At 39.4% G+C, this 72,089-nt stretch overlaps 1 long non-coding RNA gene across 1 annotated transcript; it reads left to right on the plus strand.

Annotated features, from left to right (window-relative positions):
• The first annotated feature begins 1,089 nt into the window (after positions 1-1,089).
• Positions 1,090-39,554, plus strand: LOC311433483. Its single transcript, XR_014690775.1, has 4 exons — positions 1,090-1,219; positions 2,682-2,891; positions 38,900-39,033; positions 39,318-39,554. It is a non-coding gene; the product is annotated as an uncharacterized lncRNA (long non-coding RNA).
• Positions 39,555-72,089: the final 32,535 nt, after the last annotated feature.

Here is a 72,089-nt window from a genome sequence, read left to right on the forward strand (position 1 = left end):
TAAAATTACTCTGTAAGGAACCCCTGCTCTGGAACCCCTGCCATTGTCAAGGGCAATCCCATTTAAAGACAATTCTACATGCACTTATGCTTTATAACTTTAATTTCTTTCTTTCAGTTTTATTCACTTAATAAGTTTTTTTTTGTTTGTTTGTTTTGTTTTGTTCTAGAAATAGTAAAATGTGGTTTGTGATCTATTGTGCTGCATGAACTACCACGTAAGACTTTCAGTGCTGTTCAACTCAAACAGATTGAATTGTCTTGATGGTTGGAAAAATCTATGAATCATCTCAGCTACAGCTGGTGTGGTTATGAGGGAGCTCAAAGTCAAGACCTCTGTTTTTCAGAGGCTGCAGGATTAGAGACCCAAACTGGTCCTTTCTCATCTCAGGATCAAGATTTTAAAGTTACCAGCAGATTTGATTTTTCATAGTTTTTAGTACCCCAAACTAATACACCAAAAAGTTTAATGATTTTATTAAAGGGGGTGAATGATCAAATTTAGAGGAGAATGGGACAACTTTAGGGCTGAAACTTGAGCTAAGCCCCTACTTTCAGTGGAGAAGTAGAGGCAAAAGACCCTGGTCCATAAAGAATATTTTCCTTTATGGCTGCCTACTCCTCCAGAAAGTTTGAAATTGTTGCTGGAATGGCTAATGCACTGCAAAGTAATAGCTAAGCTTCAGCAGTTCATGGCTCGTTTGCATTAATAACGCTTAATATTTCCTCCTTAAGTTCAGCTGCTTCAGAGGCTGTTGATTTTCCCCTCTGTTTGGTGGCAGATGGCAACAACCACGTTACATCAACCTTGTTTTGGAAGAAGTATAAATCAGGTCATTCCTATTAACTTTTTCAACAGCAGTTTCTAATGTCTTTGGGGACTCTGGTGGTGTTAGGGATGAGAGAAGGAATAAGTCACCCCACCAAATAAATATCTAAGGAAAAAGAATAAATCCTGCCTATGGGCAAAGTGTCTGGATGGGCTTGGGGTTAGGAAGAACACACACACACAAGGCAGAGGAAGGGTAGAAGGCAGACAATAGGGTGCAGGAAGGAGTGCAGCTGTAGGGAATAAAAACACTCAGGGGAAGGTCATATAAGGAGGATGGGGAATCATCACATGGGTGAAGTTTTCAGGAAGGTGCTATTGTGTGGAGACTCGTGAGGAGACCTGACCTTATAAGGAAGAAATAAAGAATTACTTTTCAGAAAAAATGAAAGTAGGAACTAAGTGTTGGAGAAGGAGAGTGGTGTTTGACTGAGAGTGTGGTGTGAGGTTGGGGCTTTATGGCTCTTTGGAAGGTGGCTTCTCCTAGCAGGTGAGGGCGTGGCCAAGGGGGTACAGCCTGAGGTATATTGCCTTGTTTTAGTAGGTAGAAAAAAACAAACGCCTATGTGATCCATTAAGCATCAGGGTGAAGCCCTGTTTCTTTTATATTTATATCTATATCTATACATATATATAGTGGTTTCTTCCTATTTAATCACTGTGCAGAATATTGTGCCTTTTTGCTTTATTTATTGGATATTTATAATAGCTAGAAAAATACTAGCAAAATTGCTGGGCATATGGAATGAAAATATTGGCATGTGTTCATGTTTGGTCTTTCTTCAAAATATGTTTAAATATAGAGTTTATTTGGATATCAAGTCCCTTATCTGTAGGTTCTTTAGGACACTAGATGTAAATGTGGCCTGCTGACCTTAACCTGTCAAGGAGAGATGTGAAATTACTTAGAGGACATGAAAAAAGGGATCCTTACTGATCTCTCTGTATACTTGAATTTATTTATTTATTTATTTTTGATAGTTGCTAGGTTTCTAGTGTTTGGTTGGATGTTGTTATTTCTAAGGAAAAATGCATTTATTTTTTATGTTCTTACTTCTGGTTCTCTGTTTCAGACTGCAATATATAATTGTGAGCATATACAGAGACATGTTGCTTTGTGACTTAGCTGTTCAGTAATTAATGTCATACAAGTGTTGCTGAACTTTGTGTTAGTTTGTGCTCTGTGTGAGTCTTAGATGGATGCGGTTAAGAGTCAAGGTCCTGTTCTTTGCTTTCCAGTTCACTTAGATACTGTAAGCACTCAGCTGAACGTCTCTTCCAAACAGAGCTAGATTTAGATCGGGGTGGGGGACATGGGCTACAAAATGCACATCCTAGCTGTAATAGGATAGTCAGCAACACATCTGTAATGCTGTGGGTATGTAGTTGTTCATACTCGGCCCTGTGACAAAGTCCAAAGCAGTGACTCAATGGGAAGCTGCTGCTGGCTTTGGGTCTCCACAGCTAGGTTCAGTTCTGTGAACTCTGGAAAGCTGTGCAAAACTTCTCAAGATGAAAAGTCCTTTATGGAAGACAGATGAAATGAGTTGAAATGAGCTCTGCACTCATAGCAGAACTGCAGCTCACTTATTTTTCTGGTTCAGATAACAAGGTATATATTTCTGTAGATGTTTTTTCTAAAACTCAAGAAGTAAGCTCCTTTCTGTATCAGTCAAGGCCTTATGTAAGTTGGTTTCCATTGGATAGTTACTTCTGATTTAGACTGCTAGGAAAGATCAGCCATTTGCTTGGTTTGGTCTATCTTTATTTGGTAGTATTTGTTCTTTACAGGGGGACTAGCATATCGAAGAGGCATGTCTGCTGAAAGGACTTTTTTTTTTTTTTTTTTCCAGCTATGTGTATGAAAATAGCATCTTGGAAGCCACTGAAGAAACAGCCAAAAGTGAATCCATGTTAAATTCCAGTCAAAGAATATTCTTTATCCTCTTTATTTGAGGATCCTGAAGAGGAAGAATAGTCTGATGGCGAGTGTGAGGAATCTTTGAAATCCAAATCCATTTTCTCTTCTAGCTTGTATTTAAGTTATCGTGGTTATGTGTGAGGTATGTCTTAAAAAGATGCAGGTGAAATCTGTGATACAGTGTCATGCTGTTACCGTGATGTGCCCTAATACTACTAGGGGTACCAATATTGTTTCGTGCCTCACTTTCTCTGCAAGCATATCCTCCATCTTGAGCATACATTTTCTGACCTTAGAGTGGGAACATGGTAATAGGTGAAACTGTCTAGCAGGGACTTTGGGAGAATTGTCTAGAAAAAGGTGTTATTACTCCAAGCCAGCATGAACCTAAGCTAGCTTGGCTCCTCTATAACTGACCAAAATGTCCAGGGAAAGAACTCCAGCAGGGGAGCTGCTGCTGAAGGTATCTCTACCTGGTCTTCTGTAGTAATGTGAACTTGCTGTGTCTGTGTTATTAATAGGACCTATTGTTTTGGTTCTGTGGTAGCTACAGCTGCTCTGCTCTTGTCTCTGTGGACTTGCTCTTAGTTTTGTTGGAAAGGCTGGCTTAGCTATGCCTAGTATTTGGTAGTGAGTTGCTACTAAAGTGTTTATAAATCTTGCCCAAGAATTCCTTGAAAGGATCAAAGGGAGAGAAGGTTGCCAAACCATAAGAAGGGAGCTCATATGCTTGTGCTTTCTAAATTCAAGTGTCGCTAGTTTATACAAATGCACAAAAATATAAATGTGTCAGATATCTAGAGGAGCTTGCTACAGGCACACCTCTCTTGCAAAAGCAGAGTGTCACATGTTTACATTGTCCAGACATTACAAAGTAAACCAAAAAAACTCAAGGAAATGGAACGTAAATCTGAAGGGATCATTATCAGTTATGCTAAATACTCAGTGAAAACTGAGATCAGGCAAATCTCAACTGGTTTCAAGTTTTCTTAAAGTTGAAACTCAGATCAGGTTCCTTGAGAGCTCAAGAATTTCTGAGCAAACCTAGACCTGCTGAATACTTAGAACTTGAATAGCAGCTTTGCAATACATTTTCAGAGCACTTCTTAATAAATTCCCTCAGCACCCATGCAATTTACAAAGTTTAATTAGCCTTCTCTTACAGTCCAGCCCAGAGGCAAAGAGGCAGATTTCTTAAGGGTTTTAGTATGTAATGGTGCAGCTCATTATCTCCATTGGGTGACTAACCTCCATAGGTAGGCTCTCTAGGTTCCTATCTGATTTTTAAGGACCTACAAACATTTAAAAGTATTGTACTGAACAGGTTATCCCAGATATCTTGGTGAAGTCTAGCTGCAGTGAGAGCTAAATGATCTATTTGCAATAAATACTTTGTGATATACTATAGGTCCTTTTCTGTTTTGTAAATTGATTTTATTTTAAGATACTTGACCACTATGCAGACTGTTGGGTGAGAAATTATTGAAGCATTTGTGGATAGATCATGATTTGCTCTGTAAATACTATGTTTTGGATCATGATGCTGTTCTCACTATACCTTAATTCAATGGCTGCAAAGCTCTCTGAGAACTCTTGAGAGATGTGGAGTGTTTAGATGTGAATATTTTGGTGAACACATACTAATGTACATCTTCTGCCAATTGTTTCTTTTTGGCAGGGTTCCCACAGAGGAATGTTCTGCATTATCACATAGAGTAGTTCATTACGATGCATATGAGTCTGTGTGCACGCACAGCTCCTCTCCTCTTGGTCCCCAGAGGAATTATACAATGTATGTGTGCAAAAGAGACAGGATGGCCTCTTCATTAAGCCACTGAACAGGAAACCAGGGGAGTTGAATCCTGTTCCTGACTCTATAAGAATTTCTGCCTGTAAATCTGGGAAATTCACTTAGGAAAACTGAGGCAAGTGAAATTTATCAGTAAAATGGGAGACCAGAGTAATTTTTCTGTTGTATGTGAATACCTCAAATTGGCACAACAAAAAAATGCAAGTGTTTTAATAATAGAAATTAATAATAATAAGAATTTTGAAGGCTTGAAACATGTGCCCATGTATATAGAACATAGTTAAAATTAAAGCAAAACTAAAAACCAAACAAACAAAAACAAACAAAAAAAACAACCAACAGCCCTACAGACTTGTACTTGTACAACCCTACAGACTGTACTTGTACAGATTTATAGATGGATTTTAGCCCCCCAAAAAGTTGCCTTGACAACTTTCAGTAACAACCTTTACTGTTGACAACATCAAAAGACAGATCTGTATTAATTCTGTTAATTGTTCTTAAAATGTTTGTAGACCTCTTTGTCAAAAGTTAACATTTTTGCTTGAAATGTCCCTTTTTGTAATGTGGGGCAAATGAAAAATGCTGGTCTTTTAATGACATCTCTATTTGTGTACAGTCTTAGCATTTTGCCAACACAAAATATGTGTTTCCAAAACCACCAGAGAACTGAAAGTCCTCTTATCCTTTGTTCTGATTAGTTATATGGACATGCTCTAACTGCCTGTAAATGCTTTGTATGCTGTGTTTTGGCTTTTGTGTCAGTACTTGACCAAGTCTCCACTTGTTTCATGCAGTGGGATTACATTCAAGTATGTAGTCCTGTGAGCACTAGGACTAGCAAAGCCTATGCTTTGTTTTACCAATGTGGCTTGTGCAGTTTCTGTGCATTTTGTGTTCACAAACTTTATCTCCTTTCCATACAGAATTCTGGGAGTCTTGCAAGGTTTCAGCTCACCGTTGCTTTTTCCATTAAAATGTCCAGGAAACATCATGGTTTCCTTACGGGAATGTCCTGTGTGTACAAGAAAAAATGTTTGCTAAGTCACTTATCCTTGTTTATTGCCTTAACAAAATGATGGGATGTTTAGCAGGTCTATTTGCGCTACTTAGCTATCCATTTTAAATATAAACTTAAGTCAGTTTAGACCATGGGAAACCTGCCTTGAAACAAATCAGGTCAATACAGAGCTGTTAGATTTTCGTTTCAACTTCATTTTGCTCTTCCTGAGCCACAGAGACAGCATACGTTAAATTTGCGTACAAACTCTTTGAGCAGTACTTCAGGAACCCAATCTCTTCCAAATGAGAAATCAAGACAGATGTGTAATAGATGACATCTCCTACTAGCTGAGTTGTTTAAATTCTAATTGCAACTTGATCTGCATCCCTTCTCCAGATTTTCCTCCAGCTGTACAATCTGTCACCTTGTTGGTCCTTCAGCAGCTAGGACTTGAGGTGTCTATTTTTGTGTGTCTGTTCCTGTCCGAGTCCAATGGTAGCTCCAGCTCTGGACCGGCCAGCAGTGGGTGCTAGGGGGCGAAGCAGTCGGCACCCCCAGCCAACACCAGGGAGTCTGCTCTCTCTGTCCGGGACGAAGATGCTGGGCTGGCTTTGTGTTTGGAAACCTTGATTGATAACTGCACCTGTGTGGCTGCCAAGGTCAGGCTGTCTTTGGAAGAATGTTAGATCATCACGGGCACCTGGCTTGGCGTAAGATTTAGAGATGTGACCTGTCTTTGATGACATGGTTCTGGCAGGCTGAGAAGACTTTATTATGAGACTTTGGCTTGCAAAACCTAGCCAGGTGATGGCTTTGCTTTTGGACAACTATCAGGAACCTGGACAAGGAAGAATGTCTAAACACTGCCTAGTGCATCACTAATTGATGTTAATACGTGATAAATGATGATGACTTTTTTCCGCTGATGAACATGCTGCTGCTGAGGTTAAAGAGGTTAGAGATTCCTTGCACTGTTTTGTCAAGCAAGTATTATAGGCACTACCTTCATATGTCACTATGTATAATCTAGGGGAGGAGGAATAACTGTGAAGTTGGACCAAGCTTTACCCAGACAGGCTTTCAAAACCTCTATGGATGTCTTTGTCCACACAGGCACTTTGGGCAGCCTGCTTCACTGTTCTCATCCTTGCATCCAGTCTGAACTTCTCTTTATGCCTATTGTGTTTCATCATCCCTGTGCACACAGCTGTACACAGCCTTGCTCCAGCCTCTCAGTAACCTCCCAACAGGTATTGGGGGGGACTGCTGTTGGTCTTCCTAAAAGATACCTCACCTGCAGGCAGAGCAAGCTGTGATTCCTCAGCCTCTCCTTGCTGGGCAAGTGCTGCATCCCCAGCCATGGTGGCTCTCACATTTACATCAGCAGAGCAGAACTGGAGAACAGAAATTTTGTGAAGATAAAAGGAAATTGCAAGGAAGAATAAGGTAAATAAAAGGATAAGAAGGCCTCTGAGCGTCGGAGGATATTTTGGAGGTATCCCCTTACTTCCACTCTTAGAAGAAGTGGAGAGATTATTTGTGAAGAGGGACTGAAGCAGCTGAAGGTAGAAGATTAATGCAGTGATTGCAAGTGACACGGCAAGAAGTGGAGCTGTGGAATATGTGCAGGTGGGAAAATACTCATGGTGCTTCTTAACAGGATGACAGGAAAAGTGAGGAAAGCTATAGGATGGGTGCAGTTGTCTTCAGGACTTTGGAACTGAGGTGAAAAGTGTTTCAGGAATAATCCCTTTGATAACTGGCATTTTTGAGTGGATGTTTATGCTACAGTTCTTTGATCTGTCTAGTATCCTTAGCTGTCAATCATTGAGACCAAAGTTGCCTAAATCTACATGCTTTTTCATGTTATTGGGTACAGAACTCTTCAGTGAGTACTGAACTCTCCAAATCCTACAAGCTGGGGTTTCAAAGCAGTGACCTAATGAAAACAAAACAAAATCAAACAAACAAAAAACCACCAAGACTCAGAAGAATCTGCTGAGGCTGCCTCAACTCTTCCATAGCATGTCAGTGGTATGATGCATATGACGGTGGTATGATGAATACAGTATACTTTCTTATCCTACTGCAGTCTGTCTTAGTTAGAATGCTCTGTCCTGGAATGACTGGAAGTAATACAAGTCAGTATGATGCTTAAGTGCTATGTTGCATTAATCTGTCATACAGCACTTTGAGTTGTGCTTACACTAAGGTAACCATCTCAGAACAGAACATTTTACTGCAGGATCTGGCTAACGTAGGGGTTATGTGTGTTATGTTACGTGGTATTTTTGAATTTTTTTTGTGGTTGTTTATGGTCCCTTGATATCCATAAAATCACTGCTTGTACTTGTGACAGGACAGCTAATGTACATAAATAATGTGTGGTGCTTCTTTTTCACTTCCTGATGGGTAATTGGTCTGTTGCCCAAAAGTCAAGCTCCAGCAGAAGCAGTACACTGGAAAATCTTCCTAGTGATTTGGGTAATAAAAGTGTCAGTCAGATTTAGGCAATGATGCTAAAGCCTTTCTATAGAAGCTTGTGTCACAGAATAAATATGAGTGTGGGTTTTAACCCATACTATTCAAAGAGTTCCTTTGGTTGGATTAGAGGAGTAGCAAGCTATGTTTGGCCTCCATGTATGGATTTGTGCAGGAAAATTATACCGAGACATTTCTATTCTGTAGATTTACGGACTGAGTATTTGAAAGGGAAATGCAAAAAACTTCTAGTTGTTCCAAACAACACAGAAAAAGTCTAAGTTTCAGGTGCTGTTAAAAGATGAGGGCGAAGATATTTAACAATCTCTTATTAAATTGTCTGGCTTAACATGTGGACAAACAAATGTCCTTTTGGCATACCTGACTGCAAGCACAAAATGTACTGCTGTGTCTAGAATTTTCATCTATATTATTCAGAACCAGACATAATCGGGACTGAATTTCATTTTACCACCTGTTTTTCTTCAAACTGTGCAATCTGTTTCATCCCCTGCTGCTCAGTCTCCCTTTTGGCTATTATTTTTCTCTTGAAAAACATGTTGGCTCTGTAAACTTCCTTACTCCCTTGACTGTATGCTTTATTTTTTTTTTTTTTTTTTTTTTTTTGTGTGTGTGTGCTCTTGCATCATGATTACTTGTGTATTATAGCACTTTTGTTTTTTGTCTGGTTGTGGAGGTGATGAGACAACTGCACAGGGATTAATCTGAGAAAAACAGTTCCTAAGCTTTGACAGGAAACTTCATGACAGACAGAATTTGGCCTTTAGTATAAGTTGCTGATCTGAAGCTGTAATTGTAAAAATTTCAAGTGGAGTGGACTTTGGGTAAGGCTTTTGAGTGCTGAGTTTTAAACTTTAGGTCTTTAACTTCAGTGGAATTGCTTCTCTTCCTTAAAATGAATTGCTCAATCAGCACAGTTGATTAACTTTATTTCTACACTGTAAAAGCTCTGATTCTTCACTATGTAGTTGTGTACCATACTAACTATGTATATTCATTTCTATATAAATGTCAAGTATTTTATCTCCTTGCCAGATAGGAATACTACAGCACTGCAAAATGGCATGGAAAAGACTTATAATCTTGATGAATCTTCCACAAAGGTTTCAAAGTCCCCATCCAAGAAGATTTTCGGGTATGACAGCCTGCTGTTGTCAAACATTTTTAGATGGACAATAGCTGAGCTTGCGAACAGCCACTATGTAGTCTCAAAGCACACAGCTGCAAATTTGTGATCCATCCCTTGTTTAACAATGTGAGGATGTCTCAAAAGCTCAGCTGAATAGAAATTGGAACAGGAAGTTAAACATGAGAATGTATGCCCTGGTGTCGTCTTCAATCTGCTTCAATCTAATAGACCTGAAGCTGATGGAAAAATTGTTTTGCTTAATGGAATATGTCTTAATTACATCCCTGTTTTAATATTAAGTTCTGAAGCAATTATCACCTACTTGTAGAAATCCCAAAGGGGGTGAGAATTTTTTGTGCCGTTCACTGTAAGAAAAGGAGAAATAAAAGCAAGATTGTACCCCAGACTGCTAATACTTTCAGCACTGTCACTTGATAAGTGGATGAACTAGGGGGAACAGGCACCTCCGATGTTACTCTTTGCTTCCTCAGCTTTGGGGGAGAGAATTAAGAGCCTGGGCCAACTGTTTACTTTTGCTATGTTATAACATTCATACTACGTGGTTGCCACCAACTGGTGTAGTTCTAATTTTTATTGCTGCTTTGTCAGACACTGCAAGAAGCGATGTGCGCCTTTACAGTGTGGTCCACAGCTTTCCAAGTGTGACTGTGCTGTGAATAGCAAGGCGCAAGCACGCTGCATTTTAACATCAGTCCATTACACCAAAAGTGTGAAACCGCGTACGGAAACCAAATGGGTACCAGGTTCAGAATATGCCTTCCTGTTTTTCTAGTGTTTTCTGAGTTGAGCCTAGAGTGTAAACAGACCTTTGTTTTCATCCCTTTTGCTTAGCACATGTCTCTATATGGCAGCTTTCTCCACTCAACTCTCAGGAGGGAAGAAAGACTTTTTCCTTTGAACAGCTCTGTAAATATGGTAGGCTTCCACTGTTTAAAACTGTAGGCCAGTATCAAGCTCTTTGCTGAACAAGATTGATTGACTTCAAGTAGGAGTTTTGAGCATAGCAGATGCCATTTTTTCATTCCAATGATTATTTTAAAGTATATGCAAGTGTTTATTTTCTTGCTGTCATCCTGTAAAGTGAAAGCAGTTTTAAAAAAATAAATCTTAAGCACTCAAACTCCTTATCTAAGTGATAAGAAAGCAAAACAGAAAGTCTATTAAAAAAAAAAAATCTCACTGCATAATGTGCATTTTTTCAAGCAGTTAAAAGTAGTATCAAGCCTGCGGTGCTCACCAAAAGGCTATTGGGTCATATGTAAATTGTTCCTATGGAGCTATTCGCTGTTGTTAATAGAAAATAAAATACTTTAAATAATATGCAGTACATACTTCTCTTTTTCTAGTTTTCACTAACTCGGGTTTTGTATTCATTAATATTGGTGAACTTCAGGAAGAAGAAATCATGAGCTGGGTGAGTTTGTGCTACAATTCCAAATGCACAATTGTAATGAAAATATGGTTCAGTTTAAAAGCAATTTATATAATGATGCAGGGGATCTGTCATCAATTGAAAGCTTTGCTTCCATGCCGGATGCCTTTCTGAAACATATGCATAGTTTAGTTGGATATTTTGGACTTGTAGCAGTATTTGCTGAGTAAAATTCTTCTCAGTTTATGCAGGATGTCAGCCCAAGTGGCCAAAGGATTTGTTTGTTTGTTGTGTAACTGTCATTGACTTTCAGACAGTGGAAAATTAGAGATGGTATCTCTTCAGATGCCATGCATGCAAAATTTTTGGCAAAAAATGAAGTAAAGGTAGGGGCTTGACTGACTGCGAAGGGAAGCATTCATTCTCTGAAAAATGAGGGGGGAAGCATGTGGGATGAATTGCATCCCTTCTCTGCAGAGACATTATGAGCTCATTCTTAGACCTATAGTCATTGTTATTTTATATATAGTATTCAGTCAGTTCTAAAGGTAGATTAAAGCAAAGATTCTCTACAGAAATTTTCTGTGTTGTTAGGTGTATTGCTGTGTAGCTATTGGTGTGTTATCAGCATGAACTGAAGGGGGGGGGTGCCTTCTTCTGTAGATGAGATTTGTAGCAGAGGGACTTTCCTGAACTTAACTGTCTTTTTGGCAATGTTAATACCCCTTAAAGCAGATAATTTGGATGACTCACCAGCAGGACTTTGGAGCTACCTTGGACTAACTGGTAGTCAGAGCAGATTGTTACTCCATGTAAACAAGTACAAGGGTGGACTGAAATCTAAACCATTCTGGTCAGCTCCACCAATATTCATGGATGTAAAAACAAGGGGGAATGCCTGTGTTCAGGGACCCACTTAAGGCTGTGGAGGAGAGTAGGCTTCATACAGAAAGGCCAAACTCTTTTGCACAAGATTTCTTTCGTCTTTAAACTATCTTATTCTTAACTTGCTCTTAATTTTGTGTCAGTCCCTGTAGCCACCAACCTGTTGGTTAGCCTGGCTGCTGGGCTCCTTGTCCAACTTATCTCCTTCTATCTCATCTCTGCCTGCTCTCAGATCACAGGTTCCTTCCTGGATTTCTTGTTCAGATGAGTGTGTCCTTTCAATAAATGCACTGCCTAGCAAGATCCAGTGCTGCCTGTTCCTTCCCTTGCTCCACAGCTGATGTGTATTGGCTCAGTTATAGTCCCCAGTGTCTTGTATCCATGACCATCTTCCCTTTACTTTCTTTTCTGACAGTCTTTACATTGTGCTCATTCCCTCCCAGTCTTTACGAGTGGACTATTCTGCTATGCTAAAACCCCCAAAACATCCTTTCTCCAGACCAGAATGTCCTAGTGCTTTGGTCATGTCCTGCTGTCCTCCCCCAGAAACCCCTATTTTAATTTCAAAGGAATATTCTTCAAGCATATTAAAATTCCTCAGGGATGCACTGGTTTACCAACAACAGACGAGGTCCATGCTTTGTTTTCCAACCAAGGGGAACTAAAAGCTATTATGCTAAGAAATAATAGTAATAAAAATATCTGGGTTCATCTGTTTCTTCTCAAGCTGGAATTCATTCAGATATTCTGTGGCAAAAGTTGTAAATGTATCATGCGTGTTAAAATTTCCTGTTTTGAATGGTATACACAAAACTTGAACTCATGAGGTGTAGTTTGCTAAACAAAGAGGTACAAGGAAATGTTAACCACTAAAATATCTCTAGGTACAAGTGGAGACCTTATTTTTTATTTGCAAAAGCTCAACCTGGCAAAATTTAGGTAGATGTACCCATGAATCACAAAGGCCAATCGTTGATGCAAAAGTTTCTCATGTAAAATTTAACATTTGTACTCCAAGGTCTAGGTCTTTAGAGATTCTTAAAGAAATGGTTGATAGAATTTGAATTTTGCAAAACAGATTTATTTTTAGTGTGTCGTTCATAGAAGTAGCTGAACTGTTGACTTCATTTTTCTTTCTTCTCACTTTCCCCCACCACTTAGTCAAACACATGACATGGAAAAACTTCATCTTGTTAGTCTTACAAAATTATAAATTTGCTTTCAATTTATTATGAAAAAAAGTCTCTGGGTTACAAGTAAAGGTAGGACTATGTTCTCCACTGTTGTAAAGCTGTCTGATCTTCCAAGGTAAATAAAACTAGAAAGAGGAAAGAAAACCAAAGAACTAAAATGTGCATGCGCATTTCCTGCTTTTGGTTAGTGATAGGATGGGTGGACAGAGGTCTGTGTGTGTGTGTGCTGTGACTTGGCCCTCACAAGTTCTTGAAAGTAATTGCCTTCTGAGGCTAGCTTTTTCTTTTCCCAAAAATAATTAGCAAATTCTGAGGTTTGTACTTTTCAGAGACTGCTTTATTCTGAAAGTTTTATTCAAGTTCCTTAATTTTTTCTCATGAAATGATGATACATGTCTCTTATTGGCCTTTGGTTGAGAAACCAACAAACTACTGATGACTTTAAAGGTGGTTCCTTGGACAACTTCAGGATTGAAAAAGTGGAGATATCCTGGCAGGTCACTAAAGTTTTTGGTGGCATTTGTGCAATGGACTGTTTTTCACTGTTTTTCACTGCTGTGCAAGATTCAAGCAGACAGTGTTGGTAAACAACAATTCAAATGTCTAAACTTGTTGTATTTCTTTTCCCCAGAGAGCTTGTCTTATATCTGAAGTTCTGAAAACTGTAGAGCTCTACTGTCAAGAGATTTCATGGCACATGATCTCTCAGAGTTCATATATATATATATATCAATACATATAAATATATTAATATATAAATATATATTTATATTTTTATATTTTATAATATCTGGTGTTTCAGGCCTTTTTTCTCTTCACACTGTTTCCTTTGGTGTTGGTTAACTTAACTAGATTTCTAGAAAGTTAGGAATGTGTTTCCGGGAAGTGCTCAAGGAAAATTGATAATAGTAACTTCAAGCATAACCAACAGCTATTTGAAATATTCCTCACTAATCACTGTTAAGTTGCCATTCTTAGGCCTGTGGATATTGATTCTTCAGAGACAGATTATAGAAATGGATTGGTTGTCAGCCATTTGTGACCCTTTCCCTTATTCAAGAATAAAGAAGAGGAAAAAGACATTCAAGCTCAAGTCTTTTGGGATGAAAGGACAAGAGAAGACACTACAGGTGAAGTCTTTGGGGAGTACAAGGTTACTGTTATGGTCTTGCTGTAATTGGCCACAGCTGAGAAATGCCACGTGTAAACATCACAATCCATAAGTTTACATTGGCAGCCATGTTTTCTTATCCTGGATCTAAGTTCGACAGACATTGCAGGGTCTGGGCTGATATGTTGCTAATTAGACTGTGGTCTGTGAAACTGAGATGGCCTTAGTTCAGTTACAAATCCTAAGTGAAGGGGCAAATTGATGGTGTGGAATAGAGGGGTAGCAAATCTGTGGCCTCTTGGGCAGAAGTGTTTGTGCTGGTGTGTTACCTTACTGGTACTTGCTTCCAGTGTTCATAAGCCCTACTTTTTTTTTTTTTTTTATCAGCTTGCTTTTATACTTTCCCACTTATTGAGATGCCTTTCTGAAAACCACTACATTCAAACAGAGTAAGTTACAAGAATATTTGTAATTATTCCCTCAGAGCCATTGCACAGCAAGGGCAATAACAGCTATTTCTATTAATACGGGGGAGTTTCCCCAAGGCAGCTATTCATACCTCTGCACAAATGTTTTTAGAAAGTCCTGCACAGTCCCTTTTTATATTGCAGTAAAAGTTTGTGGTTTAAACCTCTTAGAGGATGCTTATATATAACTAGACTGAAAATCCCCTTATGCGAATGCTGTTAGTGGCCAGACAGGTTCTTCGTATTTTTATTGTAAGGTTGGAGAACTACAATGAGGTGCTATTTGGCAAAGATGCTTGTTAAGAAAAAGGTTTATAACGTGCTATGTAATCCATTCAGAAGCAATGCTTCCCTAAATGTCTTCTCTAGATCTAGGAGTAAGTCTGTTTAAACAGCTTATTCAGTCTCATGCTACACAAGTATGATTACTTAAGTTGAATTCATGAGCTGTTGAACCTAGGTACTACTTTGTTTCAGCGCATAATCTAGGAATGAACTGCTTGTTCTAGATTAGCCCAACTGAGTTTTGTCTGATAGACCAAAGATAATCCTTGGGAGTAAACTTTTGATTATTTTGTGAACTGACTCCCCAAGAGATAAAACTGGTACTAATCCTAGTTCTTTCAATGTTTGTTACGAAATGTTCCTTTGATTTCAGCAAATGTGAACCAAGTATTTTCCTCAATGCAGAGGATACACGTTGCCCTATATGTAGGATAGGCTTTTCTGGTGGTAAAGCTAAGGAGGTCAAGAAGACTCATCTGGGACACAAATCATCTGAGGAACATCAGTCAAGACCAGGACAGTAGAAACTTGTGTTCTAGTGGCAGCTTTGCTCCTGACAGTGAGTGATCTTGGTGAAATGCTTCAACTCTTGTCCCTTTCCTGTCTTTTAGATGGCTTGTATATGTTGGCCTTGTCTCGAAGATTAAAATGTGTGAAAAGATTGTAAGCAAAATCTGCAAACTAAGTGAAAAAAACAAACTCTAAATATGTTTTAGTTTCTACCTATCTAAACTCCATTTGTTTAATGTTTGTTCTCTCTTCTTATCCCCTCTCACTTCAGTCTAACATACTAGCAAAGGGGGAAAGCTGAGCTGAAGCCTAGGGATTGCCCACTGCATTGCTACACCTTTCCTCTGAAGAAGGAAAGTTGTCCTGAGGTTTATGCGGTTAATCTTCAGGGCCTATGCATCAATCTGCTCTCTAAAGTAAATGCTGGGTGAACTTGCAAAGATTTCAGGAGCAGGATCACTGGGTCTGTTAGGGTCAGCAAAAATAATCTGAGCCAAAAATGCAGTCCAGTTCAGTTGCATTACACTCTTGATCTTGGCTACACTTGCTTCCTTTGGCTGTATCTAGTTTCCTTGTGTCCTGTCTCCTTATGAGAGGTGAATGGCAGGCACGGTTTGGATAGTGTTGCCAGATCTAATTCCAGATTATATGAGAAACTTTGTATGTTATAGAAATGTGGGCCAAGAAATGTGGGCCAGAGAAACTAAAGGAATGGTAGCATTCCATGTGCCAATGGCAATCATTTAGTTGTTAAGAGTGGATGTATCTGTACTCTCTTCTCTGTGCCTACTTGAGGAACAAGAAGGCTGCCCAAACTACTGTAGGGCTGCCTATCAGCAAGTACTAGCTGTATGAAAATATCTTTTTCACAGAATACTTAAAAATAACAATTGCTTTTTTTTTTTTTTTTTTTTTTTTTTTTCAGTTATTGGAATGTATTTGCTACATTTATCCAAAGATGATTGTTACTGGGCTTTGAATCAACATAAAACTACAAACAATTTTATTTCGCTGAAAATGGCATTTTCTTAAGTTTCTACACCTGTTAAAATTAAGGTGGCTTATTTAGCCTTTTAACACTAGATTTTACTCTAGGATTGCTCAGTTTGCATGGATGTGTGGGGGTTTATTTGGATTATTTGCAACAGTAAGAGGTAAGTGAGGTTTTTGAGTCTATTCCGTTTTTAATTTTTATATAAGCCCCTTAAAAACCCATAGCAGCCAACTCCCATCTCGTGCTTTCCACTCAGAATATTCCTAGCATTGTATGTTCTCCATTATAAGCTGTTTATTGTGAGATCAGGCACAATCTTTACTCTTTGTGAGGTATGTAATTAGCATATCAGAATGCTAACACTGTAAAACACTGCACAGTGGTAGAAAGAGCAGTAGGAAAATTTATATAGATTTTCACTTAATATGCCTCACTAGAGGTCTTGGCAGCTTCTGTTAGCCTTTCATAGCAACAGCAGTGAGAGAGCATTTGGCTCTAGCAGTGATATGATCTCACTACGTAGGACGGAAATATGGAGTGAAGAGACAAAAAACCATGTACTAATTTTAGGTTCCATTTCAATCTTACATGTCTTTAAATTCATCTTTGCAGTGTCCTAGATTGGGTTGAATCTCTTCAATACCATCTCATTTGAACAGATCCCCTGTGAACAGCACAGCTTCTTGGTGCTTCTTTGTTTCCTGTTTGGTAGTGGAACGCTTTTATATTTACTTCGGTACTTTCCTCTTTTTGTCTTTTTGCATCAGTATCAGCCAGAGCAGAGTACTGCCTAGACCTTGCATGTTCAAGCTGCCAATGTCTAGATGGTTTGCACGGGTCCCTCTCTAGTGTTTTAATCCCTTTTTTTTTTCTTTTTTTTTTTTGTTATTTTAAATTAGGAATTCACAAATTGTACACTCCTAAAATGCTATTGATTTAAATTAATAATTCAGTCATATCCTTTTTTATCTCAAGTCACTTCCAGATGATCCACATGAAGCATTTTTTTCTGTAGCATATTTTGTTTTAGTAGTGGGTTGAAATTCTGGGTCACCTCTTTACCAGAGCCATACCCAAAGCTGATCTAGCACTTCTGTGCTGCCCTGGTAGCTCCAAGAGCTCCAAGCTGACTGATTCCCTTAGCTGGTGACTCTGGGGACTCTGCAGCTGATGCTTGCTCTGCATAGCTGTCTTTCCCCATGAACAGCAAGCTGCAGCTGCTCATAGAGCAGCCTGACAGGACCAGCCACCAAACCTAAAACTAGGGTAGCTTTGTGGCTGCTCGGATGCTCACCCAAGACTTGTGCTTCTCATAGTCTGCCTGAAGCCTAAATATATTAGAAGCCCTGCTTTAAAAAAAGGAAGCCGTGTGTGTAGCTTTGTGTGTGTGTGTATAGGGACAACCATAAATTTTTCACTGCAGCAATCCACAGGTGGTTTGGATTACTTGTGTATAATCTGAGCTCTTAGAGTTATACAAGAAATATCTCCCTCTCATTCTCTACAGCATAAGCCAAACATAAAAGGTAGATTTTCAGAAAGACTTGGGATGTTAGTCACATAAATCCCATCAAATTTTAAGGGAATTTAGGGTATTATTTGGTCTCTCTTGAAAAATTAATTCTAAGTCTGTGCAGGATTAGAGGAAACTCCCACTGTGAACAATTTTTTTCTCAATAATGCACACCTTTTCCTGAAACTCCTAGCCACTGTTACAGTGTTCAAAATATCACTTCATGCCTGAGGAGTCTGGCAGGAATCTTTTAAAGTTCCCCTCACTTCAGTAGGCTGCACACTGGTCTAATTTACAACAGCAATTCCTAATGCCCCATGAAACTGGACTTGCCTTTCATTTAATAGAATGAGAATTTATATAACTGTATTAACATTTCCTTGAGGCAAAGAATATATTAGATAAAGGCTACAGCAGTGGGTTTGCCCCTGTTTTTAAAAACCATAAATCTGCTGTTGTCTGGTATTGTTTTAATTGATATGCTATAAAATGCAAGGTTTTCTTAAAAAGTTAACATCTTCCCCGTTTGTGACAACATTTCAGACTTTCAAAATCCTGGGAGTTACAATAGTGATCTTAAGCAATATTGCCAACATTTCTTCATCCTGGGGCTCTGTTACCCCACTCAAAGAGCTATCAGATGTTGTGCCCTGCAAAGCCTGCCTTTGGGCCTCTGAGGCTGTAGATGGTCTCCTGTGCCGTTTCTTTGGGAGATGGGGCAGTTTGCAGGTAGAGTTATGTGCTGTAAAAGTCAGTTGCCAGCTATCTTTCAGCTGCAGGAACCTGTTCCAGATATTTCTTTGGTTTTCCTTGGCTGTCAGCTGCCTGCTCTCAGCCTGCAGCTCTGTCTTCATTCCCTTCAGCGCTGGGCTTGCTGCGTTCCCGTCTCTGAGAGGAAGAATCTCCTGGTGCTATTTGGCTTCCAAACTATTTACACTGAAACATCCTTGTAGAAATGGAAAGAAGCAAAGGTCACGTTAACAGCCCCGTGTTAAAGGTCAGCAATACCATGGTAACATTAGAAATCCTTCTAGCTGCCTGCAGACAAGTTGAACCCCTTCTGAATAGGAAATAACCCAAATAAACAGGGAGGTAGATAAAAAGCAGCATCTTAGCCCTGAGCCACGTGTCAAGTGGAAACCTAACTTTCGAGAGCTTGTGGGGTATTTCCTATGCCTAACTTTGAACTCTGTTGCTCAAAATACAAAACCGTAGAAAATACTCAGAGAAATAACTGCCTTGTAAATGCTCTGCCTCTCAACCTGAGGCCTTTTTTTTTTTTTTTTTTTTTTTTCTGCAAGCATGTAGTGCAGCCAAGTGTTGTTTAGTATCCTTCCTGTGCCTTAAAGTGTGATTTTTATGGGTGACGTTATGTTTATGGGTCTTTGTTCATCTTCGGCCTCATGTACCCCACTGCTGCTTCCTCTGAGGCTTTGCCGCCACACCGCAGGGTGTTAATTTCCTGTTTTGAGTCTGTCACAGACAAATTCAGGGTCTCGATTAAAACACAACACACACAGATACATGCTGCTGACAAAGGCACTAATAAAACTCTAAAGTTTAAAGGTGGCCCTGGTGTTTCCTCACCGAGCAGCATGGGGACCTTTCACCTCTCAGAGACACGCTGTTTGCAAAGGTTTCTTTTCTTTTTAATTAGGGCTCGCCTGAATGAGTTTTTTTGCAAGCTGCTCTAGCATTCTGTGTGTTGGGTTTATGGATGTATTGACTATGTAACACGCACACAGCTTGCTTGAGCTTTGGGAAAAAGAATACAAGTCAGCCTCATGAAAGTTACAGGAACTGAAAGGAAGAAAAAAGCTTAAACAGAAAACGTGTTGGTTATGGTGATGGGCCTGGTATGTATGGTCTCTGCAAGGCATGCACATGGGCATCTGTATTGCCTGACCTTCTCTCTTCATTGAGCAGACAGGGATATCTGTGGGGGTTTTAAGCCAGCTTTTCCTTGCTTTTGTAAAAATCCATCTTTCTGTGCTCACATCCAGCAGTGGATGACTAGCAAAAACCATCCCTAGGCACAAATTTGTACAGCTGTTTTTTCCCTTGTTCATGTAATGCAATTTTAAGTGTCTTAGCTCGCTTATTTTGAGACTAGCCTGTATGGTCACAGATCAAACAAGCAAAAAAGAGTTTCCTGTTATTACGTGTGTGTTTTTTTTTTTTTTTTTTTTTTTTTTTCTCCTCTTCAATTTGTTGTGGTGTTTCTTGTGCTTGTAAAAGCCTTTGCTCCTTTAATGCATGCATGTTTGCAAGAGTTGCATTTCTTCTTCACTTACATTTCTTCTAATGGAGGCCTTGCTATTCTCGTGCAGTGTTGGGATCTTTTTTCTTTCTTTCCAGTAAATTTCTCTTCCTTTTTTTTTTTTTTTTTTGTCCTAAAGAATGTTAATGCTAACTATGTTTTGAAACCTGACATTTCTTAACTAGTCATTCTGATCAGTTACTACTAGTTTGCATGTCTGCTAGAGCAACTCAGAAAGGCAAATACCTCCTCATAGTCACCTCATAATCAAGAGGGAAACTCTTGAGTTTCTGATCTTTCTGAAGAAGGGTCTCTTGCAGTATAGCTAATTAAATTTTAACTAAAACTGGGCTAATTATATCTGAGAGCAAACTTTGCAGCCTGATTTCTTGCAGTTGCAGTTGTGCTCCTCTCCTCTATAACAAAGGAAATACCAGCCATGTGCTCTTCAGAGCTGTCAGGTACGAGAGGTCATTGAAGTCCTGTGTGGATGTGAGAATCACTGTAGGCCTGATGCATGGAGAGTTCACACAGTGCAGGTACTGTGTGTCACCTTGTGCACGTTGCTTTCTGGGGTGGAGGAAGCTGGTCTCAAACTGCACGTTTCCTCTGCCTTCCTGCTGCAATGTTTCTGCAGCTTGGGTACATAGCCTTACACTGTGCCTGGTGGGCTCCTGGACACACTCTGTAAATGCTTTCTCACAGTGGAAGGAAGAAATTACAGCTGCAATTTTCTAATTCCTCTTATCTGCCCAGTCAGTTTATAGTACTTAGCTGGGGGGGCAGGAAAGGTTGTTTGAGTCACACCCTCAGTGGTGGGACGAGTGATGTGTGGTACCTCTAAAGACAGTCACCTTGCCAGACTCTGTGGAGCAAGGCTAAATGCATTATTTAAGCAAACTGTTGGAGGCTGCAGGTTTTTATGTGGGTTGGAATGAGTCTTAATCTAATCTTTGAGCTACTCGATGTTCTCCTTCATTTACTTTTTGACCACCTGTGTTTTTCTCCAAGTCCTTGCCTCTTCATCTCTGCTCAGTTTGCTTTTCTCTTTAGCATTGTCGTCTCTTCCTCCCCATTTAACTTATCTCACTCCATCTAGATAATCACCAAGGAGGAGAAAAACCACAAAGCACAAATAAAAAAAAACTCTTACAAAAGTTGAATATGCCAGTCTTCCTCGGTATTGATGGATTTTTGGTGCCCCAAATGTGATTATTCAGAGTAAAAAGTTGATATATTTGTTAGTACAGACTATGCTCTGCATAAAGGGAAGCAAAAAAAGGGAGCTAGGAACACTGTACTACTTCTCCAAGGCTCAGGGCTTAGTTGCTGAAACAAACTAAGAATTCCAGTTCTGAAAATCAACTTCCAGCTTAGAAAACCTTGGCTCACAAGTAAGTCTAAGTGCAGAAAGACCTTTGGTGCTGCTAGCTCTTCACAAAACACCACAAAAGGTAGCATAATCTGATATGTAGGCATTTCCCCTGTGTAGAGAGAGTGGGGGATGAAATGCTACTACAAACCTCAGGGCTAAGTTAGAGCATTCATAAGGCATCCTTAACTCTCCCTGAGGGTGGGTTCAGTGCATTTTAAAACTCTCTTGTCTTTACAGGAGCCCATTTCTGCTTTCAGAATGTGTCATTGTTGCTTGCTATGGCTGAGTTGACCTAAGGATTGGTAGGAGAATTAAGCTGTAAGTCTTCTGAGGCAGCAATTCTTTGTTTGACTCTGCACTATATAAACATCAATATGGGTGGTAGCTCATAAATGAGATCTAGGCACGCCTGCTATATGTATGATACAAGTGTTAGATGAATGTTCTGCATTGTTCAGTTTTTCTATTCTGAAATCGTACATTCTTCATTGGTCATGCCTTCAAGGCTTCATATATGGGGTATAGTACTTTGTAGTGATAAGTGATAAGCTTTTTTTTATTTTAAAACTGGATGTTAACATAGCAATAGCAGTCACTATATAGGTGGGATGAGCTGTGGGATGAGAAATGTGAATCATGTTTTAAATGAGTTAAGTGTGATGCATTCCATATGCAGAATTGTATATGTTTCTTTGCATTATGAGTAAGACACAGATCTCATGCAAGTCATGGGTTCTGTGTATTTAGCAAAACATCTGTGACTTCTGACCTTCCCAGGCTTGTGTGCATATGAGTGAGTGCACTGGTGTGATCACAAATTGTGGAACAAACTTCACTGAGAATAACAGAATAAATCTTGGAATGCATGAGGAAGGTGGGGGCCAGTGGTAATGTGGGGTGACACAAAAGACCAGACCAATTTCCCAAGGCATTGAGTTTTTCAGCTAGTCCAACTGAAATCTAGGCATAGTCAGGGTTTCTCAATTTTCCGAGTTATGCAGCTGATGTTAAAGTTATCCATGTGCAAGAACAATATGAAAGCAATGCATTGAGACAGTTCCAAGCAGCTTTATATTAAAATCATACCTAGCAGAAGCCATCTGCAGTGCACTCACTATTGACTAACCTGTGAAACAGACCTGTGAGTGTTTGCTGCCTGTGTGAGAGACACGGAATGAAGCAGCATTGTTAAAGTCCTCTAATTTTGCTCCCAATAGTGAGGCATTAACAAATTCCATAAGTGCCAAAGGTGTTTCTTTATTCTGAACTAAGTTTAACTGCTCTTTGCACTTGGATCCTTGCCTTGCTTGTCTCCTAGATACTCAGAGCTGCACTTTTCCTCTTGCTGTCCAAGACTGCACATTCTTTCTCTTACAGTCCTTTCCCTGTGTTACTTTTTTTTTTTTTTTTTTCCCTCTAGGTTAAAGCTCTTTAATTTTGTCCTCTTCTGTTTCTGCTCTCCTCTCACTTATTTGTAGCCCAGCCACCTCTTTTACAGCTTGTCTTTATGCTTCTATTCGTAGCACTTTACCTATTCCAGTGTGTGGTGGTCATGCTTTCCTACTAAATTCTTTCCTGATGTTGTCCTTTTTTGTTTTGCCCAGGAGCCTCCAGTATGGGTCTGTTGAAGGGAAATTGCTACCACTCCCCGGTGTGAAGCAAAACAAAACCCCCACAAAATCTGAACAAAAAAACTAAACAGAATAGCTCCCTCATATCACCTCTGCAGAGAGCTCTGCACCAAACTCCCCAGAAAAGTGCCTGCTATGGTGTTTAGACAAAAACATTGATTATTAAATGTTTCAGATCTGATCACAGCTCTGCCACAATTACATCAGGAAAGGCACAGTCTTAAGTTGCTGTGTTTGCAACAGGTTAGTTGATAGATTGTGAGACTTCTGTCATTCTGAGGTGAATGACTAGTAATAAGTCTTAAAGCTTGGCTAATGTGTAGCACAGCTGCCAGGGTTGCTCTGCCTGTATACTACAAGAATACTATTATGCTCTTATGCTCTTTCTATCCATTTGTACCTTGCAAGATGAATTTTACAAAATATTGTTTTGTAGCAGTCTAAATAGTACTGCAAGGTGCCAGAAAAGGAGATTTGGTGCCAGGAAAATCACTGAATTTACAGATCAAATCTATGGAGCTCTAGTTTTTCATGGGTTGTCTCCTTGATCACAAGCACACTGAAGAAGGGTTACGACTGCTTTTCTAGAAGCTAAAGGAAAAGAGACCCTAAAATGATTTGATTTTTTTTTTATTTGATTTTTTTTTTTTTACAACAGGGACTATGAAATTTTCTTTAATCTGGTATGATGCGAAAAAGGTTGCAACCCCCCCCAAATTCACGTGCTATGGCCCCCAGACTGGAGAAAGCTGTATAGTTGTTAAGGATACTCGATAAAGCCCAGTCAAAATTTTGCCAATATTGCTATGGCAGGAGTCACTAGATGGCAACATTACCTGTACTCTTACAAATCCATGTGTGTGAGCATTGTTCAGCCTTTTGAAGAAATGTGTCTTGTTTTGTGGATCTCTTATGCGGGAGCATGGGCAGCAGTCAGGGTGAGGCTGTTTCTCCTTCCAAATACTGTCTGAACAGGAAGATTTCTTGAATTCTGTTAACTGTGTGTTATTCTGGCTGCGAACAGGATGTCAAATAAGTATCTCTAATGGTATATCCACCAATTTGTTTGTTACTGTGCCGGAAGTAAATGGTGATTTGAGAGAGTGCATGTGTCCTACTCAGCTGTGCCTGCTGTCTGTAGGGATGCTGTAGTGGGGAGGGGATGGGAGGGAGCAGTCCACTGGAGGTGTTTCAGTAGTATGCACCTAGATCTGCCAGCAAATGTGAATTAAGACCCCTTTTAATGCTTTGCCTGGAAGCCATACAGCAAGGGCTTTACATCTGCTACCACTCAGAGAAGCTGAGTGTCTCCCTTCATTTTGGACTCTGCGGGTTTTGCATGTGGCTCCAATTTCATGTGAAGTTGTTTTTAGGTATGCAGCATACAGTTTGTGGTAATCTCACAAAAGAAATTTGTTAACGGATTCGTCAGGATTTTAATACTTCTGTGAGAAGTATGCTGAAGAGTAATGCTTGAGACCTATTTGTTAATAGTTGATTGAGAAATTGGCTAGGTAGGTAGTATGATTAATAAATGAGAGTGCTGGACTTGGCTCATTTTGACTCCATTTTCCTCCAGCAATAGCTTAACAATGTTTTAAAAATTCATATTTTAATTGACAAAACTATGGCAGATTCATGCCATGATTTTCATATCTGAAAATCACAGAACTGTTCAAGTATGCAAAGAAGTGTTGCCTTCTTTGCCTTTCTCTGCTGCAGATGTTGTTTCTATTCCTAACCGGTGCTTTGACTGAAACCTCATAGAAAAAATCTTAGGGGGACCCCAATTCAGAAAAGTCTTGATTTAGTTAATTGTTTCCTCTTAATTTACACTTGAATGCAAAATAACAACTAACAGATTCCTGAGAGTAAATGCAAAATGAACCAAAACTTCCCCTAATGAACTGTTATTAAAATAATACATTTGGGGGATTTTTTTTTTTTTTTTTAAGTGAAAACTTTAACAAATAAAAGGAAATATTTGGAATAGACTAATAGTTTTCCTTCTATCCATTCTGTTGAATGCTTCCCACTGCAATGAGAACGTTTGCAATTCTTGTTCTTGCAGGTTTGTGTTCTGCCAGGCTCCCATGTGGGACAGCTTTTCTCTCAGCTCAGTATGCAGAGTAAGTGTATGAGAGCTGGATTTTCTCTCGCCTACTTCATGAACTTCATGATTTTTTGTGAACTGATTCTTCCAGGAGAAAATTCAAAAGCCTACTATAAATAACATACATTTGAAGTGGGAAATATTTATTGTTAGGCACAGCTTCATCTTCTACATAAACAATAGAAATGCAGATTTTTTTTCCCCACCTCAGAGGTAAACAAATGCACAACCCCTTTGGAGTTCATTGCAGTTCATCCTCTTATCCTGAAACAAAAGAAACTGTTGTACAATGTGAGCTATAGAGTAATATAGATTGCATAGAGTAATATAGAAGGCACACAGCTGTGCTTCTCTCCCCTTCCAGTCCCATAACCTTCTGTGTCGGTTTGGTGTTCACTTCTTCAGGCTCCATGCACAGACATTTAGGAACAGCAATTGGCAGGATTCAAAAACATTTGCTGCTGGAAAAGATGCATCAAAGCAGAGCAACAAATGATGGAGATGCTACGTATCAGTTAGCATGTTAGCTATGCTAACATATGTTAGCATGCAAGTGGTAGCAGAGGGGAAAACTTTGCCTGATTTAATTTTTTTGGGTAACTTTGCTCAAAAATAACAGCTGATATTTAATCTTAAAAATTATACTCATTAACAACAACACTAATGTGGGTGACTTGCTCTGTACTTTATGAAGTCTGACTGTTGCTGCTGAATGCTTGTGCTGGGGACAGCTGGGCCAGCTTGCTTTGCAGAGCACCAGGATTTTTCTTGACTCTTATTTGCACTTGGCGAGGGCCCCTGGTGAGCACTGGTGCTGCTGCTCCTCATATTGAGTGAGGAAATTGAAATGTACTCGAATTAGAAACAGATGACTGGAATTTAGAGATGAGTTAAAACTGCTCTAAGCAAAGGGCAAGAGTGATATAATTAGTCTGGCTCGCAACTTGTTTGCTTATGGTACGTATTAGAGCACATTTTTATAGCTCTAAAAAGTAACAAAAGAAAACTGAAGTGGGTGTATATACAAACATAACTCTCAGATTTGAGCTTTACAGTTAACTTTTAGATCTAAAATGCTATAGCCCGATTCTCTGCTAGTCCAGGTCTTGCACAGGAATGGTTTCTCTGGAACCAGTAAGATGGTTTTGAACTAAGATGGGCTTTAAGGGATCGCAGTGAAATTGCTTCTTCTCTGCCTGCTGAAAAAATGGCTAGCCCTTATGCTTTAATAATGAGAAAAGTGAAGTAAGAAAAGTAACAATCTATTTCCTTAATTTTGAAATTGAAAGCCCTACCTAAGCTGTAGGGCTTGGATATAGCCATTTTAAAAGCTTGAGTTTGATGATGGACTTTTGCTCCTGCAGTGACCTCTTAGCTTTGTCACCAGTGCCCTTAAGGAATATTAAAATGAAAAATTCCTGAAGAAGAAAGTGGTCCCCGGTGTTTTTGGATGGATGCTTTGTCTGTTGCTCACTGTGCTCTGGGAACATGGTGCTGCTGACCTCTACCATGCTGAAGTGCTGGTAGATGCAACACTGAATGATTCAGAGAGCCTTGGTTATCAGAAGGCATTTAGCAACTGAAAACAAAAGTGAAAAAAATCCAGTGACAGGTTAGTTCAAACAGTAAAGCCATCCCCTTCTCACCATGGGATGGTGGGTTGGAGCTAGGTGATCTTTAAGGTCCCTTCCAACCCAAACCATCCTGTGATTCTGTGATTCAGATAAGAGGTTTTGTACACAGTGCTTGGTTTTTGCCTTGTCCTCCAGGGTCCTTAGCTGTTAGCTGAGATGGTTTCTGACCCAGTGTTTTAAATATTTTCAGTGTGAATGGGTACACTAAGGATTCTGATCAAATGAACACAACTCTGCAGACAATTCCTGCTACACCTGCAGGAGATGGAGAATAATTTGTGCTGAAGTATAGCAGGACAGAGCTGTTTTATTGCTTCAGACAGCAAAATGTTCAGTGTGTTCAGACTCCTTGGTTCAGCAAAACCTAAGAAGAAAGGGCAATGGAAGTGCAACAACCTGCATTTAGCATGTTCCCCAAAAGCCTCATCTTGTTTGGCTAAGGTCAGTTACGGAGAGAATGCTGACCTCGAAAGTACTTGTGGTGGAAGAGGAGATGCAGGTTATTATCGTACATGTATATTGTTTATTTTAAGACATGGATAACAGTAAGTAGGAAAATGGCTCCAGAATTTCAATTTTTGTTCTGTAGGGACAATTTTGCCATATAAACCATGAGGGGCTGCTGCCTCTTAGAACTTTTTTCTTATATATGTAAAACATCAAGATGTGATCAAAATAGGTCAGGGAAAAAATGTTTAAAATACTTTGTAAAATCAAACTTTCTTTGCTTTCCAGGACTACAAAGAGAGCTTATTTAGTAGTTGTCTTTTAATTTGTTTTAAAATAAAAGCAGGCATTTTTGAAGCTTTAAAATTACCAAAAATAGCTGTCTATTACTGGACTGTTTTGCAGCTATTTTTCTTGAACTTGTTTTGGTAAATCATGAGAATTTTTGACATAATGGAAAAGTTTGAAGTTACCAATGTTTATGAAAAGCTTTGCCTTCTGAAGAACAAGCTCATAAGAAATACCGTAGTGCAAAACGGAACAAGTTAATGACGATACTCTGTCTTGTCTTATTTCCTGAATTGAGCAAATAGTTGCATGCTGTAAGATGTGAAGTTATTGGAAGACTTCTGGTTTGAAAAAAACAAATATGCAAAACTCAGATGGAAACTTGAGTGTCATTTTAGGACTGGCTCACTTTTTGTTGTACAGTGATCTTCACAGATCTTCATTTAAAGCTCCAAGATGTTACAGCATAAAGAATTGTTGGAGCTAGTACTGAAAAACTATTAATTTGAAGTATTTCTTTGAGAAATGATTTTTTCTTGAATTTGTTCTATTTCATAGGAACATAGAAACGCATGTCAGCCCATCAGTGTTCCAGAGGCATTTAGATAATGCCCTTGATAATATGCTTTAACTTTTGTTTAGCCCTGAAGTAGTCAGGCAGCTGGGGCTAAATGATCCTTGAAGGTCCCTTCCAAGTGAACTATTCTATTATAAATCCTTTTTTTTTTTTTTTTTCCCCCACTGGGAAAAACTTGTTTCTTACCATCCTTTGAAATGTCTTTATTATTTAGTAGTGTGCTTTATTTTTAAGGTTATGAATTAACTTTTTTTTTTTTTTTTTTTTTTTTTTTTCAAATCTTTCTAGAACAATTATACAGTTAAGTCTCTTGTTTGGAATCTGTTGTTTGTTTCTGCCCTTGCAAAATATTTTATTTTTTTTTTCTGATCAAGCTTCTGCATAGCAAAGGAATAAAAGGTCTTCTAGTCTGCATCTTCAAATGTCTCTGTACTAAGAAGGGTGTGTGTCTATTTGGTGTGTGTGTGTGTGGGGGAGAAGAGTTGTTTCTGCCCTTGAAGTTATAGGGGTTTTTGGTAATTTATGGCAGGATGGCTTTATGGGCTACTGCACAATGTGACTGGCTGCAGCTACCCATGAGCATCTGGGCTACCTGCATATCTCTGATGAGTAATGAGGAGTCAGTGTTGCAGCTTCTCTGGGAGGGAGAGGGGAGAGTGATTGAGAAAGAGTGGTGGGAAAGTGGGGATCAGAATCTGGTCTTGATATATGGTTTGGCTGTCTGGCTGTCACTGAGGTCACTGACAGAAAACCTTCATTTGAATACCTGGAAGTCAAGCAGCCACATTATTTGAAAAAGGCCTTACTGTGTTTCTGAAGCTTTCAGCAATATCAGAACCCTTAAGTTTGCTTTAAGAAGTGGCTTTCATCTGAATCCAGGTGGAATTCCTGTAGTATCCCCACCTGCACAAAATCAACAAATGTACCGAGCCTTTTAAAAATATTTCTGCTTGGGCAGGGGGGACAGAGGTGATAAGTTAAAGCTTGTTGCTGCTGACACAGTGTGCAGTCTCAATATTCATCTGCCCAGGGAAAAGACATTTGGCTGGGTGTATTGCAATGCTGCTTGGTGGGATCGCTTGCTTGTCCCCTCTGCCTTTCTTCCCGTTTCCTACCCCATTCAGTTGCAGGAGCTGCCAGGTTATCCTGATCCTAATATAGCTGGGACTGTTGATGGGAGAGCATCACTGTACTGCCTGATTTTGTTCTCTGCCTGGACTGCCTGGCAGCTTTCATGGCCTGACACAGCTAAAATTGCCCTACCCTTTATTAGGGAAATGCTGGAAGCATCATCAGCTTTAGGAGAGATTTTAAGTGTCTGTTGTGCTGATAAAATTGTGTGAAGGAACCTTAAAAATGCACAAGATCTGTATGCGTGGCTATTAAGATTGTTCCAAGTAATCACAAATGTTTGACATGCAGGAACTGCCAGTTTTTGAAGTGCTGTTTTGTTGTTGTAAAATTATAATAAGAAATGACTGTCTCCATAACCTTCTCTATAATTGAAAGTACAATTAACAAAAAGAAATATCAGATTTTCCAGTTTGCAATGAAGCATCTGCAAAAATACTCTGGAGGACGTGATGATAACCACAGTCTGCAGCTGTTGTGTTATTGAGGGCTGATCTCAGATCTGCGGTCAGTGCTGATTTCAATTTTTGTACTTCATGTAGGAATTCAACTTTTACTTGTGAAGTGTTATTCCAAAACTTTGCATCCGCTCTTTGAATATGGAATGAATTTGTGAGTCTAGAAATAAGTGTTATAAGTCATATACTAAACAATTCTTAATTAAAAATTTCATCACTATGCCACTGCTTTTTTTGTCCACAGGATCTCCAAAACAGAACATAATTTCAAATAATATTTCACCATGGTTTAAAACATATTTAATACTCGGGGCAGGATGTGCTTGGAGAAACATTTTTTTGAAACAGTAGTGACTTCTTACCATTACTTATCAGACTGGAACATGGTGGCAGGGTGCTTTCCACCTGAGAAATTACTCTTCAGTTTTTCATAAGTATTTCTGTAATGATGGAGCTCAGACTTAAGGATCCCAGAACAAAGACAGCTTTAACTCAACCTTGTACAATTAAGCGTCTGGGTTTGTAGCATTACTAATGATGATTACAGTGTTACAATTGATCACGGGAAGGCACCCAACAATCATTTGGCTCCTTTTGAGAATCTCAATCCTCATGCATAGCTTTCCACTAGGAAACATCTGTTCCTGAGTGGTCTGACTTTGAACCTCAGCTTCCTATCACATCCGATGCAAAGATGTCTCCTGCTGGTGCTTATTAGAGAGGGAGGAAAAAAAACCTATGGTTGGTTAATAATGCCATGCTTTGGGGATTTCACTTGTCATCTATGGGGTCATGAAAAGGAAAACTTACCCGTGATAAGTTATAATGATTCGTTTTTTTGGGTCCTCTGGTCTTTCTCTGAAGTACAGGAGACTAACCACAGTAAAAGATGGGATTTAGGCAGGCTACATTCTTTCTTTGAGTGGCATTGCATTTTCAGGGGTCTGGTTCATGTTTTCTTGCAGATGTGTTTGGGTCTAAGGCTGTCAGCTTCTGGGTCAAATCTCTATTGATTGTCAGGGTCTATTGGATTTTTTGTGTTCTGTGCAGATGCACTGGACTTAATTCTTTGAATAGGTAGAATGCTAGTCCTATTCAAACTGAGGTAAATTAGGTGTATGGTTGCAATTCAAATATGAAAACTTAATCCATAGTTTCTAATCTGATGTTGCAAATCAATTAAATGCTTTGCTACAGCATGTGTATACTGGCGTCCCCTAAGTCTGACTAATTCTTATTTTTCTGCAAATATGTTGTGAAAAATACCTTGCTGGCAATCCTAATTTCTCTGGTAATATTGCCCCAATCCTCTAAGATGTTTCTCTTAACATAGTCCGAAAAGACCATGAGTTGTATGAAAAATAGTGATCAAAATTTTTCAGTGCTCTTGGTGTGTGTGTGTGGTATTTGTGTGGCAGTGGAGGATGGACAGCTTTCCCAGAAGAAATGAAGAAATGATGCTATGATTTTATGGAACTGTCAGCTACAATGTAATAGAATTTCCAAAATATAGATTCTGATCATATAAACCAGGAAGTGAAATTCTACTGCAAAGATGATAATGTAGCAGTTCAGAGGAACTGAGAGAAAGCAAAAAGCTAGACTTCATGTTTTTGAGTCTTTTTATACTTCTGTTCCTCTACAAAAAAAGCTTTCCTGTTGGAATTCTAATAAATGTTATACTCTCAGGTTATACTTGCATGTCTGGCAGATCAGCATCTATTTGAATTTGACCTCTGATCTGGAAGGGGTCTTCAGTATAAAAGCTAAATGGAGTCTAGAATCAGGTAAGCTCAAGTTAAATGGAAAATATAATGATGCTTGTGGATAAAGTCTGTTCAGTCACTGCAATGCATCGGTAGTTAAATGCCCTGTTAGAGCAAACTCATTCTATTACTGCTTTATTTGTATGGGTGTATTTGAAAGTGATTTTGAAAGAAATAAAACTGCAGAGTTCAGTTAAATTTCTAGCATAGACTCTGATGCATAACATGTGAAGATTGAAAGAAAAAATGGGTTCTTTGAACCCTGTGATTAGAAGTAGAGTCCTTGGTGTCTTCTGTTTAAAGAATAGCTTCTCCTCTAATATATCATTGCTTCATCAAGACTTGAGAAGATGAGTATACAATGTTGGAGGAATGTAGCATGAGAAAACAAGATTATGAATTGTTTGCATTGTAGAGCTACAATGATTCCACTAAATGGAGTGGAATAAAGGAGACCTGGAGCAGAAGAGGACCAGAGAAGAAAGACCTGAAATCAGAGTGCAAAACCTTTATGGTATCAAATGTAGACAGACTGCAGAAAAACAAAACCTACAGAAGTAGTTTCTTTCATTTTTCCTGAACGATGCACATCAGTACCTTTTCTCCAGTTTGTGTACTGTGTTCACACCTCTGGGTGTTTGTGCTCCTACTACCTGCAAATGGAAGTGGTTGATAAGGGCTATATGAGAATGTGCACGTAGCAAGTAGCTGGGCCAGATTCACTTGGTCCATTGTATTCATTCAAAGCTCAGTGTAAAAATTCCATCTGTGTGTAATTGTTACTTGATTTCCCAATTTCTCTCTTTCTGGGGAGGGGTGGGAGGGTTAAACAGATTAGGTTACTTATACCCCCACCCTGTTATCTGGGCACATTTAACCTGGGCGTCACTGCAAGTATCTGAAGTGAGCAGTGATTGGGCTTGCTGCACTGGAAGCAATTGCTAATATCCAGTTTCCTTTTAACACTTCAGAGATCTTCAGAGATTAATGGATAATACAAGCCTGCTTGTTCTTGTACAACAATCAATGCTCTTTAAATTCTATGTAGTATTGCACCAGGAAGGCAGAAAGAAGGAAAATCACTATTTACTTCTTTAGTCAGTGATAATATTTTTGTTGATAATATTCTTTATAAGCTCAGTGATCAATCTTTGCGTACTACTTTATTACACCTCATTCTAGATTCTTCCGTGCCTGTGCATGTCTCGGCTGCACTGCACCCCTTGCAGGCACATGGTCTGCAGAGGACTGTGTAAAGGGTAAAATAGAAGTTAGCACTGTAGTTGTAATCTCTAGGAGCTTTTCTCTAACCACTTATTAAAGAAAAGGCACTGTCCCTTGATTACTAAGCATAGTAAATATGAGTGTCTAATGAATGGCTTTATTTCTGGAGATGTGAAGAATCTGCAAGACTGATTCAAGGTTTTTATGTAGTTAGAATTGTGGATTTTAATGTAGTTAGTGTTGACTCACCTATGTTTTTTCTGAAGTCTGAGACATTTGCGGTGACTTGGAATCAATAATTTGTGTTTCATATCCCTTCCTAAGAATTTGGTTCTACCATCGGTGTGATGTCTATATTCTAGTATCTCATGGATCACTATTGGTGCTCGAAGAGTAAGCCAGGAGTATTAAATCTATTGCAAAATGGTGGATTCTACCCCCAGATATTTTTGTTTTGAAAATCACTTCTCTTAGTCCTCTAACATCCAGACTGAGCAATTGTGAACAGCAGAGTTACTAGTTGATGTATGAGTTATTTAAGCTGATAAATTATGCAGCATAGCTGGGTAATTTTTTTTCCAAGGTAAATTCTTAGTCACATATACTTTTTTCTCCTAGTGTAGTTCTCTGCTTTGCACACAAAGGTGTGCTGTACCAATTTGCTTGAGACCTTATTGTGAAATAGAGAAAAACAAAGATTGTGTCTCTTTTGTTCTTGTTGAGCATGCTAGTCCTAAGCAGCTAAACATCCTTTTCTTGATCATAGGAGGTCAAATCCTGGAGCAGGCCTTGCCTAAGGAAGAAAAGTAATCTTAAGTCATTGAGCTGAACCTTGGATTTTGTGAGAAAAGTTTCTTGTTTTGGTTCATAAGATTGCTGAAATCAAAAAGAGTTTTGGTACAGTATAGGGCTGAATAACAGCTTTGAGATTTGGTCCATATGAATTTCCTGTTTAATGAGTGCTGGACTTGGCCACAAACTTCGTTACATACAGCACACACAAGACCAGATTTGTGTTCTGTCTTACAAAGCTGAGGGAACTGGAGATAGTCCTGGACTTTAGTGGATCGGCAGAAGCTCTGACAGGTGATGGATACTGATGTGTATCCATAGGTCATGAGTTCCCACAATAACTAACGCACAATATTGCAGCTTTACTAGGATAGCTGGGGCTTAAGTATAATTCTTGGTTTAAAAAGCTTTCCCCTGTTGACTTATTTCTGATATACATAATTTTGAAGATGTGGAGCAGCAAAACGTGATTTAAAATGTCAATTTGGAAATGACTCTGCAAGCTTTGTGGCTTTTTGAAATACAGTAAAAAGAGCACCTGACTGCAGTATAATTTTTACACCAATAAAACAGGTTGAGTAACTATTCTTGAAACAAGGCTTTGATCCAATTACAAAAGTTACCCTAGACATTTAAAACTGCAACTGGCATAGCCCTTAGTCCAATAAACATTTAAATCTACAAAGAATAAGCCTAGGAGAAACCATCACCCAAGCAGATGCTTTGGCCAAAGGCTCAGCATGCAGAGGGATTTGGCAGGACTGGAAGAACCTGTCTCATGCTTCTTGCAAATGCCCAAATGCAGAAACTCACAACCTTTCCACTCTACTTGGAGGTATTGGGTGAATAAAGCTCCAACAATATATACAGGATGCATGCTGTTCCACACCTGCATGGCTTATTCTAGGACAGGGCAACTGTTTCTATGGGGTTATCCCAGGCTGATTGGTGGTGGATGGGTAGTGGTTAGGGTGAACAGTCTCTCCGTAACTTAGTCTCATTCACATTTTTAGTACTAGTGGCTTTCTTTCAAAAGGCTTTGTGTCTGCCTTATTATTTCTCCTATGTGTTTATGGGAATATTAATGGTCTGAAGTAATATCTGACAAAAGCCAGTGCCTGTGCATGTACACACATTCACTGTCTTCTTACAGATGTGTCTCTATCACCAGAGGAAATTAGATTAATGTTACTTTGTTCCTTTTTGGAAAAATTGTACCAATGTTTCCTACCTCACTGCACTTGTTAGACTTATGGTGCCTGCTGGTGGTGTGAGCAGACATTTGAGTCATACAAAAGTAAAACATTAGGAACTGGTCTGACATGTAGGATTATGCTACTTTCAGGGTTGCTGGAGACCTTTTCAGTTTAAAACTTGGGAAATGAGCATTCTAGATCTCCTTACAAGTTGTTTGATCACCTGCATGAAATATAGATAACAATCAGGTCATAGTAACAGCCCAGGAGAACACCTGGAACGTATTTAGTCCCAGATCTTCTCTCATTTCTTACTTTCACGTGTTTGCACTGTTTGCTCTCCTTTGGGCTGTTGGAGCCATATGAAGGTGCTGAAGCTACCAATGGAAAACCCAATCCATCCCTGCTGACTAGAATTAAGATATCTTGTCTAAATATTTTAGATGGTTCTGTCTGGTATCCTTGCTCCCCTGTAAGTGTTTTAAAAGTTTTGATCATGTTTTCCACTGCTAATCCTTTATACTAGGATGAAGATAGCTCCATCTTTGGACAGCAGTAATAGTACGGTCAGCTCGGGTCTGTCATAAAAGGCAGGTGTAGTTTCCTACTAGCTGGAGGTGTTCCAGGGCTGTGAATTGAATTTACATAGCATCTTCCTCCGTCCACCTTCTTTGCAGCATTTCCTCTTATCTAACTTTGGTGATTTCCTGCCTCACTTTGTCTGAATTGCCATCTTTGACACTTTTTCTGATGTGCTCTACGGCATGTTGGAAGCTAACAATAAAAAAAAGGAACAATATTGGGTAAACTGAGACTAAAAGATGGTGGCTGAAAAGTCTGCTGCTACTGCATATTTTGCTCAAGCAGTGATATATGTATAGAAAGGGACCTTTTAGTAGGTGTTGGCTTTATCACCACTTAAAGGATCAGGTAATGACAGGACAAATAGGGCCTCAGGCTAAACTGTCTGAATGTAAAGTATGGATTATGAGGTGCTTCAGAGGAGCTGTACTAACTTCGCTGAGAAGGGTCCCTTCTTCCTCATATGGGCACATTACGGGTTTGATTATGAATAACGAAATAACAGCACTGCTATAAATGTAGTGTACCACACAGGACTCTCTCATGTGTTCCATAAGCAAAAATTATTGAAAGCAGGTGCATAGTGTAAAAAAAAAAAATAATAAATAAAAAATTATTTTATATTGTGGGAGAACAGGGGAGAATGCAAATGTTGTCTCCTTGACCTTTTTTGCACCTTCAGGTGATTTTTGTAGGTAGAAAGTAATATTGACTCAGGCTTCCTTGCTCCTGTACTGGTCATCAAATATATAGGATGTACTGAAAGCATAAGAAGGAAGAAACTGGGTCAGTTCTCGCATTTTATTATGGTTGAGAAAAGTAAAAGAAATCAATGAGGAAAAGAGAATTAAAGGAAATGAGGAACAAATAGAAAACTGCAGAGAGCTTAAAGGATAAATGGCAATGGAAAAGAGGGTAATATTAGAGATGGATATAATGAATGGATGAGAAGATCCACATTATTTTATACACCATTTACAGTAAATGAAGGGATTTGTTAAGCACTGCACACTCTGTGGGTATATGCTAGTAGGTACTCTTGTCTCTTCCCTATCCCCTCACAGGAGAAAAGTAGTCAAATACAGATTTCTGGCAAAATCTTCAGTATGACTCTGAATAGAATATTTGCTTTTGTTCTCTTTTCCTGTCTGAATTTTAGCGATGTGAGACCTCTCTGCTGTGAATGTCAGACATGGGTAGCTGAGTCATACTGAATAAAAGGGAAGTGTTAGAGTGCCCTGCCATTGTTAGAGTGCCCTCATCACAGCTGTTTTTGTTACCCATGTGAGGTCTTTCCTTCTTTGCACTACTATTCCTGTCTAGGTCTGCACACTTAATTATCTTGAAAGTTGGTCCCATTGTGTAAACCACTTTAAACATTCATGGTCCAGAAAACTACAGGTAGACCAAAAGTTTAGATGCAGATCCTAAAAGGTGTACTCAATGTCCTACTTGTATAAATTTCACTGGGGGGTCAGAGCCCTGTTGTGGAAAAGCAGCATCAGTAAATATTGAGTTGGCATTATACTATACCTGAATAATCCTGAGAAGCTGAGGGCAGAGCTAAATGAGTTCTGCCTCTTTCCTGCCCCCTTGCGGAGTCTTAGGTCTTGGGGACCAATGACCATCACTTTAGGATCCAGAGAGGAAGTGAGTGAGGTGCAGAGGTAGATCCCCCTCCCACTACTGCACGCAAGTCCCACAGTGAGTTCTTGTTGCCATTAATTCTGGAGGGACTTGTCTGAACTTATAGCTGTGTCCCTAGGAAAGGACTATTAATGATAGAGCATACAATAGGGTGAGCTATTTATGCTGTATGCACAATGTTTAAAGAAACAAAACCTTGTTTTTCTGTTTGATGCCAGTGCATGCTGGGAGGAGTTGAGGAAGACCACCAATAGGCAATACTAACCCAAAAGTTATTTGTACTTGTGTGCAGTTTGCCATGTAACAGTGCCTGTAAAATATTGGGTAGGCAGAACAACTGCTCCCTTGAGAGAAATGAAGAGGATGATGGAGATGAGTCATGTTATTGCTACACAATACTATTCAGTTTGTTTCCTTCAAACTGATAAGTAGAGATTTGGTCTGAAACACAAAAAGTGCTGTGAAAAATTAAGATGAGATGTTGCATAAATGTAAGAAAAGAATGATTATAATATTTTTAACCTAGCAATTTTATCTTCCCTTTGGGTGCTGTGCAACAAAGGGTAATGAATATAACTGACTCAATCTTTAAAACAATTTTTTTGTTCATGCTTTGTAAGCCATTTAATTCCCCTCCCACCCACCTGCCTTTTTGAAAGACTTCAAGGGTGCAATGATGTAAAATTAGCTGCTGAATCTTTGGAAGGAAGCTCCAGGAAACAGATGATATGCTTTCAGGCTAGACTTTCAAAACACTTCGCCAGCAGATCAGATTTATTCTGTACTGGATATTCAAAAGGGAAATAGTAAATTATGTTGCTGTGTCCCTTGGCTGAGGAACAAACTATTTTGAATTGAATGCATTATGCTGGAGTGGGGAATGCAGTATTTCTCTGGGGTGGGCTATGGCTGAAGTCATTCACTTTGTCCTAGATTTTGGAATGAGCATCCAGAGAGATGATTTCACGTAGCTTTATAATGACATTTGGAAGAAGCTCCTTCAGGAACGCTAAAAATATCCTGCTCTTTATCCTCTTTTTTCCTGTTCTGAAGCGGTCAGATTGCTTGACAAGGAAGAATTTTTCTGGGGAAAAAGTTGGAGGTTTATAGCCTTGAATCTATATTAGGGATACAGGAAATTGCTGCCAAGAAGAATTTTTACACCTTCAGCTGAAATGCTATCTTCAGTTCTGTATTCAGAGCAGCCTTTGTTCTTTCCTCAAGTAGGTATGCTAAGGACAAGGTCTCATGTTTTTCCATGCATTAGTAACAGCTGTACTCATTTGCGATGTCTCTTCCTTCCATGTAACATGACAGTGGATATACTGAATCATTGCATCATTATCAGGAAGGGGTAGCAGTTCTGCATACTACTTCTGCCCTTACACCTCTAAACACAAGTACAGACGTATATAATTACAAATCTAACCACTGATTCTGGGCAGATTTCAGAGTTCATATGGGAAGAAAGTATTTATTCCTCCTTTGAGGTAACAGACGGTGTGTGAACACTAACATGTAGATCACCATGGATCCACTTAGCCTGCTCTCCTGTGCACGTACTGTAAGTGAACATAAAATTCTATGTAAGGGATATGTATACATTGAGGTATACTGACCTAAAGGAATAGTTAGTCTGATTTGAAGTAAAAGTAAGCAAGACAATTTCCAAAATGTTGGAGGCCTATGTTTTCATCCTCTTAGCATGTAAATTCATGTCCACTCTGATTTTGATTTTAAAAATGTCACAACTGTTTAATATTTACAATTTTTCTGTCTGTGCTTTGACTCACATAGAAATAGCAACCAGTTTTTCTTTGATATGAATCCTTGAATAAATTCTTGTGACTCCATTTCTTGATTTTTCTGCTGTCTGGAAACAGATTAATGGGTTATGAAGACAGAGGACTGCTGGAATCACCTAATCAGATCTCTTATGTAAGACTTCCTTGAATTATTTCTGTTTGAAACTAGAGGAAGTCTTTCAAAATACAATAAAGGCAAAAATCTTCCAATCAATTTTAAGTAGAGATTTCCTTTAAAAAAAAAAAAAAAAGTTGTTTTGAATTTTTGCGTTTTAGAGAGTTATTCAGTCCATAATGTTTTTAAGGTGGTTCTGATCATATTTTAAAATAACCTTGCTAATATGGTTGATTGGTGAGCAATAGGATTAGGAGCACCAATGTTTGCTATTTGAGACCTTTCAACACCTTTTGCTCTTCTGTCCTCCCTAGATACCGCTAGATACCCCAGCTAAACAAGGGACTACAGTGCCATGGTAGTTTGGAAGGGTGTATGTATTGACTGCCCAGATGACAGGTGAAACTGCTGCTGCTGTGGGTTTCTTCATGACTTTTCTTGAGTGGAGGTCAGTAAAACCTTAGACCAACTTCCTCCTTGTCCCCCTACAACCCTCCCACCCCCCCCCCCCAGCTTGATCTTGGAGGTTTCTGTCCAGCTTTCAGACTTGAAATTGACCAGTCAATTCAAAGCTGGCAGGGAAGGGACACACACAGGGGAATGGACAGATTGGTGATGGTCATGTCTAAGCCTCATTTCCTACAATGTCTGTCTAACAGCTGGTGAAGTCCTAAAAGCCAGAAGTGTGAAAGACTTATTAGTTTTAATTATGTCTTTGACTTGACCCCACAGATTCAGATGTTCCCTAACTTTACGTTTCATTGGAGGTGTAAGCTTTGCGGCTGGCTCCAGTTCACGGAAGATGTGAGCATGATGAGCTTTGGGACATTTATGTATGGACTTTGTACATTAAGAGTTCTTTAATTGCATTGTTCATGTCATTTTCTGCCAATGCAGGATGACTTTTCCTCTGCATTTTTAACGGCAAGTGGAATATTGTATCTTCATAAATTTGTTTTCAAAGCCAAATGTGTTGTATTATTTCATTTCTCAAATCTAACAAATTGAGAATTCAGTACCACACGGTCATGGTAGACACAGAATTTCACAGACATTAAGATGTTTTATGGCTTTTAGATTTGCTGAGAACTATAATTGTAAGAGGCACCAGACATGGAGCATGCTGCTATGTTGCTGGAGAAATTATTCCTCCACGTCATGGGTGAAGTGAAGTGATGAAGCAACAGAGTTAAAGGAGTCAACAAGCATGCTGCCCATTGGCAATTACTTTTGGACTGAGGCTATAATGATTTTCTGTATGTTACTAAAAAGACTTTCCATCTTTATTATAGACAGAACCAGCAATAATAATAAGAATTCATCCCATTACTGAAGGTAGAGTCTATTTGGCCAGTTATCAACATTCATTTAAATTCCTCTGCTGGAGATTTAAACTGGCACAAGCAACTATTGCTGAGGTCATAAGAGTGAACTGCATTTCTCTTGTCCTAAGATGGCTAGCCAGTCTGTTGTGCTGCATGCATACATGCTTTTTATACAGTACTGTCTATTGTTGCCAATGTCGATGATCAGGAGCATTCTTGCCCAAAGGCAACAGGCTCTAGGAATGTAAGCTCTTCCATGAGTCTTTGCCTTTTTCACACACACAATAGTAATAATAGCCTTGGCTAGCTTATGCAAGGCACTATTAAAATCAAATATAGAACAATGAACTCACTTGTTGGAAGTCTGATTATGAATGGGAACTTGATTAAAAAATAGTTGCTGTCATGTCCAAAATAACAGAAAGAAAAATAACTGTTTCTGTCACTGCTGTTAGATGCAACAGGATATTTAAAGATCTACCACTTAATCCAGTGATAGAGAGAGAGCCACGTTAAGAAGAAACAAATGCTATCAACTTCTTTCATGTGTTGACTTAGAATCCAAGTATGAGAGTTGTCTGGTGGCTTGAAAGGGATTGTGCTTATGTGAAGTGTGTATAAAGATGCTATTTTGGATTGGGTCCTATGTGTACCCAGGTAATCCAGACTATGAATAAGATACATGGAAGGGTGTGTATGTTCTGAAGCATATGTAGCAAATGTAGCGATCTCACTTTGCAGTGGTCCAACACACATTACCCCAAGGAACAGGAAATTGTGCTTTGTGAATTTTGGATTCAAACAATCTTTCAAAATTGAAGAAAAAATATGGAGTTCTTACATTGGTTTGAGGCCAGACACATGAAAATTTATGATTGTAAACAGGTTGACCTTTCCTGAATCTTGCTATGTTGGGTGAAGACACTAGTGTCCCTACTAGCTCAGCATGGTCTACCACTGAGAAACTACAGTGTGTGTAGTTCTTCCCTGGTAGGTAATAAGCTGGCTGCCTTTGCTTGCAGTTGTGCTTGTGTGGGTCTTTCAAGCTTGGCGTATCTTTAGGTCAGTAACTGGCAGCATGCAGATGGTGCTCAGCACTGCAAGATGCTTCCATTTTCAGCTTGCTCGGCTCTTGACAAAATGAATGCCTGTCTACAACTTAAGCATCTCATAATTTCTGTTTGACATCCCCAATAAAGTTAGATGTCTATAAAATCTGTCTCAGAAGTTTAGGTTTGACTTTCAGACCAGCATTAAAACACTGGTGTAATTCAGGAATTATTTTTTGGCATCAGGAACCATAATGCATACCTTTGCCCTGTGCTTGTGCAGGTGTCTGGGTGGTTTGGTTTTCAGATCCTGTTTGCCACACAAACGCGATGCGTGCTGTTAGGGCTAAGCAGTATGAAGGTGTGAATGAGCAGCCCAGACCCAAGAGGGACTAAGATGACTCTTGCTGTATTGTTGCTGAAGATGTAACCACAACTTCAACTTTGTGCTGTTTCTGATGTTTAAAAAAAAATAAAAGTAATAAAAAAATCAATTTCAGAAGTATTTCTCTCTCCTTGTGTGGTGGCTATTAGCGGGAAGGCCAAATGCAGTTTAAAGGCAGTGTATAACTTAAAAATATTTATACCTTGAATTTGCTAGAATTACAACTCCCGTTCAGATGTTGTCCTTATAAAGAAGTGAGGGAAACAGAGACGGGGTCCTTCCAGACAGTGACAAACTAATTGAAAGGAGGACATTAAAAATAATTTTATCAAAGTAGTATCCCCCTGAGAGAGACCCTGTGGGGGTCTCTTTGGAGCTTGGTTTTGTTGAAAATGTACAAAACCTGGATGATGCATTTTAAGTTGGTAGATAACACTCAAACTTGAATGTGCTGAGGAACTAGAAGTTGAAGAAATTTCCTTGATTAAGGTAGGAAGCAGTACAGATACAGGACAAAATGATGTAGGTAGCTGTTCAGCAGAAAAGAGCTTGGTGCTGTCATGGCTCAGCAGCTGAACAGGAACTAAAAGTGTCATGTAAGGAGGAAAAAAAGCAAATGCTATAGAGGGGCGTAAAAAGACAGCTTTGCAAGCTGTGTAAATTGAGCTTTCTGATTTCACATTCCTCCTGGATTCCAGTTCTGGATGCAGAAATGGGTCTGCTGGGGAGAAGAACTAAAATAGGGGTTTAAGGGGATGAAAAGCAAGCAAACAAAAACCATACCCAACAACTTGCATGTAAAGACTGAAATAATTAGGCTTTCTTTACTTACATAAGAGAAGAATGAGAAAGGAAATCATAGTTTACAAGTACATACCAAGCAGCTGTGAAGAGGAAAGAATCAATCTGATAACCATGTCCCTGGTTGTTAGAACAGGAAGTTAATGGGCATGAGCTAGTGCAAGAAAAGCTCAGATCAGTTTTTCATACTTTTAAAGACAGAATGATCATAAAGGACTGGTACAAATTGCCAGGGGAAGCTGAAAAGGACCTCCAGTGACAGAAATCCTAATAGATTAGACAAACATCAGGCAGGAAAGGCACGGGTAGAGCTCCACTTGCCTTGGGGGCAGTGGAGTAACCTGTATGACCTTTTGAATTGTAGAGCCATAGAATGGTTTGGATTGGAAGGGACCTTAAAGACCATCTAATCCTAACCCCATGCCGTGGGCAGGGACCTCCCACTAGACCTTGCTCAAATCCCCATCCAATCTAGCCTTAAACACTTCCAGACTTGAAGACTTTTATGGGTCACTTTTTCTATTATTCTGTAATAGTTGCCTAAAGTCTGAGCAGTGACATTATTGTCCAGCTGAACTCCTGGAAAAGTACTGCTTCATGTGCATTTTGACTGAGATATAAACTGCTACTTTACACAAGTTATAGCTGATGCCCCTTAAATATGCTGATTCACTGGAGGTATCCAGAAGTGATACCTATTGACACTGTGTTTTCATTTGACAAAAGCAATAATATTGCATACAGGGAAACAGAGAGGCAAAGTGTTAATAGAATGCTTTCTTTCAAGACCAAGTAGAGCAAAAATGAGTTTATTACTAAAAAATTTGCTTATAATATTTATATGTATTATTCTAGAGTCAACCTAAGATTAAAAAAAAAAATCTGTGTTCCCAAATATTTGTTTGCTTTGCTGTTTGTTACCACTTCATAAAACTAATAACATATATCAAGCTAGCTGTAATTCTATTTAGCTTTGGGATGAAGAGTATTAAATAATGAGGCTCATAGTTGTCACAAATATTTGATTCTTGAACAGTGCCAGACTGATTTAATTTGAAGAATTGTTTGACTATTGTGCTTGCATTTTGTATATATTATATCCTTGCTAAACACATATTTTTGGCAGCCATATAGGATAACCTCTGTGTGGAGGCCTGATGCTGATCTGAATAAAAATGGAATGCAATCCATCACGTGATATTTATTGTTGAATCTGGAGTATAAGATGCTAAGGCTGATGGGCCCTGTCTCAAGAAAAAGGTATGTGGAGGGGATCGTTTGGTTAGACATGGAAGAATACCACGCATATGTGCTGTTCCCATCTTAAAATGAAAAGGCGTAAAATATCAAGGTGGAAAGAACCTGGAGAGGGGAAGAACTGGAGAATCCTTAATGATATATTCAAATGGATTTTCATTTATCATCATTTTCATGGTAAAGCATCTGAAACTGCTACAGACCAAAGCATATTTCCAGGTTTTGCTATATTTTCCACATATTTCATCTATGCAGAGTAAAGTTCCCTAGTTATGGCACCTGCAGTAAATTTCTATTGCCTTTTTGGGCTATGTTTTGTCAGAATAAAGGTAGATTTGCCATACTAAATTCTGAGCACGCTTCTCCTCCATAGTCCATCTCATGAGGTGGTCAAGTGCCAGAAGGAAAAGGGTTGGTACTGAAAGCTGGTGAATGTGGTGGTGTATACGATGTGAGAGGCAGTTTGATGGAATACAGCTGCTCCTTCAAGGACTCTTCCTTGTTGTTTTTAGAGACAGCAAAATGAAGGATATTTTATTCTTTTCAGATATGTTGTCTCTTCTCCCCTTTCGTATGTTTGAGGTCCTTTAGGAAAAGAAAATGGTACAGGACCACAAGAGAATAGCTGGCAGCTTAGTATGTATCTGTAGTTTGCAGATTGTGTGTTGCTGGCTTCCCTTGCCTTACCCTAGAAACCAGAATTTAGTTTTTTGTTTTTTTTTTTTTTTGTTTTTTTTTTCCAGAATGCAAGCAGACTTATGCAAACCTTTTGCTCATTTATCTTGTGGCTGCTTAATAATTGTAAGGCATTTTCTAAGGCAAGGCCAAAATTTAGCTAGTTCAATGAGTTTGGATGAACAACAAGTGGATCTTTTAGAGTTGGCAGAACAGGAGCTGCATGGGGATTTGTTTGCGTTGCTGTTGCTGTTGAAATAGCAAAGATGCCTGATATGCCTGGCCACAAGAGTCTGAAAATACATGAGAAAGCTGCTATCGCTCAACCTCAGAAGAAAAAGAGAATTACTATGTTGACTTTACAAGGCAAGTCTATTCTTGCAATGACAGCTGCAGGAAACCATGATGTGGCTTTCTTCATCTCTTCAGATAGTCTTTTGACTACTGAGCTGGAGTTTGTTTACTTCTGTCTGTTGCAAATTGGGATTTCTATTTTTTATGAATGTATGTTTTAGCCTCATGTTGTCTCCCACCTTGCACTGGGCAAAAGCACATAGTGTGTAACATTGGTGAGGATAAACGGTCCTTGCAAGCAGTTGCAAACAAGCGCTGCGCCTTCCTCCCCACCAAAGTCATTAGCTGATGATTTGATTAATTAGTTTATTCATCTGGCCAGTAATACTCAGATGAATGTCAAAGGATCGGACTCTTCTAGTTATTATAAACAACTTCAAGGGTTTAATCTGCAGAAGAATCAAGTCTTGTAATAAGGTATCTTTTTCTGGAATAGAGGTAAGATTTGCTATCGAACAAAATTCTCTTAGAGAATAAGTGTCTCTGCCTCAGAGATGACCTTGTGTGCCTGGCCCATGGAGCAGCAAATTTCTTATATGAGGAAAGATGCAAGATATCTATGCCATCACTAGTGACCCAGAAGTGTTTGGAATGTGACAGATAACAGGGTTCCAAGCTTTTGTGGAGTGGGCTCAGCAGTAGTGGGGTCCTGGCATGGACTAAGTGGTAATGGCTCTGCTAAAGCTGGCTGCATCAGGAAGGTCCTGCCACTGGTCAGGCAACAGATCCCCTACAGAGGTTCCTGCTTGAAATCCATAGGATGTGGCCACCTTTGTCATGTTTACTGAAGCTTCAGGGAGTTGCCTCTTCCATTGACCCAAGATCTGTTGATCTTTCCAATCTTTTTTTTTTTTCCCGTCTCCTTATTGCCTCCATCATGTAAGAAATCATGTTTCTCAAGCATGTGGATGAAAACTCTGTGGATGAGACTTGGACACCTCTCTTCAAACAGCATTGTTTTATGGTGGAGTTTTATAGATATTCCTGAAATGAGTGAAAGATCTTATGGCAGTTAAGTCTATGTAAGGGTTTGTGAAACTGCTCTTCAAAAGTTTGTGAGCCAGTTTTTCATCTTCAGTCTTAGTACAGTTGCCAAAAGGCCCCTGAAATTCAGGGGGAAGTTCCCTGTGGTTCTTATGCTATTGTCATTTTCTAGTATCAACTTTTATTGCCTTCCTCTGAACCTTGCTTACTTGATGGCCTGCATGATTAGACCTACACAGGCATTTTGTATTTCATAATGAAACACAAAAGGGGGGTGGAATCCAGCAATAATAAATACAGCTGAGCAAGTTCTTAAACACAGCGCACGTTTTCTGCTTTAGAGATCTGTGTCATTCTGAGACTTTGGCTGATGCACCAGAAACTGTGTGAGTTTGTGTACCCCACTTTGATATGGGGAAATATTGCTGGGAACATATCACTAATGATACCAGAGCAGTAGTGCATAGCTGATATACACATCTAGTATTGGATTGGAAAAGGGAAAAAAGGTTGTAACTTTTTCAAACTATATACATTCTAGTTGTTCTGCAGGTATATTTAATGCAAAACACTCTTGAAATCTAAATGGAGATCAGCAGATTTTAAGATGTACCTGACCTTGCTGCAAAAAGCTTACGCACAATGTGGTTTTCAAAAGCTTCTACCAAGCTGCAGATTAGAGTTGGCAAATCTTGTTCATTCTGCATGAGGTTTTTTCACAAAGTAAGGAATTGGGCTCGTATCTAAAGCATCATTAATAAAGCAAGGTTATATTATTATTAATTATACTTATTATACTTATTTACTTACTTGTCTGTAGATACCAGTAATCAGGAGTAATTAGTAATTATTTTGAAACAAAACAAAACAAACCACAAAACCAAATCCAGATCATGGATACATCTTAAGCTTCAACTGAGCATCATGGAAGTAAATGGATTATTAGAGGAACAAAGCAAAAAAAAAAATGTATCTTTTCGCATACACACAATCCCTCTTCCCCTCTGCCCTTCTCCCACTGTCTGTCTCAACCTCCCTCCTCCCTTCTTACTAAAGAAAAGAATTAGGGATATATTATGTGAAAACGGAACAATTTCCTTCAAGATCTTGTGAGTCTTCTAGTTGCTGAGAAGATGAGTAGATTAAGGCACCATTTGTGCCAAAATGGATTCTAGGTAGTTCTATTGACCTCTGTGGGAGATCCTGTTCCTATGCTTAGATTTATCCATATCTATTTTGGGTCCAGTACTTACCAGTTTGTCTACTTGCAGTTTGGAAAAAGATTCTGATTGCAACAGGGGAAAGAGAAGAGCAGAGGCAGTATCTGAAGTGAAGAAATAGGCCAACATAAATTCCTAAAAGTCTTTTGATAATAAATGTAGATGGCTAACATCCATGTGCCTGTCCTGGTGAAGGATTTAGCTGTTACTTTTTTTTTTTTTTTTTTTTTTTTTTTTCATTTCTTTTACATTTCAGTAATAACAGTTGCGAGTGGATGTTGCCTGTGATGCTGTGCAGGACAGGGCCAGTACCAAAGCCATCACCACACTCAGGACAGGCCAGCACAGTGCCACTACAGCAGTGCTGCAAGTTTCACCCCAGAATTCTGCAAGTTGGAACAATTCTGAGGCATGGTTCACACCGCAGGATCAGAGCATGGAAAAAAATATTCAGTATACATAAAGATAATTCAGTGTGATCTGTCGTCTAGGCTTTTCTGTTTATTAAAGGGAGAGTGTAAAAAATAAATACCTCTCTTGCTGGGAATAATTATCTCCAAATTTGGAGAAATGTAATTGAAAATCCTGAGCAAGATTTTCACTTTAAATAAACTTAAGTTACTTTTCTCTGTACTGTTGGTGGTTTCTCTAAAATGCGTCACCACTTGCTGGATTCTTGTGGCTGAGAATAAAGTTGATAAACTTGTAGATTAGTGATGTGAGAGATATATATAATGATGTATGCACGTGCACATAAATGTATACAGACACTGTACAAGACAAGTTTCATGCAGTCAGTTCTGCAAATAATTTGCAAGATTTCATTTCTTGCTTTACTGTAGTTATCAGACTGGTCTGTCAGATTTGCCAGATTGCTGCTTACCAGTGAACACTTTGTTGTGACATCCAGGTTTATAGTTGTGATCCTTTCATTTCCAAATGTTGCCCAAAGCCAAACTAAAGTTTAAGAAACTGCACAGCTGCTTATATTCAAAAATTTTGTTGGAGTGGGAAGTCTACCTTTCCTACCATGTGTTAGGTCGTGAAAGTGCCATAATTATGGTGCTCAGCCATTTTTATGTTGCAAAAGGTATGTCATGCCATGGTGTATGCTGCTATTATGATAGTATGAAACTAATTTTGGTAAATCTCTGCATCCTCCATAATTAATTTTGTTTGAAGGTATGGATTTATTGCATTTGTCATCTTCTCTTGTTACAGCTGGAGGTGGTGGTGTTTGCCATGTGGTGTGGTTGCAGCTACCCAGCTGCTCCAGTTAAACATGGACTGAATTTGCTCTTACATAATATAAAACATAATGTTTTTTTTGCAGCACCTTTGAATCTCAGGTCTTCAGAAGAAATTGCAAACAAGTCTTGCATCTGATTTCCTCTGCCCAAATACCTTTCCACCAAGAATACATCAGGAAGTTAGGAGCAGGTGAGCCTTTGGATAGGAAGGACAGAGCTATGAACACTGGAAACCAAAGAAGAGGAGCTTAGGGATAATTTTCCCCTTTGTGTTCCCAGCAAACATGAAACATTGCACTCTTGAAGAAATTAGTTCCACAACTGATTGTACCTCAGTGATCTCTCCAATTCGATGAAAACAATACTGCTGTGAGGAGGGTGCTGGTCTCAGGTGAACAGTGATAGGACATGAGGAAATGATCTCAAGCTGCACCAGGGAGGTTTAGATTGGACATTAGGAAGAATTTCTTTGTGGAGAGGGTGTTTGAGGGTTGGAATAGACTGCCAAAGGAATTGGTGGAGAACCCATACCTGTCGGTATTTAAGATATGTGGTTGTAAAGCTAAGGGACGTGGTTTAGTGATGGAATTCAGTAGGTCAGGTTGATGGCTGGACTTCAAAAAGACTGGAAGGTCTTTTCCAACCAGATTTTGATTCTGTGAAATGCATTTTGCTCTTTAACATGACCTGTGGGTTATATGTGGGAAAATACCTTGTGGGATGTTTCTGAATTTTATGCACTTTGAAAAGGTGTGAAAGTTATGGTTATAACAATGCCTGTGTGGAAACCAGTTTTGAACTGGGTGCCACCTAGATGCATACAGGACTGCTTTAATGGCAGATGGCTGTATGACCCTGACTTCTGCCCCTACCAGAGGCTCAGAGCAGTTCTTGTGCTTTCTGTTGTGAATCTTAATGGAAGAAATCACAGCTGGGACAGGTTATGAGCCTTTCTACAACATGGGTCCTTGTCCTGTTAGGGCAGCGTGGAGAGGGCTTATTTTGGTAAGATCCTTCTTGTACTTTTCCTTCAATTCAATTCTTGGATGTGAAGTCACAGGCTGTCCCTCTGAATTTTACTCATAGGCATGATCAATGCAGTATTGAAAATTTTTATTTCAATGGAGTTGCCTGTGTGAGACTTTAAAAGACCAGTGCTGAAATGCTTTCAGTTGCCTATTCTCCAAAAATGGAATTTTTGTTTGCTAGAAAAATGAGTAGGGCCACAGATGCAGACCTGAATGATGGTGCTCTTACATGGAGAGACGGAACAAAAAAGATTGGCAGGACCAAAACAACAAAAGGCTAAATATAAATCTGCATTACTTTATTCAAATGGGTTTTGATATATTTACCAGCAGCTTTGAAATGTTGCCAGTGGGCTGTTCAAAATAATAACAAACAGTAATTTCTCACTTAGAGTTCACATAAATAATAATAAAAAGAAGCCCCTCAACATTGAGCCTAGGATTCTTTTGCCCTTTTGGCAGCAGCAAGATCTGCTTTCTCACCAATCACTATGCATTTTCACCCCTTTATTCATTGCCCTGTTTCTTATTAATGATCTCTTGCTAGCTGCAGTCTTCTATTTTGGGAAAACAAAGGACCCTGAAGATAATTGTTTTATTAAATGTATGCAAAATGGTGGTAGGTCAGCTCTGTGGTATGCCACCCTTGACAGTCTCTCTTGACACTTCCCTCTGCTTTAAAAATAGAATTGCATGGTATTGTGGTAAGGAAGGAGGGAGAGGATAAAGGGAGGATGTTTTAGGAGGTGAACTTGGTGACTTAGCTATGGCATGCAGGTCACTTAGAGCTGTTTCCAGAGTACCTTGAAGGAATTTCTTAAAGAGGATTGTGGATTTCAATGTGGCTTTTTAAATATATATTTTTTTCTTATCTGTTTGCTGCCAGAAGAGTTGTATAAATCTTGGCCAATGGCCTGTAGTGCTCAGAGTGAGAGCACATATTATGAAGATCACACCAAGTGCATATTTTAAGCCTGCCTATTCATCTCTTTTTTGACGTATCATACATCCTGTACTTCTGGAGTCTATCAACTGAAATTACAATAATGCAAAATGGCCCTCTGTGTTTTGTTTCTTATGATCTTTTATATACATAAAACATATGTGACTCTGGTTGGCCAACAGCACGTGTGATTTACTTTCCTATTCCCCATTTAAAAAAAAAAAAAAAAAAAGAGAGAGGAAAAAAGACAGCCAGGCTCTCCTAAGATAACTTTGGTGAAGCCTTTTGAAATGGCTAGTCAGTGAGTGGTTACCTGCAGATACTGTCCATTTGCTCACCTCTGCTGATGGGCTCAGATGTGCTCTGTGTCAAGGCTTTGCTCCCTTTTGGACTCTTTACATTTGCCTCTATCTTATAACCCTCAAACAGTCAGCTCAGTTTGTTCTTCAGTCAGCCTTGAGAAACATCAGGTGCCATTGCCAAGCATCCATCATCTTAAGGAAGAGTTTTTTGACAGTCTCTCTGACATGTTATAAATGTAGAAAAAGAAAAGGAAGCAGGGTTTTTGAGATGCTTGAAGTTTAAGGAAACACTCTGCAGACTTCTTGATCTGTTTAGAAAAGCAATTGCAGTTGACGGTGCCCCTTTACTTGAAAGCAATTGACAAAATCATGTGCCTTTAATTCAGAATGTGATCTAAATTGGATTACTGTAGGCCACTCTGAGATCTGGTTTAATTTCAGAACCAGGATCTCTGTTATATGGCTAATAATGTCCCAGTCGTCTGGGTGGTTTGATTCCCCTAATATCCAGCACAGAATAAAGAAGGCTGAATTAGAGCAATTCAATGCAGAAGGAAAGAAAATCATCCGTTAGGTGCCAAGAGCTGAGCTGCTCAGTGCACATCTACCAGCTGTTGCGGGGGAGGTACAATAGAGGAATGGATCAGGACAGGTGGTGACCCTGGCTCTGATTTTACATGGAATTTAGGCATTGTTTAAAGTTGCAAGGCCCAAGTGACTCGAGGATCTGTCTTGTTTCAGAACGGATTTTTACTTCTGAGCCAGAAGCACGTCTACTTCATGCAGAAGAGTGTGGCGAGAAGATGCTTGAGTTAGTGGAGATGGTGTTGGAAATGGAAAATGTGAAGTTGGAGTAGTGTGGTGCTCTGGCTGGTCATGCTGGACCTGCTAAATTGCTTTGCAGATGCAGCTTGGGTTGCATGGAGGTCCTGGTGTGAGCTGGTGGTACCTCTGAGCTGCAAGGTGACTATCAGTCTGGTTTTCCAAAATGTTTCTGAAAAGTAGTGTTCCTGTTCCTATGTGGTGCAAGTCTTGCAATACCACCAGAATCAATGCATGTGTATACTATCAGAAACAATACATGTGTATTTTATAATCTGGGTTAAGTGATCTCTCTGGTTGGTCCCCCAATTAAAATCATGTAAAGGTTGAGTGCCCCAGACAGACCCAGCAAATTATACAGATAAGTAGGTTTTTCTTTGTAGTTCTTGTTGCTGGAGTTTTCTAATGTTGTTTGTTTTTGAGTTTAATCTTGCTGGCAGAGGCCAGCAATTATTCTCAAAAGATGGTGTCTTAATGTTTACACATGTACCTTCATATGGTGCAGGGTAGAAGCAATTTCTTCACTGTAAAATAGGGATTTTTTTTTTTTTCGTCACATCAGAATATTGATCTTGAGATAACTAGCCACTGTAAAACCAGAACAAAACAGAAAATCAATCCTTTCCCTCTGCATACCCCAAAATCCCCTCCTATTCTTCCCCTCTTTTTCCTCCTCCTCAGCAGTGATGACAGTTTATGCATCTGAGTGTAATTATGCATACCAAAATAAAATAAGTCATGCTTCTGCTACTTATCTCAAATTAAAATTCTATTTTGACATAATATATATATATATATATGTATAAGTTTTGCTGTTATCATTATATTCCTCACTTAAGGGAGAGCCTCTGGTTGTGCAGGGTGTTGGAGTATGTTTTCCAACAGCCACATTAGTGACATGATGTAAAGGGACACGCTCAGAACAGTAACATATACGTTTTGGGCAGCTGTGGGATCGCAAGATATTTCATAGGCCAGTCTGCCTGTTAGTGTTTCCATCACTGAAGATCCCCAGCAAGCTGAATTCAACTGCAGTGAAGTATAAACACAAAATCTCTCAGTAAGAGAGAAGCAGAATGTAGAAACAAACTGCTTTTGAAAGTCCTGAATGAAAATAGAGGGCACCAGACACTGATAGGAAGATGTAAGAAAATCCAAACGTGTAAGTGCAGTTGGAGCCTGTCCGAATGACATGATCAAAATATGAAGAAAGTGAGACTGGAAATACTGCAGTTGGCTTTGGAGTTAATGGACCACTTGGAGCAGGCACATGTGTGCCTGGCTTTGCATGCAGAAGCAAATTTGAGTGAGAGGAAGGATGTTGAGATGGGGAAACTGAGTTCATAGTCAAGCTTTACTGCTCATGGGTAACCACACCCACGCCTCTTTTTTCCACCTATAACACTAAACTAAGAGTGTCCCCCATCTTCCAGGTGTATCATGAGGGCGAGAACCAGATTTTACCCTGACTAATCAGAACAAGATTAAATGGATATTTAATAAAAAAAAATAAATTATGGTGTGTTGTCCTTGGAGTCCACTTGTGTTTGTACAATCTATGTTGTTATGGTATTTCTCACTGAAGTTTCATTTGAAATATCTTTACAATTCAAAATGAAACTGCCAATTTTTTCCCCATTTCACCTGGTTTTGATGTGAAACTGCGCATTTTTGTGGCTCTCTAGATCACAAAGCGCTCTGCGTTAGGCTGGGCCCCAGTTGACTGAATAGTTATGCAAACATTAGCAAATTTTCCCTTGAGCTAAGTTTCATGTTTGTAATGAAACCTGAACTCAGGCAAATTTTGTGTGGTTTTCATTGCGAACATGTAGGCAATGTGAGAAAGCTATGCATTTTCCTGTCTACCCTTTGGAATGATCTAATTTTTCATTTTTCTCAGGTCTCCTATGTTAATACCATAGCAAAGTCATTGTTAATTTGCAGTCTAACATTTCTGCTAGCCATCAGATAGCGTTTGCTGTACTTTTGCAAGGCACTTTAGTAACTTGGGCAACTAAAGTTTGACCAATGGTTTGCATGTTAAGATTTTAGCCAACACATTAAAAAATCTCCTTTTTCTTCTTGGCATAATCTGAAAACTCAAAAGTACAATTTTTGTTTGCTTACAAGCATGTGTCATTTGAAACAGAAGGCCAGCTGATTAGTATGAATGTCTAGTGCCCTTCTGCCAGGTTTTGTATTTGGGCAGGAGAGGCGGATGGCTGTTGTTTCTGCTGACTGGCAAGATGTGCAATTACACAGCCCCCCTCCACCCCCTTACAGAACACTCACAGTGTTTAGCACTGTGATTTTCAGTCCAAAGAAATCTGCCCTTGGTGCAGGAACCCTGACAGCTCTGAGCTGTGCTAATCAAACTTTTTTCCACCAGCAATGCTTATCAAGAGTGCTATATAAAATTCCCAGTTGTACAGTGTGGATAATATGCCAGGAGCTGCCTAGGTCTGACTTCGTGTTTTTGGGTTTTTAATAGGGAAAATACTTTTTTTTTTTTTTTTTCTATTTTATTTCCCTTTTCAACCAGTGGAAAAAAAAATTAATTGCCTAAGTGTATTAATAGTATTAATAGCATATGGGAAATCTTCAACCTTTCCCCCAGCTTTCCTTCCCCCTCCCCCCCCAAAAAAAAAACAACAAACCAAACCAAAACAAACAAACAAACAAAAAAACCACCACCAACAACAAAACAGCCATACACAAAAAGGAGTAAGCTAGTGCATAAGTCTGTAATCTTGATTTACCGAGCTGAAATATCTTTTTATGTGCTTAGAGGCAAATTGGGAATTCTTATTGATGCTAGTTTGCAAGCCCAGATGACATAGCTTGGAGTCCTGAATCTGCAGAAGTTTGCTGCAGCTGTTCTTGCCCTGCACGCTGTCAAAGGCTCTCCCCCTTCATCAGGGTTTGAAGGAAGCACTGCCCTTAGTGATGTCCTAGCACCAGTTGGTCTGTTTAGCCTAAATTTCCAGTGGAAATGGTCCATTTACATTGAAACACAGGGGTTTGCAATGATGTGGATGTTTTCTTTTGCTAGTTCTGCTGCAGAATGGAGTTAGTAACTTTCTGCACAGATATGTTGGGAGGCTGGAGGGTTCTGGCTGGACCTTGCAAAATACCTACCGGAAATCACTGCTGTTCCTTTGCTAGTTAAAGATGTATTATAGGAATACCAGAGCTGTGGTTCTCCAAATCTGGCGATTTGCATCCTTGGATACAGGTGGTGATGAATATCCAATGCTTTCCAGCAAGAAAATCTCAGTGTAAGCAACTGATCATTGTGCAGTGTAGTAGTACAGAGGGTATAAATTAAAGTCTGACTTTAGAAGAGAATCTGTTTGTGTCCGGAAACATAGTATTTAGAGACTTATTTAGATGCAAAATTGTACTTTTTCATATATTATGCATAACGTTTTATGTATGTATATACTTAAATACTCTACAGAGTGCTCATCCATTCAAGCAACTGCACAGTAACCCTCAGTGGGTATTTTGCTGGTTATCCTTTTGCTCCAAGAGGTAGAAATTAGGCTATCTGTACTGGTACCAAAATTAGGCATCACTCTTTACAAACACCTGACAGAAAGTTGTAGTGAAGAAGGAGTTGGTCTCTTTTCTCAGGTAACAAATGATAGGTTGGAAGGAAATAGTCTCGAGTTTGCACTGGGGAGGTTTAGATTGGACATTAGGAGGAATTTCTTAATGGAGAGGGTGTTTGAGGGTCAGAACAGGCTGCCAAGGGAAGTGGTGGAACCCCCATGCTTGCAGTTTTTTCAAGAAACGTGGATGTGTCACTAAGGGACATGGTTTAGTGATGAGACTCAATAGGCCACGCTGATTGTTGGACTTGGTGACCTTGAAGGTCTTTTCCAACCTAGATGATTCTGTGATTCTAAAATGGGGCTTGTAGGAGATGGTCCTTTTAAAGGTTATGAGTGTTTTCCAATGCATAACAACTGAATACTCTTGTTTTGCTAGTATTATTTTGATGATGAATAACCTGTACTGTGCAATATTGGTCTAAGGGTGGGCATGTGTGCATGCACACACATGTTACTACAGAATTTTCCACTGGTATCTGCACAATCTAAAAGCATTAGAGCTGTAACTGTGCACTGCACATGCTACAGCTGTTCCTATGCCACTTCATCTCTCTTCTTCTCTGTGTTCACAGCTAAATGACCTTTCTCTGTCCAGAGTTTTTCATGGGAATATAGTTAGCATTTCAGATGAACGTTCAACTAATGAATAAGAAACAGAAGGCATTTCAGTGAAAAATTTACAAGTTTAGCGTTACTTTTGAGCATGCAACAAACACAAAAAAGCATACAAATATTTATACTTATGCTTCTTACAGCTCGATATAGGTGCATAGTTTTGTGCACTGGTTTCTTCCCAAGCATTATACATTGTACACTGGGTCATCAAACCACAGTCTCCTGTATGTGGATGAAAGTGTTTAGATGAAGTAAGTATCATGCAATGTTAAGATAAATGGTAGATGTAAGAAAATTCTGTAAAGCATTCATGGAAAAGCTTGCCTGTTGGTAGTCATGGAGAAAAACACAGCAGGCAACAGTATGCTAGTGAAATACATGTATATACTTGGGCTGTAGTTGTTGAATGAAAATCTGGTTACGCCTTTTTTATCCATCTGCCCTCCAGCTTGGCCATGCAGACATGGGCAGAACTGCTCCGTGCAGCGGATGTCACTGCAAGCAGATTGCCTCTTAAACTTTCCTTCAAGTACAGTCAGGCTTGTTTTCTTCTCAAAGACTGCAATTAGTGACAACTAGTAGTATTGGGAAAATGGGGCCCTGATGTTCTTTAGCTTTGATTTGACTGTTTGCTGTTCAGCTGGTATTAGCATCTTTTTACATGTTCATATTTTTGCAGATTCCCTCTTCCCTCAGTTCCCTTTGTCTCAGAAGTGACTCTGCCCAGCACCTTGTCTCCAGTGCTCAAACTGAGTCCTTCACTGTTGTCACTGGTATGGAAAAATTAGAATTGACACACAAGTCTGTAAGATTGCTGTACCACACCTGGATTGTCTGCATACCATGGCAGTATTCATTCCCCTACAACTGGGAAAGAGGAAGAGGTATTTTTTTGCTTTCACTTATGTTTTAACAAAGCATCTAGAGATGGAAGTTCCTCAGTCGGTGTACATAATGTTTTCCTGCATTTATTCATATTTGTTGTGAGTTCTCAAATATACTTGTAATTTCAAAATTTTTATGTAGTACTGCACACGTATTTGATTGGAAGTTCATACAACTCCACCAAAAGACACAAGCTGGACACTGTTGTCTGCAGTTTTTCTCTTATATGTTCTAAATAGTTTGTTCTTATAGACAAAGATGTCCACTAAAACATGGTGCAAAGATATTTGTTCACACAGTATGGTTTTGTTTCTATTATAAACATAGATGAAAGAAGTTCTAACACTTCCAGGATATTTAATGTTGCAAATTAGCTTTACTAGCTCAGCTTACTTCGGACTCATCAGATCACTTGCTTTCTATGAATCTCTTTTCCTGACTTCCTACACCCACCCTCTGGTTTCTATGTTTTTTATTGAACTTTTTTTTTTCTTTTCATCTATGTATATTTTTGATATTTCTTTGCTGCTTAAATAAGATTTTCCTCTAATTTAACATAGTAAACAAAACGAAGGACAACATGGAAAACATCTGAAAAGATTAATGCCAGCTGCAATCATGTCAGCAGTGCAGTTTATATTTAGAGGGGAAGCGTGCTGGAGAGGAGGTGAAGAGTTCAGAGAGGGATTCAACCTGAGTGCTCGGATCTGAGGGAGGGCTGCTGCTAGGATTGAACTGGCCTTCCCAGCTCATGTATGTGGTGCCCCTTTCAGCCTATTAACAGGGCTTTTCCCTTTGCAGCCTTACAAAAGCTGTTTGGAAAGAGAATGCACCAACACCCACCCTTTTGCTGAGAAGTCAGAAGTTCAGGCAAAGGGAGCTTTCTCAATGCTCTGTATTCTTGCATGTCATCCAGCATAAACCTGACTCCTAATTCTGTATCCTATTTGATAGACCACAAGCCTCCATATTTACAGTGAGTCTTAGTGTCTTGATCATTACATGTCTCCTTTTAATGTGTGTTGCTCACTCACACCGAAATTCATGGCCTTATTCCTATAGCTCTGTTGTCATGGAGCAAACTATTTATGGATCCCCACGTTACAGATGAGACATTGACGCTGACAGAATGATCCCGAAGAAAAATTCTGGCAGAGCAAGAACAGAGCAAGCCTCTATGGAGTTTTGAAAGAAACATAGCTGAATTTTGACCCTTTAATAGGGTTTGGATCTAACTTTCATATCAGTAGGCTTTCTTGCAGTATTTAGAATCATAGATTTCCCTTACTTCTTGCTGATCATTTCAGAAGAAAAATAAATAAATCCAATAATGTTTCAGAATGTTATTCTTCTGCTTCTTACATATCAAATACAAAAAGAAAGTTCTTTGGAACAGATAAATCCACATAGGCAAGCATTTTTTTATTATTTTTTTATTATTTTTTTTTAAAAGAAATTTAGTGAGATGTATTGGTGAGAGAATGATCTTTCTTCAGAACTGTTGAAAGGGAAGATTAGAGGTTCCAATTAGTGGAAAATAGGAAACCCTGAGATAACAGTAATTCTGTAATATTATGATTCAGAAAGATGACAAGAAAATCAGTTTCCTATCTGTTAACACTGCAGCATCTGGAAACTGGAAAAGAAAGCCATTACCTCAAATGATGCCATTTATTAGCCAAAGGAAGTAAAAGCTTTCAAAAACAAGCTGGAAGCAGTATAACTATACTTTTTATTATTATTTTAATTTTACATTTGGGGAGACTGGGACGAGTAGGTCTTATGCCTTAAAGCAGAAGGAAAACAGCTGTCTTATTCACATCAACGTGTTTAATAGCAAAAGATGTTATAACCACAATAATATCTATTGCCTCTTAAGTAAGGCTTTTTAAATTTCTGAAAAGATTAAATCTAAGCAGTGGCATATGTATCACTGTCTGCCAGAAGAAATAGCCCTTCCTGAGATTTTCTTAGCCTTGCCTTCCCCACAGGCCTGGATGAAGGGATCCTGCAATGAAGGGGTTAAGAATGCACAAGGGTGAGTCTCCTAGCTGAATTTATCTTGGTAACCCAAGATCTTCATGAATGTGGAACACACTTACTACTGCAGCTATTCTTGTATTGGCTTCCCCACCAAGTCCTGACATGCTTTCATCCATGCATGCTTCTTGAGTTTCACTCCAGGGGGAAGTTTGGGGGAGATCTGGTGACAAACAGGCTTCAATCCCTTGCATACTTACTGAATCAAGTTTGTATTTTCCGTACATTCTGCTTTTGTTATGCAGTAGCTTTTATTTTATTTTATTTATTTATTTTTACTATTGTGTACTAATTAAGATTGAAAATTATTGAAGAGTTTCCATTAGAAAGCAGAAAAGTAGCGTGAGCTTCAATTTTATGTATTTATTTATGGTCAGTATTTAAATGTGCAGTTAGAGAAAGGAAAACTTTTGCTTGTGCTCACAAGAGTGCAGTGGATTGACACATTTAGCTGTGAACTCTGCAGATAGCAAGTGTAGAGTTGAATTATTGTGAGATCGTGATGGAAGGCTGAGGTTTTGTCCTAGCTTTGGCAGTTCTTGGTCATCCTGGTGATCTTCCAAGGGACAATGTCTGCTTCTATGAAGACAGCAATTTCTGATCTTTATCATATGAAGAAATTTTAACGTGTTCTATTCACCGTAGATACTAGCCCATACTGACATGTGATTCAAGATGTGTTGTGGACTTGGGAAGGATTTAAATTTAACTTCTACAAACTTTCTCCCTATTCTACTTGTTTACCCGTAAAAAAATCTTTGCACTGGCAAAACCTAGATCCAGATATCTCCACCAATATGGTGCTGAACTTCTGTATCCAGCCAAACTAGCATGGGAGTAAAAATCTTTATTTTTACCTGTACTGATCACAACGTGTATCTAGCCATAAATAAATAATTAGGAAAAACATTTTAAGGTCTAAATAAAGATCTTGTAGGTAAATTCTCTTTTAATTTAGCTAGAGGACTTTTAGTTACTCTGAAAAATGTATGAACATCAATATTTTCAAACTTAAATTTAGCATGAGAAACAAAGTAATGAAATTCAGAGATCCTGAATATTTGTGAAAATAAGTAACGGAAGCTTTCTGTCTCTGGAAAGGCAAACTGTAAGCTTAGATGCCAAACTCTACCCTTCCCATTTTGAAAATAATGGTGTCTGTTTCCTCATCTCTAAAATACATTCTCTCTTCTTAAGGAAATATGTGAACTTTTCCATATTGTTGTTCTGAAAAGCACTTTGAGATCATTATTGTATGAAGTGCTAGAGGGCTGTAGCATATAACGGCTCCAGATGAGCAGAACATTTCTTTTTGAGCAGGGGAAAGTATTTTTAACCTGCTGCCTCAAAGCTGGAATGATGTTTGCTCAACTGCTAACGTGATTGTGATGAAAGATAAGTAACGCAAAAAGAACAAACAAGTGCCTTGATGAAGTTGGTAGTAAATATATCCAACAACGTTACTATTATGAGGAGATTTCCTTCTTTGGGGAAAAAAAAAAAACTACTCAGCACAACATCAGCAGAAGCTTCTTTCCTTCCTAATTCTGTGCAAGGAGTGATTCACAGTTTATAAGGCTGTGGTCTCTTCAGTAAGCTGATACAAGTTATGCTGACTAGATGCCTTGCCCCAGCAGTATGTGGTCAAGTATGTATTAATAAAGAAGAAAACTCTTAGTGGTTTGGCCCAAATTCTTTTGGCTTTATAGGCACTCCTGTGCCTCATGTGGGAACTGGAATTGAAATACTCTGAAATCCTACTGCAGCTGAGTACAGTTTTAGACTAGTATGAAAAGGGTGAGAAAGGAAGCTCTCACTTTGTAGACAGGCATCTCTACTGGCTCCTGGGATTTCTCAGCAACTTTCTCTTGTTCAGGTCTCACTGTTGATTATGGTGTCATTCTCTGGGTAAAATTTGCCAGATTGATTTGAAATGTCCAGCAAAGGACAGCAATAGTGGAAGAACACCTAAACACAAATGCAGTTCTCAAGGGCAGTCTGGGAGAGTGCCATTGGTTTCCATCATTTGGGTGTCTGTAAGTTTCTCTCATATTAGAACTCTTTGCTGTGATTTGGCTCTGATTTGACTGCTTGCTCAGCTGGGATGGGCTGCTGAGGTGTCAAATCCATGGCTGATAACATGGGTCTCAATGGTATAAATGCCAACTGATAATATCAACAAGAGTGGAAGCTACGTTAAAATGTCTCCACCTTTTGTTCTGTAGAAGCAAAAGAACCAGGTAAAGAATATGACACACCTGAGGTTTGTTTGTTTTCTTATAACTTAAAATTAAATGATAATGAAGGTGGCAGTCTTTATTCAGTGTGATCCTGGTGTTAAATATGTGGAAGTGAAAATTCCTCAAAGGACATTTAGCTTTAACCTTTGCTGAACTTACCAGCCACTGAGTATGGAGGGCATGAGAAAGGGGTTGCTCGCAACTCAAGGTCTCATTTTGTGTAGATGGACATTAACTCACGCTAAGGTGGTAGACTGCATACGGAACTGTAGTGCCTGAGCTTGAGTGGAGTTACTGAAAGATGTGCCCACAAAAGGATGCTTCTGAGAGGCCAGGCTTTTCTCAGGGAGAAGGTGTGGGGATTCCATTGTCTCATCCCATTTGAAATGAGAGTGCTCTTGTGAGAGTCCTGTCCTGTGGACCGGTTTGCCTCAGTTGCAGATACCTGCCAGCTGCCATCATGGAGCTGTAAAACTTTGCCTTAGATTTCTTTAAGTCTTCCCCACTCTGGAATGGGACTCGCCTGGAAAAGGGCAGTGGTTTACTCATTTTGGAGACCATTAAAGCTTTGCTCTCTATCACTGTGTATTTCCAGCTACTGTGGTGAATATGAAATGTAGGCTGTTAGGAACAGGAAATCAAAGGAAAGACTGAAGTGGTGAATAGGAGAGGAGGGTGTGGACAGAAAGAAATACTGGGAGGATGATATGCAGGATGTTAAAGTTGCAGTTGTGAATTTAGGCTATGCTAGGGTATATCTGTGTATATGCCTAAGTCTCTGAGACGACTGGCACTGACACTGGGACAAACTGTATTTAGTACACTGAGTTGGGTTAAGTCAATTGTGGAATCCCCATCACTGTATGGTGTTTTCAAAGCTCTTACCCTAAAGGGAAAAAATGAACACGTGTATTAAGTGAATTTGAATATACATGTTATGTTACCTGTTACCTTCTTCAGACTATGCAGGGGTGCCACTCAGCAAGCTCCAGCTACCTGCTGTTCAAGTGCCAAGTCATTCTGAAAATTCAGTGTTTGTATGTATGAAAGAGCTCTTTAAAACACGAAAAGCTCTTTTTGAAAAAGCTGGTCGGTTTTCTCAAAAGATAGCATTTAAAAAAAGCTTATCCAAGTCAACTCAGCACTACAGAGACTGGATCCACTGCATAGAGTTTGAGGCCAAGAACAGCTGGACTGGATCTTCATGGGGGTCTCCTGATGTGAATGTAGCAGTGCCAACCCATGTCACCATTAAAGTTTTTGTGAAATCAGGTCTCTTCAGTAGAAAGCCAAACTCATGTTCTGATAACTGTCTTTTGAACTTCAGCTATTTTTTCCCTTTGTTAGCTGTTTTGACCTCTTATGTGAACTTGGTTAATGGCACTCAGAGAAGAGAAAAAAAATCTTAAAAAAGAGGAAAGTAAACCAAAAAAGTCTATTTTGAAATGATACAAAACAGCTGACCTAGTATTGCCAAACCCTTGTTTTATAGCTGATGAACAATTTGTCCTTAATTCAGTCTTTTTTTCTTTCTTTCAGAATGTTCTTTTATTGTTGCGGTGCATGAGATCACGTAAATTCCTATAAGCCTGTCCTTTCCTGAACTGTTCCACTACGCCATTCCTTCAAGAGATACTGCTTAGCTGCTGTCACAGTAGTCCTCTGTTTAGGTTTTCTCTCTGTTGTCCCCCCCAGACTCTGAGCAGGTTCTTTCTGCTTTCTACTGGTCTTGTTTCTATTGCCGTGGAGCAGAATTGGGTTCTAGCTGGTCAGTTCTAGCTCCTCAGGTATAAAATGTTGAGCAACTTCTAGAGTCTCTCTCTCTTCCCAGCTGTGAGGAAGCAGGAGGGAGTGGGTTGGAAATATGTCAGAGCTGACAGCAATTAATAGTGCTCCACTGGCTTTCAGCTGATGTACAGTTCTGGAGTGAGTGCAACTAGATGATGATTGTTAAAATAGCCCCTGTAGCTGAAGAGACACGAGTCCTTTCCTGGCAGCAGCTGAAATTGTTGAAGAGATTTAGCAATGCCAGCCTTGCTCCAATTGCAATGACTAACCCCTGCTGAAGGCTATGAACTTCTCTGTTCTGCCAGTTGTACTTCTCTTGATACTATTACCAATTAACAATTTAATTCAAAGTGAGCTGGGTTGGCACAGACCTTTGTGTGGGGTTAGAGGCTGTAACCTCAGCTGGCACTGCTGCAACTGGAAAAGGTTAGGTATGGACAACCCAGTCTGTCCAGTTTCTGCCACTGAGGAGGGAGCCAGTGTTCACTGCTGGATCCTTGCCTTTCCTCCTCAGGGTACATCTAAGAGATGCCAGACGGTCATCTCTCTGCTCAGCCTGCTTACCAGGCTACATAAAACACATTTCCTCTCCTCAGGGAAAACATCTTATGGCACACCTTTAATACACTGCTGGCAACACTAAAATTGTGTGTAACAACTTATGCCACACTGCTGTTTGGGACAAGGTAGAGCTACAGATGCCATGGACTAAAATATCTTTTTTTTTTTTTTTTTTTTTTTTTTTTTTTTTCATGCTGTTCCTAGGGTCTCAGCCTTTTACATTGCTGCCTGGCTTCCCAGAGAGTTGGGAAAATAATTTTTCTCTTCTTCTTGTGTTTTTACCCTCCTTCCCACCCACTTTAGAAGGTGCTATAACAACTCCATATATCTGCCTTCATTCCCTCTTAGAGCTTTCCTGCTCTTCTGAACATTCTTAAAATCTCTTCCTTTCATTTATCAGCTGGTAGTTTTCCCTTCTTTTCACTAGTGAGCAGTTTCCTCAGCAGTATCCTCCCAGAAACCTAAGGGACTGTGTCTGTAACTCACTCCTCTCTGGCAGTAACAGAAGAATTTACAGTTTAAGCCTCTTAAAATGCTCCAGGATAAGTTACATCACTTGTTTTTGTATTTTGCAGAGAACTATTGAAATGATAAAAATAATCTGTGAGCTCTAATTTGCCATTCACTATATGACATTTCCATTTTTGTTTGTCATAAACCCAGGGCAATCAGGCTTAATCACATTTGTGTTCAATTGCTGCATCTCACAGATCTGGTATCTGTCACTCAAATGTCAATGGGATAGTTTCTGCAGCAGACAGAGGAAATCTTCAGAATATTGCCTGTTGATCTCTTCTGTTTGGAATAGCTTCCTGGGTTTCTGTTCAAAACTTCCAGCCTTGCTTTCTGCTTAAACAAGAACAGAATCACTAAGCTTTGCAAACATTTCAACTTAAGCTGGTTAGACTGATAGTTTTTCTGGCATGATTTTTGTACAGACTAATCTGTTCGCACTTGCTTGGACTAGAATGATCCCCGGAGAGTATTTTGCAGGTTGGGATTGGTGGATATGAGTTGTACTCGCCCAGCTCTGCTTCCCTGCCCTGGAATGCCTTTCCTCTGCAGCCAGTCTGAACAAGACCCCAGCAACCGTGGGGAGCAGAGATGTGAGTACAACTGCTGCTGTGAGGTCCCCTTGACAGGAAGAGTCCTTCAAGAGCCTATTCATCCATGACCAGCTTCCCTGCAGTCCATGGAGAGCACACAGGACAGAACAAAAGTCTTTGATCTTGCTTGTTTCTTAATTTAGAACAACAAAACAAAAACACAAAAACAAACAAACAAAACGGCAAACCACAGTTGGACTTCCAAAATTTTGTTGCTTAAAATTTCAAGCAAGAAATCCCCATCACAAGTGAAATCAACTAAAACATTCTTGCACCCATAGCATTGGCATTTTTTGGGTAGTGTGGCAGACTTGGTCTAAAAATAACGTTTGAAAGGTCTCTCTATCCAGTAGGCCAGAGGAATCACAGGGTTCTCTCCAGGGCAGCCCAAAGCCTGATCTTCTCTAGGTAGCATGTGGGATGTACAGAAACTAGACAAACACCCCTGAGCTATGGCACATGGCAGAGTGTGTATAGAAGTTGGTAGCAATATTGAGACTTTTAGTCTCTATTGGAAAATGTATTTTGATAGCTAGACATCTTTTAAGTGAGTTTTATGGGTGTCACTGTTACAAATTTACTGTGCATTCAGGAATTGGAGTGAAAATGAGGATGCAAAAGGAAGTGAGTAAAGTGATGGTATTCCTTAGCTAAAATAGCAGATGCATTAGGCAGATCAGCTCCAAGAAGGGTAAACATGTGTCCAAGGTCACTGTTTCACCCTTGGCTGACTGAGATCCTTAGGGAAATTTTGGTTTTGCAGGAGAGTATTTAGAGTCTCTGCGAGTTGCACATCATTTCCCAGGTGCCTCTTGTTTTTTAAAGTCCAGCTTGAATCTCAGTGCTCCAAACCACCTCTTTCATAATCAGCTTTGGCAGATTATGCTGAAGAGTTAGTCTGTGTTTTTGTGGACCCTCCATACAGGGAGATGAAAATACTTGTGTTCCTGGAAAGAGACTGTGAACGAGAAGAGTGCTGGTGGAAGTATGAACATGCAGTACCAAGTATTCACAGATTTTTACTAATTTCTATTTAGATGATAAATACATCTCTGAAACATCAATAAAAGAGTAAATACTGCATTTTAGAAAGGAATCAGCTGTTGCACAATTTCAGCTTGTCTTGATTATGGGTAATAAGAATCCCACTCTGGTTTCAGAAACTGCCTTGTAGCATTGCAATATTTTTTTCTCCACCTCTTCCTATCTTTCTGAATCAGCTGCTTCCTGCCACACTAGAATGGTCAGTGCCACCCCCTTAATTTACAATTAGGAATGCAGACATGAGGAAAGGCGAGGGGATGAAATATGGTGTCAAGTTTGTATCTGCTCACATTTCACACACTAAGGAGACAAGCCCCTTTGGCCAGTTGCCATGGGGAATTTTCTTGCAGAAGTAAATAACTCAGAAGAGAAAGAACTCAGATTCATACTACCCCAGCTGCAGAATGTCATTAAGTCTCAAAGGATGCTATGTGCATTGTGTGAAAGGAATTTTGTAATCTGGCTATAACTGCAGTTGCAAAACTATGTTTGAGTTTAAACCTTTATTTTGAACTTTTAATTATTGGCTTGTTTCTTGCGTACTGATTAAAGAGTACATTGTCTTATAAATAGTTTCTATTTTTAAACCATAAAAAGGTTTAGATTAGCTGTTTCAATCGTGGATGAGTGGGTGATTTTGTTTTGTTTTCTTGTTTCTTCCTATGCCAACTGCACTCTAATCTCCATTTCCTAAATCACTTTTTAAAGGATACTTGAAAAGGGAATTAAGTTTACCAAGGCACTCAAAATATCCTGCAGATAGCTTTTCTTTAAGTGTCATTCTTTTACGTGATTTTGTGACCCCAATAACCTTCACAAACTTGTGGTTTGTGGGGATGGGAAAGGATGTTTTTTTTGTTGTTTGAAAAGAGAAAGCACAGGCACCCTCCTTCCACTAGCAGTCATTTCTTTTCAGTTTGAGTTACATGTCTGGCCTCCCTGAGGTTGGTCCTGGTATACCCAGGAGGAGACTCATACTGTAGCTTCACCTAGCTTCACAGTACTGGAGGACAGAGTAACAGAGTAGTATTCTTCTGTGTTGGCATTTTGTACTGATGGTACCTCAGCTCAAAATTGGTGAAGAAATGTGAATATGGGAATCTTGGTGAAGATGCATGCTTTTAGCACTGATTGCAAGTCAGCATTTGAAATAAAACCTGTCAGCTGGATAAAACAAATATCTGCAAGAAAAATGTATTTAAAGTTCCCATTTAGGCAATATCTACATCTCTGGAATAGCATACTATGGTATAACTTACATTACAGTTTTTTTTTTTTTTTTTTTTTCTTCCCCTGTGGCAGTAGCTGCTGTGAATAGCTTGCAGAAAGGCTGATCACAGAATCACAGAATTTCTAGGTTGGAAGAGACCTCAAGATCCTGATGTCTCTGTAGATGCAGTCATTAAATCATGGGTTCCTGTAGCACTTTGCGTAAGTGCATCAAGTGGTCCAGGCAAGCGTATTTGACTGAGGAGGTTTTGAACCAACTGATTGCTGAGCCTACAGTGACTGTAGGGTACCTGGATGACGGCAGGGCATGTGTCCACTGACTGGAGCCTAGGGATCTGTGACTCCATGGCTATCAACAGAGCTTCCTCTCATCTTGCAGAGGGGTAAGGACTTGCTGCTAGGTCTGCATCATATGTGTTTTATTGAGGCGACCAAGGTTTGGTTGCATTATGTGCTCCCAGAACTGTGTCCCCTCCAGTAATGGCCTCTCCTTAACAGAAACTTCAACCTAAGGCTTGAACTGCTTTGAACTTTATGGTCAAAGTGAAATTTGGGCCAGACTCCTAAGCATCTCATGTGTTGCTTGATGAATCTGTCAAACTTCCCTGCAAACCAGAGAGAAGGGGGCTGGAAATAAAAATACCACCTAGATGGGAGGGAGAGCATGCATGTGTGTCTGTGTCATTGTCCGTCAGCTCCCCGAGCTGCACTTTGGTGGAACGTGTACTGAGCTGTGCGCCAGGAGACAGTACATCCTGCTCCCAGCTCTTTCCCCCGACTATTTTTGTGCTCTTCACAACTGCTATTAAGCAAGACCACAGAGTATTTTTACAGCATAAGCAGAAGAGGTCTATCCTGCATTTTAGGGCTGTGATCTGTAGATAACCCGTGCAGAAATAGTTATTGTAATATATTTACATAATCTGAAGAATGTGCCCTGGGATAAAAAGGAATTTGGATGGTGTTAATGTTTTGTTCAATGTTTGATTGGATTGTCTCATTATTGGATTCCATCTTCTACCCCTCTTTTATTTTAAAAGTTTCCTACCAAATTTTCAAAGAGCTGCATTTAGAAATATGTTTTACTTTGGTTTCAGTGAGGTATGGGTTGTGTGGGACATTGCAGAGTAGGCACAGAGTAGTGCTACTTGAGGTTGTTGTGCCTGAGCTATTGGAGCCAAGTGACTAGCAAACCTTCTGACCTCAGCTTGGTGTGTCTGATGCTGTTTTTGGGTCTCTGCTCCCTTGAAAGTCTCGATAGTATCATCTTAAAGCTAACAAGCTAAAGCATTTCTTATGGATTAGATTACTATTACTATCACACTAGACATTTTTTTTAAAGATTCCTTTGCCCCAAATTTGAATAATTTATGCATAAACCACTATATTATTGTTTTATTTCCTATAAACCATTATTTTTTGTTGGAAATACATAACTGTATATTGCAGATTTCGAAAAGATTAAAAGAAATTTTATTATTTAAACTTTAAAGTTAACAAGCTCTATCCCAAATTATTTCCTATGCACAATTAAATGTTACAGCTCAGTGTGAAGCCTGACATTAATTTTCGTATTCCGTTAAGCAATATTTTTGTTTTAATGCCCAGTTTAAACCCTCTTGAAAGCATTGAGTAACTTCATTTCCTAGACTCAAAATTTTTAAGGATTACATTTTCAACAGGGAGATTAGGACCAGATGGTATAGGTGGGACAGTGCAATATGTAATTTATGAAGGAGACAGCTGAAAACTAGTGAGGTTACACAGAGTGTGTGCTCAGTAGTGTGTTCCTAAGGACTGGCTTCGGCACTCTGAGTATATTCTGGACTCTTTCTGTGTCTGCATTGCATGCTGTGGAAGCCCCTCTGTAGAAATCTCTTTGGCTGTTTGGATCTGTGTTGCACACCTATTGAAGACAGATTATTCACTCCTTTTGGGAATGCAGTGGTCCATTTTTTTAAATTTATTTTTTATTTTTTATTTCAGGGTAATTCCAAGGTAGTTTCAGAGTGACAAGAAAATTGTAGCATTTTTTCCCTCATTTTTTTCTTGATCTCATCTCTTTTCAGTTGTGCTCTTATTGTGTTTTGGGGATTTCTGTCAGTTGAAAACCAGAGTTTTGAGGAAGATGGGAAAAATAAGGAACTAAATCTCAGAGTTATTTCTGAGTATACTTTTAAAACACAGAGTAAGCATTAAGAAAAAGGAAGTTTGTATGAAATGAGGCAGACTGTGGATTTTGAGGAGCTGGAGCTGAAGTGCTACATAGCAGATTAAGCTGTTGAAGAGTGCTCCTTCCACTTTTGATATTTCACTCAACCTCTTTTCAAGAGATTTTTGTGGGTTCTCAGTTTGGCAGCCAAGGCAGGGTTAATAAAACAGAGTTATCTCATCCCTGAATGTTTACATAGAATGAAATTTTTAAACTCCAGGGCTGTGAGGGGAGATGGGGCTGGATGGAAGTCCTCAGGGAAGCCACCTGCAGCCAGGTGGAGGCAGCCACCATGCCTGGCTTGGTGCTCCCTGTGCTGGAGCACTTCACTGGTGTCATTTGCATGAATCAGATGGCTCTTGTAGTTATTGGGCTGGTCTGCTTCAGCTGTTGGGATGAATATATATTTATGTGTGTTGCGGGAGGGAAGTTATGTCCAAAACTTTCAGGTTCTTCACTGACCCTTTATGCAATATGGGACCAATCCTGTCTCTTCATCATGCCTTGGTTTCCTTTTTTAAGGAAGAAATACTCTTGGAGATGTATGAATGAAAGGTGTGTGGTGTTGATAACACCTGTTTCTTTCCAGATGAGTTCTGAATATTAGCATTTAGGGGCAGGGAATACTCATATAACTTCTAATTAGTTTACTTCACTTTGATCTTTATGTTTTTTTTTTTTTTTTTTTTGTTTTTTTTTTTTTTTTTTGTTTTTTGTTTTTTGTTTTTTGTTTTGTTTTGTTTTGTTTTGTTTGTTTGTTTGTTTTTTGCCCACAAGCTGACTTGGGACCTGCTTGAGTACCATTAAGCTTTTAATGGTTGAAGGGAAAGTTTATCAACAAATGGTAAATTATATATTTCCACCAATTTAAATGAAGGCACTCCAACCACTGAAGTGCTGGCCAAAACTGAAAAAAACAGGCCGAAATCCCTAGCCTCCGTTTCAGAAAGCTTTTGAGTTTGTATTTTGGGACCTCATGTGTAAAGAAGAGATGGAAAAAATGTTAATCTGTGGGACTAAGGACATATCCTGAGGCTAGCAAATAAGACAGGAAATGACAGAAGAAGGCTTTTGAGTCCCTGCTGCAAGGCGGGGCCTGTACATGGCTGGTGCCTGAATGAGGCTGGGGTGGGCGAAGTGCCTGCCTATGGGAAGGGTGTGCAGGGGGACACGGGCATCCATGCTCAGTGATATGGGTGCTAGCTGTATCAGACTTGCTTGTTTTTGCAGATTTCTAATCTGAGTAGATGGCAGGACTGGGCTGAGGTCACCTTGAAGAGGTAGATGAGGACTTCTGCAGCATCCAGGATGAGCTTCTCCATACAGTGTCAGCACCATGGGCAGGCTAGAGGAGACCTATCAGGGTGGGAATGAGCAGGGCTGCTTGTGCACTGCTCAGAAAAGTCCTAGGTGGTGGGAAACGTGGAACCTGGGCAGCCTGTGGGGAAAGTGTCTTCTGACAGAAGGTCCTCTGTGCAGTCTTGTATTCACGACAGTATAGTGAAGAACCAAGAGTGCTGAAATGGGGTTTAAAGCCGTGTTGTGCTGCCTTGGGTTGGGCCTTCTGAACCTGTCCTTGCAGTCTATGTTGATGTTTTGGGGTAGGAAGCAATTAAATAGGGAAAAGATCAGCATTGTCAATAGCAAGAATGTCTAATGCTATTACGGTAGCATTAGAGCCACTGAATGACAGTCAAGATTTTCTTCTAGCTGAGATAAATCAGTGGTGATTTAAGTAGCTCTTTTACTTATATTATTCATTATTCAATATATTTTCAGCTGCCTGAATGACACAGACTTTCTTCCCCCCCTAGCTTTTTATTCATGAATGTGAAACCTCTAGTTCATCCTCTTGAGAAATGCTACAGGGTTATTTAGACTTGTTAACAAGGACTTTTGTAAACAAGGATTTTTGATGTGATGCCTCAACATGGATTTGACAACATCCAATGACATTGGATTATGTGTAACTCTTATCGCAAGTGGCTCCCCCTCATTATGTTGATTGGGAAAGAAAGTGCAGTAATGTTGGCTTGCTTTTCCTGCATCCCAGGAATTGAAGGAACGTAGTTAACTGAAAATGGGCAGTGTGGATTTTGTCTAACAAGCTAATGTTTTAAACATTTCTTGGTGTGTCTGGAATATGAGCTACCAAAGATTCTGTTGTTGTTTCTGTTGCTAGGTTACATGCAAGTGTTTCTTTACAAAGTGACACCCTTAAAACAAAAAAAACCTCCACTGATTTGAAAGACTTTGCTGAATTTTGTTTTCTCCTTTTTTTTTTTTTTTTTTTTTTTTCTTTTTTCTTTTTCCACTGTCTCTTTTCCATGCCCTTCCTCTACAGGGCACAGGGAGATCAAAGAAAATTATTCAGTGATAATTGGTCTAGGAATAGCAAATGACGATAATGGAAGAACATAACCAGGACCTTCAACTAGGACTGCTCTCATTGCTTGTCATTTTTGCACCTATCATAGACAGATGTACAATCCAGTAGGATGTATTTGCTATCCTGCATGCTGATTTCTTCAGTGCATGCCAGATCTCTGAAAACTGTCCTGTTTTTTACTCTAAAAACATGCAAGTCCTAAGGAGATCAACTTCTAGGGCACATTTTCATTTCTTTTGACCATGGAGAAGCTGTGTTGCTTGGGTGCTTTTAACTGTCTGCCCTGTTGATGTTTGTCCCTTGCCCAGGCAGCACATCCCACAGGCAGCTGAGCCTCTCTGTGCTGCACATAGAAAGATGGGAAGCATTAGCTAGAGTAGCTAAAACATCTGGCCTTTTAAAATATTTCTGAAGGTAGGGAGCCAAATTTTGTCCTGGGCTACACCCATGTAACCTCAATCAGCTTCAACATCAGTGCAGCTGAGGGCTGGGGATGGCCACAGGAGCAGGAAGCCTGCAAGAAGCAGGTCTGCAGCAGTGCGGGGAGAGGCAGCACTGAACCCAGAGCATCTCTTCACTGAGCTGTCCCCTTACCCAGTGGGACCATGAGCTTTTTCCACCTTGTCTTCCAAAAAGTCTGCTGGTAAATGAGACAATGTTCCTGAGTGTGCGCGTGCATGCTAAAAATACTATGAAATGCATGAGAGGTGGCCAGGTGATCTGGGCAGCATCTCCAACACACTTTTTGAGAATGAGCTTGCCGGGGATGAAAGCAGGGTCCTGGCTCTTTTAACAAGATTTAATTTGTTTTTCCATGGCCCTTCGAAATCCTTCTGGGCAGAGGCTTTCAAATGCAACATGCTTAGGAGGAAATTTAAAGGAACTTATGGTTAGGCTGCATTATAAGTTCAAACAGGAGACGTATCAAATACCTGGAAGCAAAGTATGAGTATTTAGGTTTTTTGGGCGGCCTGGGTTTTGCAGAGAAACGCTGTTTCAAAGCTAAGGCAGACACAACAGTTTTCCTGAAATAATACCAGCAGTAATCCCTTCAAGCATCCCCAAGTGTATTGACTTGCTCACATTTTAAAATTCTTTCACTGTTTTGTTATAAAAACTTGCATATTTCTCTCCTCTTCACCATATGAAAATCTTCTAAGAATTTTTTATGAGCTTTTTGTAGACTACAGAATAAGCTTTCCTTCCCCTCCCCTTCCTTACTTTCTAATCCAATTTAGTCAGATAGTTACTTCAAATCCCTCAGAGGCTTGTAGTTTGTTCATTCTCCCACAGTGCTGAGATTTCCCTCCAGCCCAGCTGGCAGGAGTTTTTAGAAATAACAATATCTCAGGGGGAAGGAGCCGAAGATTGAATGGGGTCTT

The sequence above is a fragment of the Aythya ferina genome (genome assembly GCF_964211825.1).
Source record: "Aythya ferina genome assembly, chromosome: 3".
Lineage (NCBI taxonomy): Eukaryota > Metazoa > Chordata > Aves > Anseriformes > Anatidae > Aythya > Aythya ferina.